We start from the raw sequence: 72,089 nt of genomic DNA on the forward strand, positions 1-72,089 counted from the left end.
CCCCAGAGCTGAGGTAAAAAGTCAAAGGGGAATCCGGGTAGCACATGACATTGGTTCCCACAAATCCTAATATATTGGAAGAATATGGACACCTGTATTATTTCATTCATTCATTCACTCAAGAAATCTATTGAGCACTTATTATTCTATGACACTATACTAAATACTTAAGATATAATGAGGAATAAGACTTGGTCCTTGACTTTGAAAGTTAATGGTCAGATGTGGCAGAAGACTTGTATGTAAACAAATAAATACAAGCTGGTGAGCTCTATTTCAGAAGGAGGAAAAACTGCTGTGGAAGCTGGAAGGATAGAACAAACAACTTGGCCTGGGAATTAGGGGAACATGTCACCTTGGTTTCGCTACTCATTTATGTCTAAGTAGCTGAGCTATTTCTACACACAACTACAAAGAAATTGCTTACATAATACATCACTTTCAATAGGTGCTCACTGAAACATTTTAAACTGGTGTTTAGAGCAAGAGTTTGTCTCCAGACAAATACGTGCCCCAAACTATCCATTTAGCTTATGGCATATAGCAAATCACATTCTCGCTCAAAAATTACAAAGATTTAGGCATGTGTGTCAAGGGATATGTATTCTTCAACTCAGGAAAATTTAAAAATGGCTTAAGGTAAATATCCTTAGATAAAAGGACTGACTTAAGGGGAAAAATAAAGGAACTGGAACAATTTACTCTCAAAATAATTCAACGTGGTAGTCAGACATAAATACTCAACATATGCTAGTTGTTATTCGTTAATAAAAATTACTGAGTCACTCAATAACCAAATGCATAGTGAGGGTCTATAGTAATCAGGAATTACTGAAATTATATATCTTTATTCTCATTAAAAGCATAAGTCAGACTCATCATTGTCTGAACAACATGCATTTTAGTCGCTGCCAACAATGTTTAGTTATGGACTTTTGGAGATGCTCTAAAATAAAAAAACTTGGCATTCTACCTGAAAGTTTAATGAAACAGAGAAATACTAGATCCTGATTTAGAAACTAGCCATGAAGGCAGTGCAAAGTACCATAAACCAGGGGCTTTTGAATTACAGGGATCTGTGGCTGTTTACTTAATCTCTCCGAGCCTCAATTTCTTCATCTGTTAGAAAGTGAAAATAATATTCTCCCCAAAAGTTATGTCATGTTTAAATAACATGATAAATGTTAAGTGCTTGGCTCAGAGTAAGTACTCACAAATGTCAGTCACTTTGCCTTTTCATCCCCTGAAAATAGTTTCTAAGAAAATTACAATGAGAGGTTACAATGTTTAATAGGACCAGCTCCATCAGTGAATGAAAATAGCACTTTCATTTAAGTGTTGAGAAAGGTTAATGTCAATACGAGTTATAAATAACGATTGCATCACTGATGACCCATACTGACATTTACATAAATGGATGAGAGTCAAAGTGTCTTTTGTACATAGAAAACTTTGAGAGTCTTTATAAAACAGCAGAAAGACCATGGGCATTGCTCTCTGTCAACTTGAATTTTAATTCCAGCATCCCTGCAAGCTAACCATGTGACCTTGTAGCTGTGATTACTTAACCTCTCTAAGTATCCATCATTCACATAAAATGGGGATAAAGTATTTCGACTCCGCAGGGCTTTGGTAAGGATTAAATAATTGCATGAAGTGTTGGGTATAGTCATGCTGTTTTAGTCAGTCAGTAAATAAGCATAGAACCTTGTGGAACCTCCAAGAGTTTCACACCTGTCCTCCACCTTTTGTTTCCCTAATTCGAGCCTAACTGCTGCAATGGTCTAGCTCCTTCCCACTCTATGTTATGAAAGTTTTGAAAATAGTTTCTCAAAAGACACCTACCTTCATTATCACCTATAAGCCCATCCACTACATTTCGTTCCAATTTATCAAACAGCACCCGATATTGTGGTTAATAATATAGAAATGGAGTTTCAGGACATAAACATTCATAGGAATGCAGATTATTAGAGCAGGAAAGGGGCCTTAGAGATATATACTCTTTTCAACTCTTTTACAGATGAGGAAATTATGCTCATAAAGTTCCTCCTTTCCTGGGACTTAGAATATCATCCAGGCCAGTCATTGACTGTAAATAAGATACAACTGACCGTAGCTGATGGTGTTTGGAAATCACCTGCAACCTACAAGGTAACATTTATTTTTTCTTTTGTTTTCAATCACTTTAATGTTATTAGTGTTTTCTGTAATTGGTGACTTCAAATATACCTGCACTTAAATCTATAAATTTAACTGTGTGACCTTGACCACATTCCTCCACTTTTTTGACCCTTGTGGCAAATTGCGGACAGTAAGGGCTATGATCAACTGGCATATAGGGTTTACTCTACACTATTAATCAACTTCATAATCTTTCTCTCCTTTATTTCTAAAAGATGATTTCTGTGATGTCACAGGCTGTGCTTATGTAGCATTGATGTCCCAGATAAATCTGTAAATGTTGATAGATTTAAACCTTATTGACAAAATTTTAGTAACTGATTGACCAATAACTCCTGAATAATAACTATCATTTGTTGAGCACTCATATCTTGCCAAGCACCGTTCTTTGCATTTCACATTTATTACCTCTTCTGCTTTTTATCTTCATTTCTGACATAGATTCTAATAATGTGACCATTTTAGAGATAAGGAAAATAAGTCACGGATGTTAACTTGTTCACAACTTGCCAAAATTCACATATACAATAAGTGAGAATGTAAGGATTTGAACTCGAGCAAACTGAGTGCTTACTGAATCGAGTGAATATTTAACCATATAAACATTTCTAGAAGATCAGGAGTAAATCTGGATGCATTTTCTTCAATGTGGTTTGTTGTTGTTGTTGTTGTTTATAATCTTTCCTCCTTCTTGGATTTCTGTTTTATATATGACATTATTGGAAACTATGGTAGTGTAAATAGATCACATCATATGACCCCGGTGTGATGTTCAAGGGAAAAGCAGGAGCTTTTCCGAACTAAGTAGATCCCATAAGATTTTATTCAAAGTCCTTCTTGCCCTTGTCAGCAGCAGAATCAGCAGCTGTAGTCAGGAGTGTCAGTAAAGAGGCTTGATTAAATATAAATATGTCTATGGAGTCACATTTAAGGCAAACATTTTAGGTCACTACAGCTGAGACTAGAAAATGATTTGGGATTTTGAGTGTGAGATTATTTTCTAAATAAATGAGGCTGAAAAATATAGTACATGGCACCTCCCTGTAACTATAAACTCTGGACATAACAACAAACAGGCATAGGAAGGTAGAAAGGTAGAAAGCAGGTGGGTTGCCTGGGGAATTGGGGACTTCAAAAATCTAGTTCCCTGTTTCCTTATTGGCTCTCATATATTCCAGACAGGGTCCTGTAGAAGCCTTCAATATCCAGAACAGCCAAGAAATCAAAGGAAGCTCTGAGAAAGTCTGTTATTCCCAGTCAAATGACTGGGGAAGGGATGGCTACCCCCTTTCCCATGGTTTCAGGGGGATTTATTGGGTTGTTTATGTTTTGCCCACCCCACTGACCCACAGAAACCGATGAGGTGGTAGGATTCCCCACCTTGTGAGAAGAGCGCCTAGCAGTACACTAATCTTTCATCCCAGCTTCATGTAAGCAGGAGGCACTTAGTTTTTCCAGCTAACCAACGTAGTATACATAGGTCTGAGCTGGGAATTGGTCTTCCATCCCCCACTCAGCAGAAGCAGGCTGTGGGTGTAGTGTCAGCAGGATCTGTTACTGAACTCAGGTTAGACTGCTCATCACTTGAAAGCAAAAGACAAGTGTTTATAGGAGAGGAAAGTTAGTTTATTTTAGAGGCCAGCAACCTGGAGAGAAGGTGGACTCATGTCCTAAAATACCACTTTCCACTGCCAATCAGGGGGCAAAAGCCTTTAAAGGGGAGTTTCAGTTGTGTATATGAAGAGGGAGGGGGCTACGTGCGGAACAATGCCAACAATCATTTTGAAATTGGTCCTGTGGTGGTCTTATCAGTGTCATCTTTATAGTTTTAAGCACAGTGAATCTTCAGTTCCAGGGTCAGTTTATTCCCACTTCCATGAGGCCAGTTCTTGGAATTGTAGCAGCTTATATCAGCTACAGTTTGATCATCATGCAGTTAATTTTTCCACCTGATAGGGATTTCAGTTATTGCAAACCAGCTCAAAGGATATGGCTCAAAATGTTATCTAAATCTCTTGAAGAAGAACTAAAGTCCTTGACTTTTTTTAATGGCTCAAGTCGTATTATTTTGTTGTGTTTTAATGCTTCCCTTTACCTTTGCATTTTCTCACTTCTGATTAAATTTATTCTTTGAGCAAAGTTTCTCTATAGATAAGAGGCAGGTGAAGGATATGGAGGCTATCTCTTTCAGGAAGCCCACATAGGATCCTTCTGGGTTACAGATCCAGTGGCTAGCTAAGTTTCTACCTCAATCTTATAGTAAGGGAAATTCAGAGGAAATTAGCACTCTGCTTTCCTCCACCCTTGGTGTCAGTGGGACCTGCTGGTGAGCCAGAACTCCACAAACCCTTCCAACCCCAATGGAAATGACTGAAGCAGTGGAAGACAGGACTGCTTACCACTCCACTTCTAGCCACACACAATTTCCCACCTCTGTGTCAGGAAGGGAGCTGAGTTTCCACCCATCTAGCCTCAATGAAACAAAGTGAGTTGGTTCCCAAGAGGGCTAGTTGAAACTCTTGATATTTTTCTATTAACTAGATACCCTCTATCCTGAATTTTCTTGCATTTTCTAATTTCCTACTCCTCTACAGATGTTTCCTTCAGCTCCCAGGTAAGATGCCTGCTTAAAGCCTTGCCTCGGGGTTGCCTTCAAGAAAAGATATCATTCAATGAATATTTACTTGCACATTTTTTTATGTTCAGAATATTGTTATAAGGGTTACTTCATTTCTGAAAAAAGAGTAAAAGTGAATTGTCTCTATTGTCATGGCATCAACATTTTGGAGGAGGAGATGGAGATTCATCATGTTAAAAGTAAAATTATTTAACTTCTATTAGGAGAAATGAGATAGCATAGGGACAATCTAATGCTAATGAAATATATCAAGCCCTTGGATCCATCATTATCCCATATAATCCAGGTTTGAGTACAGTCTTATCCATAGCCCTTCATCACTCTAACTCTCTCTAGAAGGCTTGTAAATACTATGTCAAAGCAACACACATTTATTTATTCATTCATATGCCAAATAAAACTTTATTAAGTATCCAATATGGGTCAGGCACTGTATGACACAGTTGACATTATACTGGTACCATGAAGTGTTGACTTAAATAGAATACAACAACCAGCAGAAAAATGAAATGTTGACTTAGAAAGAACAACAGGTGGGAGAAAACTTCTTCATAGCTAGGAGGTTTCAGCATTGAGGTAGTTATAGCCCCTCTTCCTGCCCAAAATAAGAAGGAAAATATCAGAATGCAAAGAAAGGCTATTCTTCTCTCAATTTCAATGGAAAAACTGAAAGGTTCATAGAATAAAAAAGAATGAAAGCTATAAAAATATACTCAGTAAGTACATTTCAATTTATTTCGGTTCATTATTCTTTAGCTATCTCATCTAAATAGTCCCTTTCCGTTAACAGGAGAGCATTGTGAAGTATTCAGTGGGTACCACAGTAGCAGGAATTGTACCTTGTTCGATGATGAAATCAATCCTTTATCCCTATGTTGCCTTTGCATATGCTCTGTTCTAACCTTCCCACCTCAGCCTCCTTATATTTCTGCTGTGATGAGCAAATGCCAAATCAATTTAAGAACCATTGCACTGAACATCGAGGAGTTAAATCATCCCTTGGAAACTGAGTTAGAATAGAGTCTGATGCTGGTGTTATTGAATCACTTAATTCTATTTAAACAGAGAGAGGAGCCTAATATAAGAAGTGTCTGAAAGACAGTAGTACCATATTCTACACAGGCCTCCCCTTCTTGGGTTTGTCATCTAGGAAAGGTGATCTCCTAGGTTACATCAGCATCAAATAAAGTCCGTTTTTAATCACTTTTATCTAATATTCTGGTTTTTTTTTTCATGGAAATCATCACAGTGCTGAGTAAGATACATACCAGAGCCGTAATTGATTTCTCCATATATTTTCAAATACCTCAGAATTTTCCTGTGTCTATTTTTAACAGATTGACCACAACTCTGCTGAAATCATTAATTGAAAAAAAAAAGTTTAATATTTTCCTTCACTGCCAAACTCTGTTCAGTTTTGTAAGTTTTATTCTGTCTTGCTTCTCACTGAATGTCTTGTTTTCAGAAAAGTGTCTAGTACAAAGTAAATACTTGTTGAATGAAGTGTGGAGTGCTGAGAAAACTGTCTTCCTACCAATGTATTTCAAACTTTAGAATACTTAAAAATTCTTATCTCTCTCCCCTCCCCTCCCCTCCCCAGACATTTTGATTCACCAAATTGGGGCAGAGTTCAGACTTTTCATGTTTAATAAGCCAAGAAGGGATGGCCAAGCTGCTGGTTTGGGTACCACACTTTAGACAGCAGTTGTCCACATGACTATGCTAAGCTGAAGAAACCAATGATACGATTCTAGATCTGCTCTTTTGAGATACTGGACTTAGTGATCAGGGATTCTGATTTCCCCATGGAAAGAAGGAAACTATGTAAAAGATTCACTATCCATTGTGGTTGTACTTGGACCAAGAACAGACTTAAGTAGCCCAAGGGATTATTCAATTCTTTGGATATTGTTTCTCTGGACATTGCCTGTCTACAGCATGCATCTCACTAGGTATCCCTGATGGTGGGTTTACCTTCATCATGATTTTACATTTCTTCCTTTTGTACTGATTTTAGTCACACTATTGACCAGCATTGTCTTCCTCTTAGGACTTCCAAGCCACTGGTTAGTTTCTGAGTTTTGGAGGATAGTTACAAAGAATTTGAAGTTCATATTTATCTACCTGTTTCTCACCATTCACAGACTGATTGTCAAACACCATATATCAATTCAAATCTGAGTATGCACAATGCTGTAGCTCTTACTGACACCACAGCTGGCTCATTTGCCTACCCACACCTCTCTTGTTACAGTTCTCTACTCATAACGTTAAGGTTCAGAGAAATTTAAATTCAATTCATTGATTTACTGAAATAGTTATGCAGTGATTGGCATCTTAGTAACTGTTTAGAACTGAATGAATTGCAGGTAATCTCTCCCACTACTGTTTTAAGGAGAAATGATTGTCTCAAGTTCTGAGGGAGACAAAAACAGTCCAGAAAGTTGGAAAAAAAAAAAGAGTAATAATGCATATACAGAGAACACTTGCAATTGCTATGGATCCTGTTCCCATCCTTAGAAGGCAAAGATGGGCTGCAATTTTTTCATTTTGATTATTAGAGAATCTCTTCTGTAGCCTTACCAAAAGTTTCCTTTTCTGGAACTGTACTGTAAATTGGTATTGTTCCATAAATCAAGGAAGGCAATGGAATGACCATCTACTCTGACACTAATCTTCAGCTCTTTGACTTCAAACTAATTTGGAACTCTGTAATCTATCACTTCTGCACATGGGAACTGGGTCCTTATGATCATTGCCATTCTTCCAAGTCATTAGCTGATTTTTTACACAGTAGAATATGCCTACACAGAGCATATGTTCTTCAAAACATCACCGAATTTCTAACTTTTCTTTAAAATGAAAGAAGGGGAGGGGAACATACTCTTTAGCCAGCATCATATTTGGTAAATAGACAAATATGTGGAAGTAGATTTGGATTGTTCCCTCCAAGGTTCTAGATATCTAGTTGTTATTACACCTTGCTCTTAGAAATTACAAATTTCTTAGCCCTCACCAGTCTCCAGGTATCAAAGACTATTGTGAATCACAAATCTACCTCACTGAGAATTTACCATCACTCACATTTATACACTCCGAGGGTATCCCCTCTCTCTCATTTACATGTTACACTGGAAGTGATTGTCTCTTCATGTTATTCCTTCTAGCTCATTTTGTTCCAAATTTTCAGACTTGCGTCTATCAGCAAACCATGTTGCCTCTTTCTACAGGCTTCAATAAATGGGATTTTCTTATATCAATCTTTCTTCACCTCCTACATTAATCTTCTCCTCTCTTATTTGGACATGAATGTGTTGTTGTATCTCATTTCCTTAGTTCCTTTAAAAGGACAACTCCATCTTCTCCAGATAAAGAAGGTCAGGATATCACCAGCTCCAACTCACAAAACTTGAAGCAGGTGACCCTGACTTCTTGGCAGCTGAGTTTAAATAAACACATTAGATTTCTGTTTCTCCACATAATTCACTGTCTCTGAGAAAGGTTGTAGAAAGCAGGTATAAGGAGAGCAGTAACGACCACACTTGGTAGCTGTAAAGAGTCCTTGCTAACCGGCGTCATTACCAATGTAAAGCTTTTGAATGTACTTTTCAGCAAATATTTCTTAGCGGAGGCATGTAAGTGTTCCCACTTAGCAAAAGACAGCCTGTGATGCAGAAGAATAAAAGGCTTTGGTTGAAAAAGCACTAGAATAGAGAATGTTACATCTCTGAAAAAATATTCATTGAATCAGATAACACAGCAAGTAAGTTAGAAAAGTATATGAAGATCCAGCTCAGTGTTTCTAAAAGTTCCTACTTGTCTATGCATGTAGCACAGAGTACACAGAGAGTGGGGGGATGAGCTGTCTTTATTTCTTCACCCTCACTTTGTATACACAAGGACACTTGTCCTCTTTTGTCTAATACAGCTTGTATGATATCTTGGGGAATAACACAAGCAAGTGTGTTCCTTTAAGCAGGGGATGTGTTATATTGAACTCTATGGGCACAGTGCCTAGAAATATGCCTGGACAGTAGTAGGTGTGAGGAATGCTGGCTGGATGAGAGGTTTACTGGAGGGAAAATAAAAATGCAAAGCCATGAAAGAACTATTCAAATCACACCCTTGCCATTCAAATATTCATGAACTGATGAGGCGAAGAAATTGTTCTGCTCCGTTACAATATCTGTCCCCATTCCCTCTTCCACACATGTAAGCAGCAAGCACTTACTGTCAGATTGTGACCCTGGGGAAGTCATTCATTTCCACTTGAACCAGCTGTTTCAAATAACTTGTGCATGTTGCGTTTACCAAAGGAAAATTATACCTTTTCTTCCTTTGATTCGCTGAGGGATTTTTATTTGGAAAACATTTACTTGTATCTTTCAGCTGCTATGATGGATTTCACAGCAAGCTTCTCACTATGAAAGAAAAACCCCTGCAAACTCCTAACCTTCTTCAAGGTCTCTTGTGGTGCCAGGTGAAGGGGAGCAGGAAGAGAGGTGGTGGAAGGCAAGCAACATGTTCTCTTGGACTCAGAACTCATGTGGGGCCACTTCTGAGCATGTCTATTGAAAAGCCCCCTGTGGGAGGGAATTATATTGAGGCAGTCTGGTTCGAGGGTTCAAATCTTAGATTCAGAATTTTAAATTATTAAGCCTTTCCATCTCACCTCCATAAGACTAAATTAGAATAAGATATGCCTCCATAGAGTGCATTAATATAATGTTTCTAATATATGAGGCGCTCAAAAATCATAACTACTATTTTAGCCATTTAGAAAAAAAAAAACTTGCCCTTTTAAATAAGGAAGCAATACAATTTACACATCACTAGGGACATCATTACGGAGAACTTCAGATTGTTTTTCCAATAGAGGTGAAGGAATTACGCTGAGATAGCAGTGCACACTCCACTTTCTTTTGCTAGATCCAACCAGTAACAAATAGTTTACATTTCTAGGGGACAAGTGCTCAGCCTCTGGTACCTAGAAATAGTTCTAGCATATGGGAGATATCTGAAAAGCGTGTGTTTAATAATGAAATACATAGATTAGGAGCACAAACTGTGATGATGATAAGCACTAGTGCAATATTCATTTAGTAAAAACTGGCTGACTGCAGAGCTTTATGTGCCATATTAAACATATGAACATGAATGAGAGAAACTGCCTTTGCCCTCCAGTGTATTTGGTAGTCAAATCATACAGGGTATGTCCCAGGAAGAGAGAGTCATCTTGTGACTAGAGCATCTTATTGGGGGAGATTTGAAGTTTAATGTTAAATGTATTTGGAAATGTGGACTGATATGCTAATAAATGAGTCTGAATTCTCGGAAACCATCTAAAATGTTGGATCCAAAGTAATGCCTGACCAGATGGGAGCAGTTAGGAGGATATTAAAATAGTCTGGTTTGCTAGTTTTCCAACTATAACCTATTGGACACCAAGAAATGAGTGACAGCACTCAGAGATCCATATCCTTACTTTGACTACAGTCAGTCTACTTGAAAATGGGTTATGCATTGAAAAATAAGTAGTCTTGGAAGGGAGGGAGAAGATAACAAGCCTCTGACCTACCGTATCAGGAGGAAAATCAGGTCAAATTTGGCGGTTGTTAAAATAATTTACAGTTCAGAATTAGGTGATTAATTTCAGTGTTGAAAAAGAAGGAAAATTAAAAGATATTTGTTAAATGTCTGCTGGAATAAAGAGGAAATTAACCTAGGAAAATGTAAGAGGAAGAATAAGCTTTGGTGAAAAAGTGAATAATTCTAGATATGGGATAAAGTGAAATTAATGAGTCTGAAAAGAGGAGGACAAGTGACTTGGTAAGCAAAATACTCCACCTCAAGGATGCTCCAAAAGTCGTCCAAGGTGAATAGATCAGAATCATCTTGGGCGCTTAAAAAATTAGAGATTATTGGGTCTTGCTTTTTGAGATTCTAGTTCAGTAGATTTGGGGTAGGGCAGGAAAGTCATATTTTTTTCTAAAGGTGCTGATGTTTTCTGATGCAGAGCCATTGAACAGAGTCACCAGTCGAGCCCAATGTCTTAGGGTGTTCACCTGGAGTTAGGTCTAACTGGGGCCTGGGAATGAATAGTGAACAAATGACCAACACGAGAAAGAATAAAAATGACATCAGTTTTTTTCCATTAAAGCTTTTTTTTTTTTTTTTTCATTTTTACCCAATGATAAAAATGAGTGAGAGTCCAGCCCTGAAGAGCTGAAGTTTTGTTCTGGCTCATCTGGTCCTTTCAGGGAGTGAAGAGATACCCCATTTCCTTCATGAAAACCTTCCCCTCCTTGATGCTGAAGCCTGTTGAAGCCAAAGGGTTAAATTTCTTATAAGAAAATGTAAATGTAAAAATTGATTATAATCACAACATTTTAGCATTTCAGGCAATTTTAAATATCACATGGTCCAAATATCTCATTTAAACAAGTGAAAGTGTCAAAGGAATTTTGTATTTCGCCTCTACGTTAAAAGCTGTTTATAGTCTAGGAAGATTTCTTGTTTACTTTTTTATACCCATTCAGAGTAAATGTATGTCAGTTTTATGTGCTGTATTGAATTACCCAAGGTGTTTGTTTCCTCTCTCTCACTCTCTCTCTCTCTCTCTCTCTCACACACACACACACACACACACACGTGCACATGTACATTATGCATACGCTTATGTGGATTATGGTCTTATATAGATTATGGTCTATGGTTTATATATAGTCAGTGTAATGTCAAGATGCAGTATCTGCCAAAACATGGCTTAGCTGGGGAGAGCAATCATCTATTTTTTGAACTCACTACTTTAAAAAAGTTGCAACATAGTGAGAAATTCTTCACTAATTTTTCCATTTTCAGAGAATATTTTCATGTTTGCAGGTCTTTCTCAATATAGGATGAATGAAAATTCCAAGGATATAGAATTTCACATAAGGTTGTCTATGAAGTTTTGCTAATGGCTATGTTGAAATTAAAACTTCCATAGTACCAACACAATAGTTGAGCAATTTCATACTCCAAGTGAAAATAAAAGGGGGAAAGAGTCTAAGGGTTTTTTTAAAAAGAGTGGGACATATTTCAAACTTTCCTTCAGACTTTGAAAATATTTGGAGAGTTTGACTGGATAACAATGAACAATATAATAATTGTGCTTCCAAAAGAGATTTCCAATTTGCAGAGCACTCTCACAAACATTATCTCATTTAATTCTGACAACAATATGATGTGATGATATCAACAGATACTGGTTTCTCCCATTTGTAGACAAGAAAAAAATTGAGGCACCAAAGATTAATCAGAAGCATTTTGGCTGTTACTTTTCCTGCACTTAAGAAGCCTTACCATTCTTTTATATGGCCAAGAAAGACCATCTTCGAGATGAGACCATGTGATGGTGTTATAAGCAACACACTGAGCCATTGAAAAGGAGTCTGGATGGGCTAATAGCCAACTTCAAGCCACTCCATTTTCCTTTTGAACTACAACTTTATTTTGGCAAAGACAAAAAACAGCATTTTCATTCTGCTTTGGCAGTTCTCAGATCCATTATAGCCTCATTCAATTAAAGGTCTTTTAATTTTCACCACACCATTACACTAGGTTGCTGATAAAAGTAAGTTGAGCAAGAAAAAGCCTATCTGAAAATGAACAGTTCTGCCTGTTTTTTGACACCATCCTTGTCTGTTGTGGATTCACTCAGTATTCATTTCCCAGAGCTTTTGGGAGTGATTGTTTGCTAAGTGAATGGAAGAAAAATTGAAAGCATCAATGTTTACCTGACCTAAGCCTTTCATGGCAAAAGCTAAGACCAAAGAGCAAATTAATGAATACCTTGGTCACAAGCCATAGAGGCAAATGTTTGGAATGTCTTAAAAATTTAATGCACATTTTATACTAGTGGGAACATTTAAAAGCTTTGACCTTAGCCTATAACAATCTGGGGGAAAAAAAGGAAGAGGGATGAAGTCTGAACTACACATCTAACAAACTGAATTTATATCCAATAATGTGAAATATTTATTTAAGCCAGCACAGCAGAATGTGATGATCCATGGACCAGAGATTGGAGACGGGAATTCTAGATATTAGCGGTAGTTATTCCTAAATCATTTAAGCTCTATGGTTTTGAGATGGAAAACCAGGATGAAAGAAAGGACTGTTCTGCAGTCAGGAAAAATGTAGGCTAGGATTTTAAAATCTATGAGGAACTCCTCACCCTGATGAATGTAGCTAAACCATGTATAACCCAAAACATGGATATTATGCCTCTGACCTAAAACTTAAACCACAAATCTTATTATTAGTCCTTTCTTCTGAGGTTTCCCAGACAAAGCCAATTCCTAATTGACAAGTAAGCTCGAACCTCATTTTTCGTAGAGATTTGGGCAAAATGTGAAACCTGGGCTATCAGGGAGGCCAGAGAAAGTGCAAATAACAGCATAGAAAATCCTTCATCCCGTCAAAGTTCTAGCCTCAGTACATTCTCTTGTTCTTAATCTTAACCCACCCTCTGAGACAAATGAAGGAGTAGGGTGAAGTAAGTAGTAAGGATTTTTGAAACTTTACAAAAAAATCTGACAAAGTGCCAGGCATATAAAAAACATTGAATAAACTTTAGTTATTTTTATTATCGTCATCACCGTTATCACTATCAGTGCTAGCATCCCCACCAAAATCACCTTAAAGGTAGTCTTATCCAATAGTGCCTGAATTGGCAGCTTTGATTTCAGTCTCTATTCTAAAATGACCCGGTATGAACTTTGAATCTGTAATGACATAAATTATAGGCACTATGTCTCTAGCTGGCTATTCTAGTGCAAATAATCCCTTCACCCAAGATGTGTACCTCCTTGGTGCAAAATATCTACCAAAACATCCAAGTATCTGCCCACCCCCATTCTTGTAATTGACACCCAGTCTTTATATGGAACACAGATGAGAAGAATCTGACTGGCGAGTGCTTCAGGGACAAATTTTGATGGGATGGCCCCTCTTATCAAGATATACAAGAGAAACATACAGGTCAAATTCTACTCACTAGCCATGGTTGTTATGGAGAAGCAAATTGTCCTAGACTTCCTCCTTGCAATCCAGTTTAATGCAATCACTAAGACATCATTCTTTACCTGGATGAATGCCCTGGGCCAATGAAAAAGTCAGTAGAGACTTCTAAGGAGAAAAACCACCCAATTTTCTAAGTTAAACCCTGATCATTTTGGGATTTGTTTAACTCATTGGATCCAGGACTTTGTGGAGCATGGATACGCTCAACATTGTAGTTTGACCTCACCCTGCAACTTGGAGTCCTATTGATAGATGTCTTTATTCAATGTTCTATGAAGCAAATTGAACTGATTTATTTCTAGACTAGTTTGTCAGATCAATCAGAGTGGCTGATGAATAATCATACTCATGGGAACATTTTCTAGAAACCAAGACAATGTGGGAATGAAGGTAAATATTTTGGGGAGATAATTGTCTATGTGCCCTTCATATTTCCAAGTATCTTACAAGCAGAAACGCTTACTCCTTTTGTCCTGTGTTGTCTTTTCAAGGATGTTGGCAGGGACGACTTGGAAGACAGTGATAATGGCTCCCTCTAGAGAAAAATGCACATTTGTGTGTTGTACAATGTAATAAGTATGGCGTCTCCATCCTGGGCAAAGATCAGGTAGTCTCATTGCCAGTTGCAAAATATTAAGATTTTCTAAGCTAGATTCCTCTCCTCTAAACACACACAGTATGTGGAGATGTGACATAGACCTTTTTGTGCTATTCTATGTGATGTGGGGCTCTGAGAACCAGCACAAATCCTGATACTCCAGGCACTGCAGTGGCTGCAAGTAATAAACTTTTTCTCTCTGATCCAGGAATCTCATGTCTGCCCCCTCCCATGGAATTTTGGCAGGTCATCTTTTTAGTTCGCAAGCAAGGTAGAATCTCAAATTCTCCAAATTTCTTGACAGAGGGTGAGCAGGATCTTGATATTATGGGAACGAATGTTCTCATTTTCTTATTTTATTTGCATTTTATTGAATTTTGTGATAGTTTATTTATCTAGTGGTAATCGTTGTTCTTAAAAGATTCACTCTCTAATGTTGAGGCTGACTCACCCTGAGATCACGTTCATCATTTCTTCCTCATTTGAAAAATTGTTGTATTAACAAATTGTGACCATTTCCTACTAGTCTTAAATACATTAGGTCAAGATCATGTGCCACTTACTAGGGACAGATTCATAAGAAGACATGTAATATCTGTAAATACTCTAGTAAAATTGTTTTGTTTATAAAACGTGTATTTGTGAGGTTGGTGTAGACTTATACTGAGACAAAAAAATAATCACCCTCAGATTTTTGGTGGCATAACACATAAAGTTTATTTCATTCACACAACTTCTGCTGGCAGTGTCCCTTTATACAGTGAACTTAGCCATCCAGGTAACTGGACCTTAACTCCCCATTTCTGCCTCCACACCTGCCTCAAAGGGGAAGAGAAGTTGAACTATTACACAGGGGGCTTTCACTACCTCAATATGAAAGTGACATCTGCTAATTCCAGTCACAATTCATTGGCCATAATAAGTCATATAACCCCAGCCAAATGACAAGGAAACTAAGAAGTGTCATCTTTCACATGTTTAGGAAAGAGTGCTTTCTAATACTCTATAAAAAAATTTTAGGAAAAAAATTTCCTTTGGATCCCATTAGGAAAAAAAAAGTTATGATTGGGTCATTATTGGTTTGCAATGTCCGCACAAGGAAAATAAACAAACATGGCCAATAAAACACCTTCCCTGTGCCAAGAATGGTCACCTGGGTATCCCTGAAGTGGATGAGCTGCAAGTATTGTGTTAAACTCCACTTACATCTCTCTGTGAGATGAGTTAACAAATAATGCCAATTCTAAGCCTTGGAAATATTTGGATAAATACTTCAAAGACAGTGTTAAGTATATTTCATATATGTTATCTCATTTAATTCTCACAAAACTCAAGTAAAGTTTTATTATTATTTTTATTTTTAAAATGAGGAAGGGTAGTTAAGAAGAGGTCAAGAGACTTGCCCATGGATTCAGAGCCAGGGGGTTGGGGAACCCTAGTAGTTTGACTCTTGAGTCCAGACTCTTTACCACCTCTACTGCCTCCTCGTAAGACCCACATACTGGAGAGAAGGTATTTGACAGGTATCATCAAGTGGTTAATGCTGTAAGGTCAATCTTATTGTTAAAAATGATGCCGAAGTTGGTCTGGTTCCTAGTGAATAGACATGGAAGTTTAGTAAAACCTAGAATATGAGGGTTATTTTGAGGGTGAAGGATATTGAAGTCTTTGTGGTCAATCAGGGCTAGCTTTTTTTTTTTTTTTTTTGCTCCATTTTGCTTCATAATTTGTACTGTGAAGATGAAACAATTTAGGGTCTTGGTTATTTGACTGACTGATATTTGCCTTATTTCCAGAGTACACAGGAACCCTATGTATGTTTTAAAACCATTCTTTCAGAAGATAATTGAGTCAATCATGATTATATTTGCAGTAGTAATCAGAAACTGGTGAATTATATTGGCAACAATATTTAAATTTATTAATATCAAAAACATGTTAATATATTGGCCATATGTTAAACAATAATAGCACATAAAATATATATTCAAAGCAATTTTATGTCTATTATCTGACCTAGGATTTCAAACATCTGGTTAGTGAGGTAAAGTATATGTTATTATCACCAGCATTGAAATGGAGAAATTTTGGCAGAAGTGTCACGACTTTATTTTTAGCACAAATTAACCACGTGCCCTAGAAGCCAGGTTGGGTGACAGAGGGAATAAAGATATTTCTTAGATGTCAAAGCATGTGCCGTCTCCACAAGGTGAAATGGTGAGTCAGTGATGGAACTAAACTGAATCAAATATAATTAAGGTCCCATTAGGATAATCATTTGATACTCTGGTTCTGACCAATTAAATATGAACACAAAGAGAAGTTATAATTCAGACTGGTGTGGTTCATGGTTCAATTCATAGGTAATATTTTGAAGCAATTAAGTATATCCATGATCTTTTTTTCAGTTTTAGATGGTTTGGTTGTAAGCACGTTGATAGTTAAATTGGAGGACACTTAGGAAGGAAACAGGAGCAAAGAGTGCAGTTATTTTTTGAGAGTTTATGTGCATCCCTCTACATCACTTCATTTTTACTGACTGTGAAATATCTGTCATTGTCCCCACTTTGCAGATAAGAAAACGCAAAACATTTTGTTAGTCAAGTATCTTTCCCATAGCCACCCAATTAGAAAGAGTAGAAATTAGAATTTTTCTGATTTGTTCATACTGTTTATGTCTTTGAAGCTCTCGTGACTTTCTTGGGCAGTGTGTGCCCTCTCTGTGTGTGTTAATGAGGCCATTCTCTATGGGCAACCTTTTCTGATTACCAACTTGTTTTTCACTTAATGAAAATATTCTCTGTGCACCACTTTGTCATGTTTCATCTACCCAGATAAGACAGAGTGAAGGCTTTGTCAAAGAACTTCTTTAAAAATGTACAGTTTAGTTTACAATTTTATTAGTACACTAAACTGTTTTCTATGACAATGCTTACATCTGTACACTCTGGTAAACTCTTTCCAATCACATCTGTTTACTGTCACACAAATATGGCCCAGATATTATGGAAGATGCCTAAAGTCCCTAGGGAAAAATCAATTCAAATTCATGGAAAAGTAATTTAGAATAAGAAAGGAGGATAGAATTCATAATTCTACATCTGGTTTTGGGAGAATTACCATTTAGATTCAGTACTGACCCTGACTCAGAGATTTGTTTTGATATTAAGAAAGCTTTTTTGTATCACCCTCATCCCTTCAAGCTAGGTTGTTATTGCATCTTTCAAAAAAAAAATCGCAAACTAATAAAATCTAGAGGAATTCATCAGGTTTCTAGAGAGTTTGAATTCCACCCGTGCTAACTGTCAGCTTTAAGTAAGTCATGCAAAACTCTATTTAAATGATTCAGCCTTTCCCTGAATATGGGAAATGTTTCAGTAGTTAGAATAAAATGGTTTGAATGGCGAGGAATAGATTAAACCTGCTCACAGTCACTGAACAGAGATAATAAGAGATGATTTGAAAGTGGAAATAGTCATCTGTGATGTGTCTTGCTGTTAACACACTAGCATGTGTGAAGGCATTAGAGAGCTCGGGTGAAACCAGTGAGCATCCCTCTATCTCTGTAAATCAAGCATTCACTAAAGGATTCTTACCTGCTAGAATTTTTCATACCTGGCCTAAATTCCATTCCACAACCAACCCACAAGCGGCATGGAATGGAAAGTATAGAAATACATCAGTGAATGCAAATCAGGAAACGTACTGGAAAAGGTCCCCTGAAGAGATCTTAGCAGGTGGTTCCTAACTGACAACCAAGATTCATGCAAGAGAATGCTAAGGGCACATGATTTTGAATATGTGTGGCTGAGACGTTCCGTGTGCAGCTTGGGATTTATACAGAGCTGGGTTCCAACTCTGCCTCTGTCCCTTTCGGTCCTTTGTGTTAGCCTGATTGCACAAGTTATTTAATTTCTTTGAGTCTCAGTTTCCTCAGTTGTAAATGAGTGATAATAAGGATAGTATTTATTAAACATGGATTGAATTAGGCCATGCATGCAAATGCATAGCATATTGCCCAGTCCATAATGAGCACTCGATGAATGTTATTTAAAATTTAAGACCAAAAAAGAAATCTATCAAATTTAAATACTTTTCGGACTGTTTGACTACAGAAGCAGAATGTTTCCAAGCATTCTAAATTGTTTGTTAGCCAATATTGTTCAATTCCTACTGTTAATCTAGTTCTGTCCTGTAACTGAAGCCCTAGCGTCCCCAGACACTGAAGATAAGATATATTTCCCTAGAAAGCATCTAATTCTCCCCATTCCATAAAACCCATCAGGTTTTCACACCTTAAGGCTTTTTATATTTTACCACTTGCAAAATGTGGGGCTTTTCTGTCAACTTTCTATGCCACAAGCCTCCTGCTCTCTTCTACTCTGGGGGAAAAGTCATGTTGCAATTGCCTTTTTCTAGTTCTCCTCACCTCTTTTGGACTACCTTTTAGTGTAAAATGTTTCCTGTGACTGCTAAATATCTTTGGCTCTATGCACTGGTTAATTACTTTGCAAAGCATCTGTTGCTTGTCAGGCAAACATGTTCCACATGTTTGTGAAAATGACTTCTCTTTGTAGAAAATTCAGTGACAACATTCTGTTATTACAGGGAATCAGAAAATGAAGTCCCTTGTGTTTGTCAGGAACCCGTTATCTGTTAGGCACCCTCTCTGATAATTCCCCCTATCCTTTTAGTAACCCTATGAAATAGGCAATATGGCACCCCTTTTACACATCAGGAAAAGGAAGAATTGTAGAAATCAAATCATTTGCTATATAAATAGAACTTGAATACAAGTATTTCTATTACTCTGAAGTTCTAAAGTCCTTTTTTAAAACAGCAATAATAGCCATGAGCATATTTACCATCACAACCACCACCTAAAATTCATAGTCATTTTAGATTACAGAGCATCACTCTCAGGGAAACTGTTCTGTTTCTTTTGTTTTGGGGGTTTTTTTGGTTGCTTCTGTGGCACATGGAAGGGATCAAATCCATGCCACAGCAGTGACCCAAGCCACAGTGGCACAGTGCCAGGCCCTTGACCCACTGAGCCACCAGGGAACTCCAAGGAAAATGTTCGGTATGTGGTAGGCAACCTTTGAGAGCAAAATAAGTGTGGCAGAGAAACAAAGAAACAAACAAAAACAAAAAAAATGTGGCACGCAAACTTCATTGCTCACCAAAATTCCTTCCCACTCCCCTTTAATGTGGGTGAGACTTGCGAATAGAATGAGTCATGACACCTGTGGTAATGTTACATTATACATTACAAGGGATATTTCAGATGTAACTGAGGTCCTTAATCATTTGACCTTCAGTTATTAAAAAGGAAGGTTGTCTTTTGTGGGACTGACCTAATCAGACTGGTCCTCAAAATAAATCAGATACATTCAAAGTGACAGAGGTTGCTCCTCTTTACATCAAAGATGAAAACAACCATGTTGTGAACTGAACATGGAGAGAGCCTCATGGCAGGTACACAAGGTCAGCCTCTAGGTGCTGAGGGCATACCCTGGCCACTCAGTAGCCAACAAGAAAATTGGGATTTTATTCCAATAATTGCAAGGAACTCAATTCTGCCAATAGCTACTCATCTTGGAGAAGGACCTTGAGCCTTAGGTGAGATCATAGCCTTGACTGACACCCTGATTTCAGCCTGGTGTGACCCTGAGCAGATCATGCCTGTGGATTATATATGTATATAATACACAAGATATGTATACATCTATATGCACATATATAAACACATATATGTATATAACACATACTATATATAATAAAATATACATATAACATACATGTTTATGTATATATGATATATAAATATATATAATAAAACATATATGTGTAATATACTCATGATAAAAATAGATGGAGAAGAAACAGTGAAAGGAGTAGAAGAAATACTCAAAAACAATGAATTTGAGACTTTCTCCAAATTAATGTCACAGATATAGGAGGCTTAGATAATATGTAAAACAAACACCAAAAAACTATACCTTGAAAGACAATATGGCAAAACTTACACAAAAAGTAGACCATCTGAGAGACAATGTCAAGAGAATGAGAAGATAAGCCACAGAGTGAGAGAAATTTTGCGAAAAGATTATCTTATTAAAGACTGTTATCCAAATATACAAAGAATTCTTAACACTTAACAATTAGGGAAAAAGCCAACTGAAGCCAATTAAAAAATGGTCCAAAGACCTTAACAATACATTACCAAAGAAGATTTACAGATAGCAAATAAGCACATGAAAAGATGTTCCAAATCATATGCCACCAGAGAAATGCTTACACTTCCTAACTACACACCTACTAGAATGGCCAAAATTTAGGACACTTAATAACACCAACTGCTGGTGACGTTGTGGACCAACAGAAACTCTCATTCACTGCTGGTAGAAATGCAAAATGGTACAGCTGCTTTAGAAGACTGTTATTTACCCAAAAGTGTTGAAAACTTATGTCCACACAAACATCTGAACATGGATGTTTATAGTAATTTTATTCATAATCACCAAAACTTAGAAGCAACCAAGATTTTCTTCAGTTGGTGAATGAATAAATAAACTTTTGCATGTCCAGACAATAGAATATTATTCACCACTAAAAAGAAATGAGCTATCACTCTATGACAAGACATGGAGAAAACTAAATGAAATATGCCAATCTACAAAAAGTATGTACTGTATTACTCTGACTACATGGCATTCTGGAAAGGAGAGTTATGAAGACAATAAAAAAATCCACTGCTCACCAGGAGTTAGGGAGGAGGGAGGGCTGGATAGGCTGAGTACAGAGAATTTTTAATGAGTGAAACTACTCTGTCTGATACCATGATGGAAGATATTCATCATTATAAATTTATCCAGACCTATAGAATATGTAGGGGCAGGATGTATATGGAAAATCTCTGCACCTTCCTCTTAATTATTTTATGAATCTGAAACTATAAAAATAAAGTCTATTAAAAAAAGAAAAACAGAAGGGGAACATGATAATATACTGGAAATTTGTAAAAGGATTCAAGCTGGGTGATGTACCAGCAATATCTATTACAATTATGTGCCTTTGAAAAGATTACAATTAACAGCTTAATAACCCCAGAGTACTGCTTCTAAAAATTAAAAAACAGTAAATTGATTAAGAAAATGTGCCTTTTAATACTACTATAACTACCACTCATTAAAGGAGTATTATGTCCCAGATAGCATTTCATTTAATAATTAGCACAACCTTATGGCATTAGCTCTACTATAATCCTCATTTTACACATGAAGAAATTTTGGTTACAAGAAATAATTTGGCCAAGTGGATGAGCCTTGTTAGGTGGGTGAGCTGAGATTTGAATTATCTAAGTCAAATCATGTGTCCATGCCACTCAATTAAGCCACTATCATTTTCAGTAGGTTTAAGGTAAGATGTTGGCAAACTATCTCAAATAATAACCATAAAAAGTGTTTATTATGTGCCCGTGGATGCTCTAAGTATTTTATGTAGATTAACTCACTTAGCTCTTCAGAAGAGTACATGCCTTTATCATCTCTTTGACTCAAGTGTCATTTGCTATGGTTGGCCAATACACAACAATGATAGATTCTTTAATATCCTGGAAACATCGTGCACGTAGGTTCTTTATCTCCTTCCCGTTTGCCTTTTCTTCCTTCCTACCTTGATTCATTCATTAATGAACTTGCGTTGGACCCCATCTTTCAGCAAAAATTGTGGTGATATGAATGAGTTACAAAGCATTTGTTAAATATGAACTGTAAGGTCCTCGAGGGCAGTCTATTACAAAAAAAAAAAAAAACAAAACAAACTAGATACATGCCTAAGTACATACAGCATAAGCTGAAAAGGGGGGCTCAGAGAGACTACTTTATAGATATTCAAAGAAGGAAGAAGCTGATTTTACGGTTGACTAATAAACAACATGGGTTTGAACTGCGCAGGTCCACTTATAAGTGGATTCCCCCCCCCGCATAAACACTGTAGTACTACATGATCCATAGGCAGTTGAATCTACCAACTCGGAACTGTGGATACAAAGGGATGACTATGGGGCTTGAGTGTCTGGGGATTTGAGTAGACAAGACAGGTTCTGGAACCAATCCCCCTGCATTACTCAAGGGTCAATTATATTTGAAAATGTAGACAATTGAAATAGACTTTGACAGATACATGGGATTTAGACTTGCAGTGCAAGAACAAACCATTATAGGTGGAAGGAAGAGTATGAACAAATGTATGAAGTCAAGAAGGAGCAGCTTTTCTGGTATCCAGGCAGGTACTTCAATTTGTCTGTAGCAAAGGTCAGGGGAGTAGTATGTAGGTCGGGGCCAGATTGTCTGCTGTAAATGATAAATTAAGAAGTTTAGGCTTTAATTTTCACTCAAAGTTCAAAGTTCCAATTTCTAAGTCCCACTTGGATGAGAAAACTATCAGGTTTTGGACAATGCTTAAATGTGTATTTTTACTCAAGAAAATTGTCCATCTCTTGATCTAAAAACAAAAGGATGTTTTAAGAGTTTATTTTGATGTTTCATCAGATACCAGAGAACAGGATAATGTGAGTTAAAGTTCTTCACAATATTTTCTTATGACCAGCGAACACCTACCATGAGATTGTGTTTCTTTTTGATGTCTTTTTAATCAGCTTACCAATTTGCAGTTAGAAAACAAAGCAACTAAAGCCGCATTAAGTCTGGAAGCACAATAATCCTCACCTCTCTCTCAGATCAGCTTTGCTTCTATTGAGCGTGCTTATTTGTTTTTGTCTCTATTCAAGAAGGGGGATAGAAACCTTATTTTTGAAACTTTCATTAGTGATCCGAAATACCACTACAGAGACAATGGGTTTTTCCTGAGTTTATTTAGATTATCAATTATTCAATTACAATGTGGATATGAGGAATTGAGCACAGAAAATAATGGACAAGTACTTATTAACAATTTCATTGTAAGCCAATAGATATAAAACCTCAAACTGCATCTTATCATATAAGACTACACAGCAAAGGAAACCCTAAACAACACAAAAAGACAACCCACAGAATGGGAGAAAATCTTTGCAAGTGAATCGACTGACAAGGGATTAATCTCCAAAATTTATAAACAACTTCTGCAGCTCCATACCAAAAAAACAAACAACCCCATCCAAAAATGGGCAGAAGATATAAACAGACAATTCTCCAAAGAAGACATACAGATGGCCGAGAAACACATGAAAAGATGTTCAGCGTCACTCATTATTAGAGAAATGCAAATCAAAACCACTCTGAGGTACCACCTTACACCAGCCAGAATGGCCATCATCCAAAAGTCTACAAACAATAAGTGCTGGAGAGGGTGTGCGGAAAAAGGAACCCTAGTACACTGTTGGTGGGATTGTAAATTGGTGTAACCATTGTGGAAAGCAGTATGGAGATTCCTCAGAAAACTAAACATAGAACTACCATTTGATCCAGCAGTCCCACTCTTGGGCACATATCCAGAGAAAACCATGACTTGAAAAGACACATGTACTCCAATGTTCATTGAAGCACTATTTACAATAGCCAAGACATGGAAACAGCCTAAATGTCCATCGACAGAGGAGTGGATCCAAAAGATGTGGTACAGGCACACAATGGAATATTACTCAGCCATCAAAAAGAACGAAATACCAGCATTTTTAGCAACATGGATGAACCTAGAAACTATCATGCTAAGTGAAGTCAGCCATACAATGAGACACCAACATCAAATGCTTTCACTGACATGTGGAATCTGAAAAAAAGGACAGAGTGAACTTCTTTGCAGAACAGATGCTGACTCACAGACAATGAAAAACTTATGGTCTCTGGAGGAGACAGTTTGGGGGGTGGGGGGATGTGCTTGGGCTATGTGATGGAAATCCTGTGAAATCAGATTGTTATGATCATTATACAACTACAAATGTGATAAATTCATTTGAGTAATAAAAAAAAAGAAAAAAAAAAGACTACAAAGTACCCAAAAAGGATGGATTTTTTTGACTGCCTTCAGGACTTCAATTAAATAACTGAAGTAATCTTCCTTCGTTGAGAAGTTCTAACACTAGAGACTGTTACCCACTCTGCCTGAGTGCTTATATGAACATTTAATTTATTATCCAAAGAAGGATGGTTTGGGTGTCCCTGTCGTGGCTCAGTGGTTAATGAACACAACTAGCATCCATGAGGATGCGGGTTCGATACCTGGCCTCACTCAATGGGTTAAGGATCTGGCCTTGCCTTGAGCTGTTGTGTAGGCTCAGACGTGGCTCAGATCTGGTGTTGCTGTGGCTTTGGAGTAGGCCGGAGGCTACAACTCCGATTGGACTCCTAGCCTGGGAACCTCCATATACCATGGATGCAGCCCTAAAAAAGACAAAAAAAAAAAGGGATGATTTGGAGAGGAAATAAAGGAGACAATAATTGTAGCAGGATAGGAATTCCCTTGTGGCTCAGCTGGACCTAGTGTTGTCACTGCTGTGACTTTGGTTACAGCTGTGGCATGGGTTCAATCCCTGGCCCAAGAACTTCTGCATGCCATGGGTGTGGCCAAAAAAAGAAAAAAATATAGCAGGACAAGCAGTATCCATGTGACTGTTCCAGGCAAATTGGGACACAAGATTTACATAAAATTTCAAAAAAGCTAGGGGATCCACTGCCAACTTTAGCAGTGGGTGCTGCTTTTAATTTCTACCATTTTCCTAGACTCCGAAAAAAGATGCTAGGTAGGACTTGTTGATGAAAGTGAGGTTTGTGAGCTCCCCAAATTCTTATTCTGGCCATCACTCACACTGGCCTTTGGAGATGTTTGAATTTCATGGATAGATAACTTTTCCTTGTAACTCAAACTCAAGGATCATGTAATATTATTGTCTCAGATAATGAGACTGTAAGGGGAAAAAAAAGGAATTTTATAAATCACCTATCTTGAACTCTTCGTTGAAGAAATATGTTGATTTTGATTCCAAATATACAATTGACTCAACTCCTTTTTCATGGTAGCTGCATGATTTATGAGAAGCATGTCTTTAATAATGCAGAGGAAAGATACTTTCCAGGACATGGGTCAGTGTTGCTATCTTTCTCTCTTTTAGCACTTAGAATCTCAGGAAAGGAGTATAGAACAATGGAAGAATCCTTGTGGGTAAGCAAATTATTGTTTCAATTCTAGCTCAGCACTTACCAGCTAAGTGATTCTGGATTAGATACTTAACCTCACTGGACCTTAATTTCTTCATCACCTCTTAATATTCACTATGAATCAAGCATTCCAGTGAGAATTTTACATCAATCATTTCATCCTGTCACAGTAATACTTTGAGAAAGGTATTTTTAATAACCCATTTTCAGATGATAAAACTGTGTACTCTCCAACCTCTACCCATGCATTATTTTTGGTTTATAGCATTTTCATTCGTATATTTATATTTCCAACTAGTGTATACTTTCCAAGGGACAGAAATTGTGCCATTTTTGATTGCTGCAGAAGCAAAATTGATGCTTAATAAATATATGTAAAGGAAAAAAGAAAGAGAGGAAGGAAGAGAAAGAAAGAAGGAAGAGAGGAAGGAAAGAAAGAAGGAAGCAGAGAAGGAAGGAAGGGAGGAAGGAAGGTGGGAAGAAGGAAAAGAAAAAGAAATAAAGAAAGAAAAAGTTGCTAAAAGTGGTACATCTATTCAGGATTTGAATTAGGAATTGAACCCAAGTAATCTGAACCCACAGTCTTATACTTCAGTGCTGCTTTATTATTGTCTCCCTAGCTCCTTGTGTCATTGTAAAAATTGAATGAGAAACTTCCTAAAATATGAACTCAATGGCTATGTATTCACTACCCTTTCTTCCTCCCAGATCTGTGGCTCCTGGATATCTGGGGAATCATGTGCTAGAAAATAAAGTAGTATTGCCTTGCCCAACTCTCAAGGGACTCATTCATACCAGAGAGCTCATTTAATGATTTACAATGGATGAATATCTCTTTCCTTGGCAGGAAATCTATTTGAAGAAAGCAAATTAAGATCAGTTACTTGATGCATTTATGGGACCCGATCCAGGAAAATCCATAAAGAAATTACTTTGTCAGATTCAGTCTTTTTCAACAATCTAAGCTATTTTTTCATTGTTTCTGATTAGAGTAGACTTTGGATGTATGTTAATATCATTATTATTGTTATTATTATCAATGAAAATAACATTAGCACCTTCAAAGATGCACAAATGAGTAACAATGTGTAAGTTATAACATTTCCAAAGTGTGAATTTGAATCTTGCATGACAGGAGACTGGTATTCATGGTAAGATTTGTAGCTATCAAAAAGGGAGCACCATGAGGATATGTCAAAACTGGAAACTTTGTACATTGTTGCTAGGAATATAAAATGAGGAAGCTGCTGTGGGCATAGTAAGCTAAATACAAAATTACCATATGACCCAACAATTCCACTCCTAGGTACATAACCGAAACAATAGAAAACGGAGACTCAACCAGAAATTATATGCCAGTGTTCACTGAAGTGTTATTTATACCAGCCAAAAGCTGGAAATAACCCAAGTAGCTATCAGCAGATGAAGGGATGTACTAAATGTATATACATACAATGGAATGTTAATTTATCCATAAAGAAGAATGAAGTTCTGACACATGCTATAACAGGGATGAACCTTGAAAAATTATGCTAGGAGATCCCATTATGGCACAGTGGAAACGAATCTGACTAGGAACCATGAGGTTTCGGGTTCAATCCCTGGCCTCGCTTAGTGGGTTATGGATCGGCATTACCGTGAGCTGTGCTGTAGGTTGAAGACACGGCTTGGACCTGGCATCGCTGTGTCTCTGGCGTAGGCCAGCAGCAACAGCTCCGATTAGACCCCCAGCCTAGGAACCTCCATATGCCGTGGCTGTGACCCTAAAAAGACAAAAGACAAAAAAAATTATGCTTAAATGAAATAAACTGGGCACAAAAGAATAAATATTATATAATTTCACTTATATGAAATATAAAGAATTAGCAGGAATCAGGGAGACAAAGTTGATCAGAGTTTACTAGTGGCTGGGGAAAGGGGGAATGGGGAGTTTTTGGTTGATGGTTACTGAGTTTCTGTTTGGGCTAATAAAAAGATTTTGAGAATAGAAGACATTGCGCAATAATGTGAATGTAGTTAATGTCACTGAATTTTCCTTTTAGAATGGCGATTTTTATTACATAAACATGTTTTTACTACAATTTTAAAAAGAAAAAAGTGTAATAATGTGCATTCTCATGCCAAAGGTAGTGCTTTCATAACATACTGTAAAGTATTTTTTGTAAGAAAAGAAAAGGATATGTTCTGAAAAATGGAGCTCTGGATGAACTTGAAAAAGTGTTGGCCTGTAGCAAAGAAAATATATGACTACCTACAGGAGTATAATAAAAGAGAAAGCTTGGTGAGAAATGTCTTAGAACCAAATTTAAAGATTTGCAGACTTCTCCGGAGATATTTCTGGTGAATGTTTTGGGTCCACTGTACCACAAAATTTCTCAGAGTTGCACTAATATCTCCATAATGGTATTTTCCAGCATGAGAAAAATCAATGATTTAGGTAATTTGGAGTTAGATTATATAGACATCTTTATTGCAGTACTACTAACGTTATTTAATATGTTAATGCACATAGCAAATTACCAAGAAAAAAAATTGTCTTCTGCAGTTTCCAAACTCTATTTCCCATAGAATTTATTTACACACATCCTCATTAAGACAAATATTTATTCCAAACTGCAGTCTTGTTGAAGCTGACACACATAGTATCTGCTCTTTCACCAAATGGGAGGCCAGGGGTGATAAAATTATATTTTTGATAAAAAATGTCCATATTCCTCCCTGCAGAAGGATTTCTCGTCCCCATTCTGTTGACATCAGGCTTGTTCATGGGACTTTGACCCATGAAATGTAAATGGGATTTCCTGAGAGCCAGTATGTGGTACTCTTCCCTTTTCCATGCAAAGGGAAATGCTCCTTGTAGAAGTGGTTCTCTCAGCCAAATCAGTGATAGATGTGTTCTGAACAAGGGAGAGGAAGAAGTCTGAATATTTGCGATCAAGTAAGTCAACTGTGCTAGACTGTATTATTGCCTAAAAGCATCTCCTACTTTTCCCTAACAGAAGGATAACACTTTTCTGTTCCATTATCAGGCTTGGCCACAGGGCTTATTGGGCCAGTGACATGTGAGCAGAAGTAATGTATATCCTGTCTAGTGAGCCAAAGTATGGTGTTCCCATAGAGATAGGCTGTTCAGTTGGTTTGGGCCCTGGATTAAAGATGACAAAGAGTAATGCTGCAGTTCATCTAATGATTGACGATTGTATGAAGGAGAAATAGATGATCATGATTTTAAGCCACTGAGATACAGTGAATGATTCAGGAAGGGCTCATAGGTCAAACCAGGCTAATTAACATTCTCTCCCAAATTCTAATTTGAAGATTTGGTTTCAATGCATTAAGTATTTAATCCCATTTTAGTAATGGAAGAACTTTGTCCTACAGTTGCCAGGAATGTGATCATTGGCTACTGTGAGAACCAGTCACTGGGTTATAGCTTTTAAAACTATTGATGCTGCAGCTTTGTATTCGAACAGAATTTTCAGTGCTTTCAAACTATTTCCTTGAATTTTAAGAAACAAATCTTAGCAGTTTTATGGTGAAGTCGCTTAGTTGTCTCCTGTCATTAAATTGTAACAGTGAGTTAATGACAGGAGATAAAATTAAATTGTAACAGTGAGTTGATGCAACACACGTTGTGGATTAGAGAATGTTAATTACGTTCCTTTGGTACAGGTCTTGTCAGAATATTTTTATATGCTAATATGCTCTGTGTTTCTTTGGAGGGGGCTGTATCACACATAGTGATTCCCTGACTTAGTTTCGTTATAGAAGCCATCTCCAGAGGTTAATGATTTGTAGAATTTATCTTGGAAAGATCTGCTCTATAAGTAGCTTGTGGCTTCTGAATGTCTTCCATCATGGAGGGTGGAAGTCCAGCTCCCTAGAACCCAAGTAAATGTGTTAATAATTCAAAAACCACACAGAGATGTGTTTTCTGACCACTATAAGTGAGTTCATGAGGACATAATTTACCTCACTGGGCCATGCTATTCATTATCATTAATTTCAGGAGAAATTGTGGAAGATAATTTAATTGGCGCATAAGTGACCCAAAGGCTGAGGGTATAGTTCTCTGAAGCTCTGGAAGAGTACCTCACCTACCTTGCACTTACATCTACATGAATGTTCTTGAAACATTCCTGGTGTTTTCAAGAATGTGTGCATTCTAATTGTACAACTTTATTACTAATTTATCAGATATCTTTTAGAATGAGTCTATAATCCACCCACCAATCTCTGAGATCTTTGGAGCAGTTTCTGTTTCTTTGGAAATTGTGATTGGAATTAAGAAGCTGCTTCTGAATGTACTAGAAATGTAATATACATACTTAGGATACAGGCACAAGCATTTTTGACTGTATGAATGAAAAAACGAGAAAAGTAAAATCTGCAGAAACAGATGAGATGGGAACAGATGTTCCAGAAGAGCTGTTTCAGATGGCCTTACACTTTCAGGTTCTATAAAGAAGTGCTGAGATTAGTACCTATATCACAAATTTATACTGAGGATTAAATGAATTGATACATACAAAGTACTGAAATAAATATCAGGCATTAATACACATGTTCAGTATGTGTATTATTTACATATTTTATGCAGCTATAGAAAGCTCTGGTCTAACTTCTGGAAACTACTACAATTTTATCTTTATCAATGCTTTTAGGCAATCTTATTATGGCTTGCTGTTTGTGTGTGTGTGTATGTGTGTGTGTGTTCGCATGCACACGCATATGAGTGCATACTTAGGGATTATCTGTTTTAGAGCTTATTGAGATTTTTCATTCCATGAGTTTGAAATTTTCACCAAATTGGGGACATTTTTGGCTGTTATACTTCAAATATACTACTCACTGCTAAACTATGTGATATTTTTACAGAGATACTGAAGTTATTTTTATATTTTTCAATCCTTTTTTTTTTCTCTTTAGGTTTAGTTTCTACAGTTTCTATTTCTGTATTTTCAGGTTCGTTAGTAAATTTTCTTCTTCAGTCTCTAATTTGAGGTTAATCTCATTCAATAAATTTTTTATTGCAGATATTGTATTTTTCTTTCTAGAATTTCCTTTGATTCTTTCACCTTTATATTTATGGTGTCCTATAAGTTATTGAACATATTGTAATTATCTTTATATGCTAGGTTGCCAATTTCATCATTTTCTAAATATGTTTTTATTGACTAATTTTTCTTCTGGTTTGGGTCACATTTTCCTGCTTCTTGGAATGTTTAGTTAATTTTTTATTAAATGCTGGAATCATCATATAGTGTATTGTTAGGTGTCCGATTTCCTTGTATTGCTGTAGAGAATGTTGAGTGGTGTTCTATCAGGTAGTTAAGTCACGTGCTATTGAATCAGTCCTTTTCAGACTTGTTTTTAAAGTAACTTTAGTGAAGTCATTACTTTAGAGATAGTTCAGCCATAGCCCTAAGGCATGACACTTCTGGGCTCTCCCCTGAAGGCTCCTGGTATTCAACAAGGACTGGTAATTTTGACAGGTTGTGAGTCAAATATTTTCAAGCTCTGTGTGAGCTCTCAGGATTGTTTGTTTCCTATTCTTTGTTCTTTGCCCAGCCTCATGGAGCTTTATAGTCAAAGCTCAAAGGTTGTTTTCTGTGTAACTCCTCCTTTTTCAGAAATCCTTTTTATAAATTCCAGCTACCTCATTTTCTCTGAACTCTTATCTCTGTCTCCTCAACTCAGTGGGATGGCCATTTCCTACTTAGGGCCTCTCTCGCTATATCTCTTCAGAAATTGCTTCCAGCCAAAAATACGTGGCAAAGTTAAGGATCATCTTATTCGCCTTCCTACTTTCAGGTATCACATTCCTGTGCTGTCATCCACTGCCTAAAAATAGCTTTTAAAATTTATATAGTATTTTTTGTTTTTAAAATTTCTTTACAGAAAAAGGGTAAGTCAATCTGTTCTTAGGTGGCTCTGGGGTGAGACTGCTGAACCCTAACTACTAGACCTCAAGGGCCAGCAGGTTTGATGTAGGTCCCCAGTCCTTGTTCGTACAGAGAAAAAATTCACCAAAGAGACTGAGAGTATTGTTTATTAAGAGAAGATTCATGTGGAGAAAGTATGGGCAGGCTTTCAGTGGGGTCAGTGGAGACAGAGAGACAGACAGACAGACAGAGAAAGAGAAAGAGAGCATTGCATGCTTTGGGATGGTTCAAATCACTTGTGTGGGGCAGTCCTTCCAGGTTTCCTCTGGCCAATTATCTGGGTTCCTCTGGCCTTGAGTCTATATTTGGCCTGACTCATGGCTATGCCCTGTGTGTGCACATCATTTAGCCAAGATGGGTCCTGGTACAAGGATTTCTAGGGAGTTGATAGGATGTACTGTGGTCTGATGCCCTCTCCCTTTTCTGATCCCTGTAGAACCCTTTTGCACATATGTAGTTTGGGAGGTCATTTTGACCTCAAGAATGAGAAATATGTGGTCTCTTTATCTTTTTTCCAAGCAAGACATAGTTCCTGTTTGCTCCTGCTGTAATCTTTATCGTTAAGTGTCTGCCCACAGGGGCCAGATTCCAGCTGTTTGGTGTGGGACACATCTATCTACTGTCTCAGAACCAAACTATTCATCACTGCTGGGAATGAAAGTTCCATCATTATTTATGAATGCTTTTAGAAATTACAGGAATGGGAATGCATTTTGTTCCCATAACTTTAATAGTTAACCCCGCCAATATTATTTCCAATACTCTCCTGCTTCTACTACTACTCTTAGAAGACTAAGTATTTCAGCAATGTTATTTTCTTTTCTGGACAAAAATTATGTCCATATTTATGTCTATATTTGTCTAAATTAAATCATAGATATTTGTGCTCAAAATCAACTTTCCTCTGTAGGTTTTACATATTAATTTTAGTTACTTTGAGTGCCTGCTGTGTATCATATTTTATATAAGATCTCTGGTTTACCTGATAGACTGTATATAAACTAAATGTTATTTTTCACTGTAGAGATGGAAAATTTTTATTTTAAAAATTTAAGTAATTTATATAGCTTACCTAGCTAATAAGGTAAAGGGCTATATTTTGGGCTCAAGCCTTTCTGCCTTTTTCTCAAGTGCAGAAAAAAGAAGAGACACAAAGTTAAAAACAAAAGCTTATAGACATGTGTCTTCCAGGGACATTAGAAGTGTGAAGCACTGCAAGATGCTTCATGTTTGAGAATAATTCTCCACAAGGAGATAGAATCTTTTTTCAAATGTAAATGAATTGAACCGCTAAGTGGAGTGTTAAAGTTCTACTGATGAGTTTCATAGCAAAACCTTCTCGATGAAGGAAGCAGTGAATTATGTTTTCTTTAACATTCTGTTTCAAGCTTCTTATATCATCATAAATTAGTTACGAAGATTTTGACACTGTCTTACACCCTCTGGCTTCATAGCACTGAATGACTTGTGTAACTTTTTTGGTTTGGGGGTTTGTTGTTGTTGTTGTTTAGTGATGTTTTTAGACCTCAGGTTCCTCATCTAAAAATAAAGAGATTGGAACAAAAATAATTTGAACATCCTTTTCTGCTCTTGTTATCATTTAATGATGATAAGTTATTTAGGGGTAAACATGCATAACAGTGATAGGATGAAGTGAGCATATTAATGAATGGCTTTCATTATCCACATTTAGGCACTGAGAAGTATCTGAAAAAATATTAAATTTTTCTTATGGGTCTATGGAACATTGGATGGCTAAATCTTTAGATAGTGTGATATTTAAACATATAGAATGTGTTGGCAGATTAACCTGAATTCACATTCTCTTTGCCATTTAGTATCTGTGTGGTCTAAAGCAATTTCTTTAAACTCTGAATTTCAGTTTCAGTTATTTAAGAAATGGAGGTATTAATGCCAAGCTCACAGAACTTTTGTGACTATTAAATTTAGTCCATGAATTTTTATTAGCTCAATCCCTGTTACAGTATAATTGATTAACAAATGATATTGATTGTTAAATAAATTATCTGCATGTATATTCTTCTGAAATCATATAGCCTTTTCACTTTACTTATTCAGACATCCTCCATATCTTACTTATTTGGTTAGTTTACCTCCATAATTAACGCTATAAACACCTTCAGAAAAAATAGCATGGCTTAGAAAAAAATATGCAAACAATTCATGTACAATCATTATGACTGAATAAACAGATAAATTAATTAACACCTTAAATTTATACCAAATACTAAGATTTTTCTGAGCTGCACAATAATGTCACTTTCTTCTTTTTTTTTATTACTTGATGAATTTTATTACATTTATAGTTGTACAAAGATCACCACAACCCAATTTGATAGCATTTCCATCCCAAACCCCCAGCACACCCCCTTACCCCCTAACCTGTCTCATTTGGAAACCATAAGTTTTTCAAAGTCTCTGAGTCAGTATCTGTTCTGCAAAGAAGTTTATTGTGTCCTTTTTGTAGATTCCACATGTAAGTGATCTCACTGTCTGACTGTACTTAGCATGATAATTTCTAGATCTATCCATGTTGCTGCCGATGCCATTATTTCTTTCCTTTTAATGGCTGAGTAATATTCCATTGTGTATATGTCCCACATCTTCTTTATCCACTCATCTGTCGATGGACGTTCAGATTGCTTTCATGTTTTGGCTACCGTATGTAGTGCTGCGGTGAACATTGGAGTACCTGTATGTTTTCTCTGGATAGATGCCCAGGAGTGGGATTGCTGGATCAAACGGTAATTCTATTTTTAGTTTTCTGAGGAATCTCCATACTGTTTTCCCTAGTGGATGCACCAATTTACATTCCCACCATGTAAGCAAAGGTACTCACTTATCACTTAGGCACAGCACAGTGCCTTAGAGAATAATTTGTTAGATACAAAAAACTCAGGTTTTTTCTTTAACTTTTTTTCTGTATATATTAATTTTCTAGGGCTGCCATAATTAAATATCATAGACTAGGTGGCTTAAACAACAGAAAGGTATTTTCTCAGCATTCTTGAGATTAGACTTCTAAGATCAAAATGATGGCAAATTTGGTTTCTTCCGAAGCATCTCTCTTAGGTTTGCAAATGGCTGCCTTCTCCCCATATCCTCAGATCATCTCCCCTCTATGCCTGAGTCCTTGGTGTCTCTCTCTGATGTTCAAATGTCCTCAAATTAGAATAGGGCCACTTTAAGAACCTCATTTTAACTTAACCACTTCTTTAAAGACTTTATCTACAAATACAGTTGCAGTGTAAAGTATGTATGTATGTAAAGTATGTAAAGTATGAATGGGGAGGAGCACATATCAACCCAGAACACTGCCTTTTCTCCCCTTCTTTGTCCTGAATAAACTTGTTAGTTAATTGTAGACACCTGAAAGAGTAATTTGCTGACCACCTCTCTTTGTGTGTACTTGTGTGTGTGTGTCTATGTCTGTGTGGATGAACATGTTTAAAACAGACACCCAGGCACCTAAGGACATGTGACATTCCAAATGGAAAAGCTAGGAAAATATACAAGACTATTGTGCTTGCATCATCATTTGTGTATTCCTTCAGACTTGAGATTTCTATGCATATGATAAGGAAGTGGGATTTGCACTGAAGTTACTATAAAAACGGTATTCTATGGGGGATATTTAAAAACCTCAGGATGTTACACATTTGATACTTGAGAATTTATGTCAAATTTTCCTTCTCTCCAAGGAAAAAATCTCAAGTGATAGTTGAAGTTTGGTACCTTTAATTCTCTTTTTTTTTTTTTTTGCCTTGAGGGTGAACTCTGTTTCCAGCTGACAGACCTTTATGTCTCTTCTTTGGAATTGCATTTTGCGCAACCCCTTGAATCACCAAAGAATATTACTATGATTAATCAGTGAAGACCAGAGAAATGAAAGAATAACCACTTATTGGTGATCAGTTTCCTTTGATGCTATATGCATATATACATATATGTATATATATGCTAGAGATTTATGGGTTTGAAAGCTAGATTTGATTAGAAGCTGAACTTTTTTATATAAGGAGTTGCTTTATGTTCAGAGTTCTTTGCTCACAGACATTTGTTAAAAGTATATAGCAAAGAACTAATTAGAGTTAATAATGACACTATAAAAATTTATTTTTATTTTATTTTATTATTTATTTATTTACTTATTTATTTATTGTCTTTTTGCCTTTTCTAGGGCTGCTTCCCGCAGCATATGGAGGTTCCCAGATTAGGGGTCAAATCGGAACTGTAGCTGCCGGCTTACACCAGAGCCACAGCAGTGTGGGATCTGAGCCACATCTGCAACCTATGCCGCAGCTCATGGCAACGCCAGATCCTTAACCCACTGAGCAAGGCCAGGGATTGAACCCACAACCTCATGGTTCCTAGTCAGATTTGTTAACCACTGAGCCACGATGGGAACTCCCTAAAAAATTATTTTTAGAGAGATATACAATATTAAATTGACACATTGTTTTATGGGGTTTTTAATGAGTGTGTTAGTGAACCAAACTTGGATCCACTGACCCTTATGCAGTAAAGCCAATCTCCTGATACTGAGGCAGTTAAAGGGAAGCTCAGTATTTATTGTAAAGTTCCAGACAAGGAGTCTGGGGCAGCTAATTCTCAAAAAACCCTTGATGGGTTTCAGGGAAGCATTTTTTAAAGGCAAAGTGAGGGAAGGGAGCGTCAGGGTGTGTGATCAGCTCAGGCCCAATCCTCCTTTAGTTGATGGTGAGGTAACAGGGTCATATCACAAAGGTTAAGGTTATTGATCCTTAGGCTCTAGTAGATCTGGGGGCTAGTGCTCATGATTGTCAAGTAGTTAACTTCTTCCATTTGGTGAGAGTTTAGCATCTGTGAAACAACTCAGGAAATGTGCATCAAATACAGTTATCTAGGTACTTCAGAGAAAACTAAAGATTCAGTGAATGCCATATGGCTGACTTGCTGTTCACGTTGTTACTAGTTCTCCTGGCCCACCTGGTCCTTTTGTCCCTCATGTTCACATCTTTTCCATCATTAATTCTTGACCCAAGCTTTTGAGACTCAGGAGAGGCCTGGGAAACTACAGCTTTTCTATGAAGAAGAGACAGGCAGAGGACATGGTGGCAGGTCTCTCCAGGGAAGATGCCATCTCAATATCTGCCTCTTGGGCATATAGATTATTTTGAGCTAAAGGCCACTGGGAACCAGCAGATGCAGGAAAAGCTCTAAAAACGGGGCACATGTCTGTTTTTCTTTTGTAAAGAACATTTACATTTTAAAAGGAAATTTACATTTGTAAAGATGTCTCCTCTCCTATCCGGAAGAAAAAGGCTTTTAATAACTCTTATCAATGGAGAAGGCACCAGCTTAAATCTGCATAACAAATCTCACTAAACAATCTTTGTTTACCATACTTTTCTTGGTTACCTTCCACTGTTCGTCTCCCCTTCCCAAAGGCTGAAAGCTTCTTTTCTTTGTTTAACCTAAGGCAATAGATATAAAACCCAAATTCAAACCACCATTTTGGGTTACTCATTTCTGAGTATACATACTCAAATACATATGTTAATAAACTTATTTTAGTTTTTCTCTTCCTAATCTGTCTTTTGCCAGTCTAATTCACAGCCTCCCCGACACTCCCCCCCCTCCAATCTTGAGAACCTAAAATGAGTAGAGGAAAATTACATTTTTTTTCCTCCTTTACAATGTTATAACCATCTCTGTGACAGAAGTTCAACCACTGGTAATTTGAGATTTTAGCAATTGAATATAAAAGACATGTTCACTTTTGAAATGTTCAAAGATATTTTTCATCCCAGGAAATAAGATTTTTGTGACACCACTGTCCTTAAAATTTCCCTTCTAAATTTTTCAGAATAACTTGGAGAACTATCAGCAATCATAGTGTTGCAGGAAAGGGAAACCCTTCCAGGCCCTGAGAGCAGGCTTTGACTTGAGAGTGGGCTCTTGTCTAACACTCAGAAATGAATTGTCTAAGGAGACATGCCTGCTGATATAGCACAAGACTATTGAGAAGGGATGCCTGGGCAGAGAGCTGTCAGGTAGGGGAACCCAGGAGAAGTGCTCTGCCACGTGGCTCACAGACTCAGATTTTATGGGAATGGGGTTAGTTTCTGGTTTGTCTCTGGCCAGTCATTTTGCTCGGCCCTTACATTTTCTGGCTCAGGATCCTTTTCAGTGACAGGTGCATCTATCAGCCAAGATGGATTCCAGAGCAAAAGTTTCTGGGAGGTTGGTGGGTGTCTCCTCCATACATTTGGCCCCTCCTGAATTTCTCCAGCTTGTTAGCTCAGTGTTCCTTGTCAGGACCTCCTGTTGGGAGAAGCTCATTCAAAGGAGGTTATTACCATCCCTGGTCAGGGTGGTCCTTTTCAGTCAATGGTTCCCTAAAGAAGAGAGAAAGAGAGAGAGAGAAAGAGAGATCATTGCACACAGGTTTCCTCTTTAGTTACACTGAAAGGTGTTTCCTTGCTTACCTATTTAGATAGCCTTTTGTGAGAGATGTTGATCATCTTTAAATGCCATCTGGATACCTCTAGGTATGTAATAGTAGTAGCTTTATAGAGCACTTGTTGAAGTTTTATTAATAGATTTTTCTGAAATCCGAGGAAGATTTTTTTTTTAATCTTTTTACTTCATCAGAAGTGTTCTAACATTACCAACTTTGCATTCAACTTGAACTAAAAACTATTTGGCCCCTCATTTGCATTCAGTATTCTTCTTTCAAAACTGTGTCCTCCATTAACTTCTTAAATTGTGATACAGTATAATTCTGTAAAAAACACTGAAATAGGAATTCCTCACTTTTAATTGAGTAAGAAACCATTCAGTGAATCCTTAAAAGCTATGAAACTCCTCTCTAGGAAAATACAAATGGGAACCTACATGTATACTTTTGCATACAAGTTCAGGGTTATGATTGTTCGATGATCTTTTGCTATTCTCAAGTTGGTTTTTTTTTTTTTTAATTGCATCATAATAAATGAATCTGGACTTAAAAGTTTTCTGGAGTGACTTTTTTTTGTTTGTTTGTTTTTTTTTTGGTTTTTAGAGCTGCACCTGTGGCATATGGACATTCCCAGGCTAGGGGTCAAAATGGAGCTACAGCTACCAGCCTACACCACAGCCACAGCAACGCAGGATCCTAGCCTTGTCTGCACCACAGCTCACACCACACCAGAGCTACACCACAGTTCACGGCAACACTGGATTCCCAACACACTGAGCAAGGCCAGGGATCAAACCTGCATCCTCACGGATACTAGTTGGATTCATTTCCACTGTGCCACAATGGGAACTCCTGAATGATTTCTAAGGCTTAGTTTGTTTAACTCCAAGAGAACATTTCTTCTTAGTTTTTGTTAAAAAGTAATTACACTTACTCATAAGAATAGACAAACTAATCTGTGTTTTAAGTCTAGAACAAAGTATTTTACTTGAAATCATTGATATAAAAGTCCTAGATGCAGATCACCATGTCTAGTGTAATCAAGGATATTTATTTTAAAAATAATTATGTGAAAAACTGAATATGCTCCTCTGAATGGAAGTATATAACTTCCCACTTGGATTTTTATATTCTGGTGAATTGTGATCCGTAGATTGATATGCCTTATGGCATGGCATTATTGGTAACTAGATGATTTTATATTGCCATATAGCAAATGCTATTTTATAGCAAAGACTGATTCAGTAACTTGGAAAAGTAAATACATATTTGACCTGATGGAAGGATTTATAAGTGTTGACTTAAAGGAAAAACTCGCATGAGAGCTGTGAGTGTGCATTTTATTCATGGTCTTACTGAGGACTATAGTCTAGGAGACAGCCTCCCAGTAGCTCTGAGGAAACTGCTCCAGAGACATAGGGGAGGAAACTATTTTATATTTGATTTGTGACTATGGAATCCATGCAGTCAAGCATACGTCTCTTTTTTTTTGGTCTTTTTTGTCCTTTTTAGGGCTGCACCTGTGGCGTATAGAGATTCCCAGGCTAAGGGTCCAACCAGAGCTGTAGCCGCTGGCCTACGCCACAGCCATAGCAAGCGGGATCCAAGCCATGTCTGCAGCTTAATGCCACAGCTCACAGCAACACCGGATCCTTAACCCACTGAGAGAGGCCAGGGATCGAACCTGCAACCTCTTGGTTCCTAGTCGGATTTGCTAACCACTGAGCCACAACAGGAACTCCAAGCATACGTCTTTATAAAAGATTACTGCTAGTCACAAAGAACAGATATCTCAAGTTAATGATTTTAATGCTTTTCTAAGTATGAAAAGATACAAGAATCTGGGTTCATTAGAATTCTTCCTGAGATATACATCTAACTATCTATGGGCCCTGTTTTTCCAAAATGCATTGTGTGCCCTCCTATTTTTCATCCTGAATTCTTCTCAGGGTGCATTGTAGGTCAGCAACTACAGTGAGTTATGACTTAGATCTTATAGAAATGAATGGTGATCTACATTCTGTTCTTTGTTTACATGGGTATTACAATCAAGACAAATTAACACACAAACCAATTAGGGAACAATTATGTATATCATGTTGTGTAGTAGTTGGAAAAATCTTTTTCAAAAGGAAAGTCATAGATAGAGTCTTTGTGCATAGATTACACTCGGATGGCAGAGAGAAGGAGGAAACATTTTCTAGTCTGGGTTGTAGCACTACCTCACTGAAACAAATAAAGGTACTAATTAAATGTGTTAATCCTTCAAAATTACATGTCTCCAACCTTGTCTCCTGCTGCCACATTTGCACCCTATCGAATATGCCTTAAATTATAAGGTAGTCTTTTTGCTAACATATAATTTGCTCACCTAAATATTTTCAGTCATAAGAAAATCTTGATTAAAAGCAATCATCTACTTGTGTTAGTCTGCTAGCACTGCCATAATAAAGTACCACATACTGGATGGCTTAAAGAAGAGAAATGTATTTTTTCACAGATAAGGAGTACCAGCAGGGTTGGTTTGGGTGTAGACCTTCTACTTGGGTTGTAGACTGCTGCCATCTTGCTGTGTGCTTACTTCTTCTTTGTGCACAGCTGGAGAGAGAGAGAGCTTTGGTGTCTCTTCTTATAAGGACACTAATCTAGCAGATCAGGTCTCCACCCTTATGACTTCATTAAACCTTAATTACTTAGCAGTTCCAAATATAGCCATCCTGTGTGAATTAGGACTTAAAGGTACAAATTTTGTTGGGGGGGCGGGGCAAACGTTCAGTCCATAACACTAATTTTAAGCAAATAAAACCAAAAGAACTAAGAGAATGACAAAGACATAGAAAACGTACAGGAATTCTCTTGTGGTGCAGTGGGTTAAGGATCCTGCATTGTTGCTGCAGCAGCCCTGGTCACAGGTTTGACCCCTGGCCTGGGAGTGTTCACATACCACAGGTGCAGCCAAAAAAAAAAAGAAAGAAAAAGAAAGAAAATGTATAAAAACTTTGAAAGATGTTGGGAATAGTAAGTATTAAATTTTCTTTCTCTAAATATAGAAAAACAAAACATAAATTGGAAGGAGGTACTTTTTGAATGTCTGAGAATATCCCTGAATTTTTTTAAAAAAGTAAAACCTAGAATTTGAATACTCTCAAAGAATGCCTTTCAGAATAAGTTAAAAACACACCAACAAATAAGAACACAGATAGATAAAATGAAAATCAAAAACATCAAAAATAAGTGAAGATTTGGAAAAAAACTTAAAAAAGAAGCAGGAGTTCCCATCATGGTGCAGCAGAAATGAATCCAATTAAGAACCATGAGGTTGCAGGTTCCATCCCTGGCCTCTTTCAGTGGGTCAAGGATCCTTCATTGCTGGGAGCTATGGTATAGGTCGCAGACAAGGTTTGGATCTGGCATTGCTGTGGCTCTGGCGTAGGCCGGCAGCTACAGCTCTGAGTAGACCCCTAGCCTGGGAACCTCTATATGCCGTGGGTGCGGCCCTGAAAAGACAAAAAAAAAAAAAAAAAAGAAAGAAAGAAAGAAAGAAAGAAAAGAAAAAGAAAGAAGAAACAGATTATACTCCCAGAAATAACCATCAGGTTAACATTAGCATTTATCATCAACTATGCAGTTGCAAGAAGACAAGTAAAAACCAAACTGTTAAAGAACTAATATATTTGAACATAGAATTATGTATCAACCTAAATTATCATTTGAATGTGAAATTAAAATATATTGTTTGAAATATAAGGCCTTCCAAAAATTTTATCACACAGAAATATTCTTTAAAATTATTCTCAGATGAAGTAATCGAGGCACCTGAAAATGTTTTCGTAAATTCCAATATGTCTAATATTTTAGGCTTTGCAGGTCACATAAAACTTCTGTTGCATACTCTCCATTGTTTTTTACGACACTGTAAAAACATTAAAAACAAATATTCTCACCTTGAATGTATACCAAAACAGGCTGCAAATGACTTTGGGATTTTGGCCCTTTGAATAGATGGTATAATATGAAGATCCTTGAAGATATTGAATTAAAAAAAAACTAGGAAATATGAAAAGGAAAGAAGATCAAATAACATGAAAAATTTGCCTGAAAAATATAGAACCAGCATTGACGTTCAAACTTTTTCACATTATGGCACATGTTAAAAATTATAATAATGAAATGACACACAAATGGGTAAGTCTTAATGGGCTACTCCAAATCACCAGAATAAAACAAATGAATATATAACTTTTGAATCATTAAGTTATAAAATAAATTTTTATAAAGAAAAATAGGAAAAGATAAAAAGGAAATGTGTGGAGTTCCCGCCCTGGCGCAGTGGTTAACAAATCCGTCTAGGAACCATGAGGTTGCGGGTTCGATCCCTGCCCTTGCTCAGTGGGTTAAGGATCCGGCATTGCTGTGAGCTGTGGTATAGGTCGCAGATGTGGCTTGGATCCCGTGTTGCTGTGGCTCTGGCGTAGGCCGGCAGCTGCAGCTCCAATTAGACCCCTAGCCTGGGAACTTCCATATTCCATAGGTGTGGCCCTAAAAAGCAAAAATAAATAAATAAATAAAAATAAATAAAAACAATATTCAAGTTAATTAGTAAATAGAGAAATATAAAATCACAATCATAACTTTTTGCTTATACAACAGGTCAGACTTTGTATATTAGCAAGAACATATGTAAATGAAAGTATAAATTGGTACAAAAATTCTGTAGATCAACTGGGTGGATCTCAATATACCCAGTGACATAGAAATTGCCTCCTATGAATATATAGCCACTCCTGTTGTATAGATTTCAAGTAAAATGTGGAAACTATTGCATCTTGGTGTGCTATGTTATCTTTTGTTGTAATGGTAGGATGTTGTAGGAACATTGTAGATCCTTCATAAAAGGAAGAAATAATTAAAATAGATGGATACGTGACATAAGGGCCTATATCATGGTCACCAGCAACAAATTAGATATGAACTAACCAAAATGGATATATCTTTAAAACAGAAGATATGTAACATAATATACTTTTATAGAAATCGAAAACATGTACATAAATGAAATAATAACCTATATTTTAAAGACATTTTAAGATATTACAATAAATGCTTCTGGGTAGAAGAAGGAATGACATATAAAAGAAAAAAAAATAGAACAGAACAAAACAAAGAAGGGAACTTTACAAGGAGCACTGATGATTGTTTGTCATAAATTGATCTTTATAATTAATTTAGCTCCCTAAGTCTTAGGTCTAAGAATTACAAAAAATATATATATATAGCCTAAAAATTAATTTTAGAAGAGTTAAATTTGCTTTCTGAGACCGATGAAAAATTTGAAGATTAGCTAAAGGACTAAGGGACTGAATTATGGAGGTGAAGAGCCAGATATCAGAGAAAGTGCTAATTATTTTAAGTTGAAGTTTGCCTTACATTTGCTTCTGAGAGTAAAATTTGGTAAGCAGGGAAGAACTGGGGATTTTAGACTAGAAAGATGCTAAGCGAATATGAAATGCATCAGCCCTATAGTTTACTTGAACACAAAGAGTGTGTAGTTATGTGGACATATATGATTTTGTGCCTTTCTCCAGTACAACTCTATAGTCCTAAAACAGGAACAGAAAAAGCAGGTAGATAAGGTAATTCAGAGACATAGATAAAATTTATAAAATACTCCGAGGGCAAAATTTTTTTGGTTCTAGAGATATAAGTCATGGGTAAGAAAGAATGCTAGTTTTGCAAAAAGTAGATTAAAAGTTATAGAGTTATAGGAGGGCAAGAAATGATATAAGGATTTGGTAATACTTTCAATGAAATGGGTTTACAATATCTTTCAGAAAAGTTATTTCTAAAAATATTAAATATTTTAAGTGTGATTTGTGATAATATTAGGTTTTTCTAAAGTAGGCATCAGTAACAATTTTAAAATCTCATTGATTTACAGAAACAACAGTCTGTTTCTCATTCTTGTTACATGCTGGGGACTCCAGGTCAGCTGTTGCTCTTCTCAGTTTCATGCATTGTCTTTATTCCAACATCCAGGCCGAAAAAGCAGATCCTATTTGAGACACAAATTTTTGTGGCAGAGGGAAAGAGCAATATGGCGGCCCTTTAAATCTTCAGTGCTCTTAAAGGTTGTGCTCAGTCATGCCGGGTTACATCCAATCCCATTCTATTGCAGAAGTGAGTCACATAGATCAAGGCCAACGTCAGTAGGGTGGGGGAATGTATATTCCTCCCAGTGGAGATCCAATAAATCTCATGGCAACGGGAAAATTCTTCAAGTCCAGAGTTATCTCTTACAAAGAAGGGGTGGGAACAAAAAGTCAGACTCTTGATTCAACTTTTATTAAAAAGTAGGCTCTCTCCTCAGTGTTTGTAATGATGTCCACCTGACCATATGAACCCTTGCTCCTATATTCTCCAGGAAACTATTAGAGGCTAAGAATGACAGCAGACCAAGTAGCAGTATATTGGTACATTCATAAATTATTTATGAGGGAATAAAGCCAAACAGAGGAAACAGAAAGAAGGGAAGTAAGGGGGATGAATGCTTATTGCAAAGGTAATAAAAGGAGTCTGGCACACTCTTTCCTGGTGGCTGTATCGGCCTTGCCAAGCAGGACAGCAACCTCACTGAATCATGACGGACTTTTCACTCAACTCTGGCAGTTGATGACCTGACAGTTTTTTATTTACAATTGGCATATATGGGTTACTAAGACTTTTCATTTTGTCTTAATGCTATGATGATAATACAACTATTAACAACAGTAAAGTAACTACTAACACTAGTGTGGCATCTTACTATTTATGAACACTCTGCTGCACTCCAGTTTCATTCTCAAGCCAAATCCCAGATGATAGGGTTGCTGGTTATTCTCTTTGTGCTCTCCTACGCCACCCTTTCCTCCCCTTTCTATGTCCTGTTTTGTGTCCTGGAAAGGGTGAAGGAGGCTGATCCATGAAGACTGTACCTGGACTTCATGTCTCTTATTTACAGTTGGATTTGGCTAAGGAGAGACAGTGGCTGGAAGGGCAGAAAGGGAAGGAGGCCATATGATCATGGAAAGACTTTTGATCTTTATCAAAGGAGTTTTTTTTTTTTTTTTTTAATTCTATGGGCATCAAAGCAAGTGGGAACAGTACTTTTCTGTACATCAAAAGGACTGCCTCTAAAAGAGGAGTTATAATCCCAACTCCTCCTTCAGCCAAATAGGGAAATAATTATTGGAAGAAATAGAAAAGAAGGATTCTTCTCCCTCTGCTTTTCAGGGATACATTCTCAACTGGGAATGAAAAATATCTAAGCAAGTATTTTATGAGGGCTCAAATAATAAAATCTCTATTCTCAGTTGCTTTGGGTAAGATTTCCCCTACATCCTTGCTGTGCTATCACCATCACTATCATCATCAGTGCCACTGATAACCGTGCTGTAAAGGGAAGTTGTGAATTGTTTGAGTTTATCTCAACATGAAAATTTATAAAACCACAACACAGAGGTGAAATTCACAGTGATCATCCTTGACTCTTTGGTTATATAAAATATTGGCATGGCAACTCAAACCTCAAACCAGGCTGCCATCTTTTCATCTTAGATGCCTGTGTCACAGTCAAAAGGGTGGACCTGTTCAGGTCAGCCAAGGTCTACCCAGATTATTGCTTGACTATCTTAAGTTAATATCCTAATGGAACCCTTGCTGTGGAATTTGCAACAACCCATTGGAGAAGTAAGGGAGGAGGGTTACTTATAATAGTCTTCTTCTCTTTTGTGCCAGGCAAAGCATTGCAGTATAAATTAGTTCCTCCGAATGCTTACTCTCCATAATTAATTCTGCTCTAGGAATAGCTGTTTTATAACTGTTGCAAATCAAAGTACTATGCCACTAAAGTATTCACTTGCCAGGGGACCATGGCATCTCATCCGTTAAAGGAATGATGTTTAAAAACAGCCTCTTCTCCTTTTCTTTTTGAAAAATTGTTTCACTGAATGGACACTGCCTTGAGATGTATTGAGGGAAATGGGAGTTGAATCAGCAGCACTAGTATGATGCATAATTCCTATTACTCTGCTCCCAGGAGCATTGGAGTTTGAATGGCTTAGCAAACCGGGGGCTCTAATGATAGAACTCTGAGTGGGTAGACAGCACTGGAATGTCTAAGGATGTACTGTGCTCATAGTTTCCATTTTTCAGAATTCACCTCTTAAGAGGCAGATAGTGCTTTTGAGGATGAGGCTAATAGTCCCTAATTCCTTAGGTGTTCATTGTGAAATGCTATTACCCATGGTAAGGTAATTTGCTATTAATATGGATATAACACACAATGCTATCAAAATTTCCACTATAATGCAACCTTCGTAAATGTCTATTACCTTTTCAACAGCTCCTATTCCCTAGTTTGAATTAACCTTTTTGAAGATGAGTGAACATTATTCTGTACAACGTAGCAGTGTATAGCTGCACATGGATTGGGGCTGAGGGCACATTAGTTACTCACATAGACCATTCCTTTATCACATGGGCATATGGTACCTGTCCAGACAGTATGAGTCACACAAAGTATGTTTCTTATTTATCAGAAATGCAATGGCAGAGTAAAATGTATGCCCCTAAAAACTTGCTCATTATTTACTTCAATTTACTGCTATCATTAATATGTTGAGTATATCTGGATAGCTAGCTCTTCCTGGTTTTTAAGCCTCTGATGAAAGCTGAATCATTTTGCACCTTCAATTATAATCAGGAGTTATAATCAGGATTTAAGAAATTTTCTGTGCTTGAGACACAAGCTCATGTTAATGACAAATTAATGTTGACAGATTTGAAGGATTTAATGTGGGGGTTTAGAAGAGATTGAATCTTGTGGAATAACAATTTCAAAATACAGATAATTAAAATTTTATCTTTGATTTTGCAAATAGATGTGAAAAAACTGAGACGCATCATAAAAACGATATATCTGGGCAAATGGCTTTTTTCCATTTTTTACTTGTTTGAATCACATTCTTCATGTTCACTTGCACAGTTAATATTTGTTCTCCTTGTGTAGAAGTTCACATGTCATCTTTGTTATTGGACTATGAATTTGAGGCAAGGAAGAAGTTAGTGTCATTCACCTCATTACCCACTCCAGTACCTAACATGGTATTTTGCACAGAGTAAGTGTTTAAGAGTAACTGATTTCAGTAGTGGTGCTTTGTATTGGTTTAATACAATCCAATATAATCCAAGTGAACATACGCTGCATTTCTTAAACAGACCCCTTACTCTGTTTATATTAGGCCTCTTATAATTTCCTTAAGGTATATTTTCACCAGTGGTAGGATTATTGCCCATATTAGGTGGTTCTGGTTACTCGTGGCTTCATACTTATCATTCAAAGGATGTTGCATAAAATTTCTGTGCTAAGCCTGCAAAAGTTGATTAATAAACCAGGTGAAGCTTTGCACACATAAATTCAATATACCAGCATTATTCAATTTTAAATATGCAGAATATGTTCCTTGCATCCCATTTTCTGGAAAAAAAAATAATTCTTGGCCTAAAAAGCAATGCAAATAGATGCCCCAAATTTGCAGATATTTGCTTGGCACTAACACTAGATTTATTTAATACCATAACTTAAACATATTTTAATAGATTACCAATGTAAAAAAGAGAGTGAAAGAGTTTGGTCAACTCAAATAAAATGATAAATAAATAAATATTGCAACTAATAATAGGAAGAAATGTGACATAAATAATGCTAAGCTGGAAAATAATTATAAAAGTTTATGGCTATTGGACTGAATCTAATATGATATTAAATTTGTACTGGCATTTCAAGAGCTGTCCTAATTAATCAATTGGTAATTGCAGCTATGATTACCGGCTGTGATTATGATTAATTGCCAATTTTGATTGATCCTCCAATAATTCTGGCATGTTCTTCAACATAGAATCTCTGCTGCGTTAAGTAGAACTTGGTAGGCAGAGTTATTAAAAGCAAATAATCAAACCCTTCACTTTCATTATGTATCTGTCCTCAGGGGACAAGATTTGTGATGGTGGAATCACAGATAGACTCACAGGAGGGAAAAGCCAGGAGAGGACAACAGTATGCCAGAGATTATTTTAATAAAATAGACTCATCGTCGAGATGGAGTGTACATTTTATAATGATTCATTTACTTCAGGCTTACATTCATTATACCCCCTACTAGTTGAGCTGCCTTTCATTATGACAGTGTGATCTCTTTAGCCCAGCCCAATCATTCCCTTTTTCAGTTCTATGGACAGTGAAAATAAATGTCTCTGTGCTTTGCCAACTGTCAACATAACAAAATGGGTCATTATTTAGTTCTTTAGGCAAGTACCATGAACCGAAGGTCACAAGCCAGAGGAGTATTTCCGGGACTACATCATAAATGAGAAAGTCTTGAAAGTCATTTCCTCTAATATGTCATTAGCCTGGTGCCAGGTGGAGGTGCACAACCACATTGACAGGAGGCAGGGCCACTTCTGCAGCCTAACAGGATGGCTTGTTACTGTGAGGGCTCCCCAAGCCACAAATAGAACTCCTCTTTGAAGAGCCTTATGCATTAGGCTAATGCAGTGATTTCAGGAAGGCAAGCATATTAGAAAACACTGAAAACCAGACTTATTTTCAGTGAATAAGGAAGGAATCAGCACATATGTACTGCAAGGGCAGAGTATGTCTTTCAGGCTCTGCTGCAGCCTGAGTGCTTTTAAAATACCTACACCAGGGTGGAGATCAAATAAATAACAAATGAATGAAAGAATGAATGAGCGAACACTTGTACGCATTCTCAGGGGTTGAGGCTTGGCGTGTATTGAAAATTGACTCGATATACACAATTATATCTTATACTGCTCACATTATATTGCATTACATGCAGTTAATCATTCTAACAGCCCTATAAGGGAAGGACTATTACTAACCCTTATTTAGAAATGTGGAAATTTCACATTAGAAATGTAAATTAAATAGTTAAATCCACATAATTAATAATTGACAGTTGAGCAAAGGCTTATAAACTAAGCTCACTATAGCTCAAAGCTCATGCTGTAACTATTATAATATTGTGCTTAATTTTCAGGAAAACTCCAGAAGGCTAATATTTTACAAAAGAATAGATGAGTTATCAGAGTTTACAGCAGAATTTGAACTTGAACCCACCGGCCTGCTGCCAAAGCCCTTTCCTCCACCCACATTTACCTTCTGTGTATTCACTTCCCCAAAGTGGAACACTGTGCTCACAGGGGCTGATTTCCCAGTTCTGCATGAAGCCACCCTCGTTCTGAACTCCATGGCCAGTATGTGGGCTGGTATTAGTTTCCTATCCCTACTGTTGACAAAATACCACAAACTAAGTGACTTGAAATAACCCACCTTTATTATCCTATAGTTGTAGAGGTCTTAGGTTCAAGACAGTCTCATGGGGCTAAAGCAAAGATGTCAGCTGGGCTGTTTCCCTCTAAGGCTGCCAGGGAGACTTTATTTCATTGACTTGGCCAGCTTCAGAGGTCATGTGCATTCCTTGGCTGTGGCCCTTCACTCCATCTTCAAAGCTAGCAGCATAGTTGTCCCATCTTCTTCACTGACTGCTTCTGTCTTTACATCTCCTCCTCTGACTCCGACTCTCCTGCCTCTCTATCATAAGGAGGCTTGTGATTACCTTGAGCTCACCCAGGTAATCCAGGGTCATCTTACCTCCCCAAGACCCTTTATTTAACCACATCTGCAAAGTTTCTTTTGCCATGTAGGATAACATTATAGGATCTGGGGGATTTGAGCACAGACATTTTGGAGCCATTATCTGTATGGTCTCATCCAGAATATCTTTGCTTTTCCCTGGTTCTTCCCCTTCAATCCACCAAAAGTATATTCATCTACCCACTCCAGGGTTTAGAACCACAGTTCAGATTTTTTCATGACAGTATTGTTAATGTTTGAAAAATTTTAGAGCTACATCAATATCATTTTAATTAGTGACTATGGAGTTCTTGAAATAATACGAGAGTAATGATGGAAGATCAAAACTTGCTTATATTTGAAGTGAAAGAGGCAGAACATATAATAGGAGCAGCCTTGTAATATTTATGCATTTGAAAGTCTCAAAGGAAATATAGGAATGTGAATTTAATTTACAAGAAATGATGAGCATCTTTATTTAACTTTCTGCATTATTCTTATCTTATTTTCAGGTTCCCATATCCTCTATGTGACTCCCACTAAAAATCAGCTTCCGCTGATATTCTGTCTTCTCTAAATTATGCTTTGTAAAGTATTTCTGAAAATTTAGCTCACTTACAGTGTTGCATGCCGGAGTCATCTCTCCCCAGCTCAATTGTATATTTAAGATCCCAAACCACTTAACATATAGCTGCACATTCAATTAAAAAGCCTATACATTATATCAAATTCAACAAATTTTGTGGAATGTGTACTATGCAGCGTCACGGATGTCATTCTTCTTAGACTGGAACAATTTATGCCTGCCTTTCTCACTTACAAACATATCCTGATTTGAATGATAAATTATGTAGTCCCCCTAAATATGCAGCCCGTGTCAAGAGTTATTCTTGGTGATAACAGTAAGTGTGGTTCCTGATCTCAATGAAAGAGCACTAGAAAGTCTGAGACAGTGTGGCAGGCAGAACAATGGGTCCCCTACCCCCAAATGCCCACATCTTAATCCTGGGACCCTGTGAATAGGTTGCACTATATGGCATAGAGGAAGGTCACAAATGGGCTTAGATTGCAAATCAGTTGACTTGAAAATAAGGGGATTATCCTGGATGATCTGGGTGTGCCCAGTGTGATCACAAGGGTTCTAAAATGGCAAAAAGTAGAAAAGAGTAAGAAGGAGATATGACTATGGAAGAAAGACAGTGAGAGATGTAGTAACATCACTGGTTTTGAAGATGACGGAAGGGCACCGAGAGCCAAGGGGGCAGGTGGACCCTGGAAGCAGAGAGGACAAAGGGATAGATTCTCCCCCAGAGCCTCTGGAAGAAATGCAGCTCTGCCAACATTCTGCTTTCAGCCCAAGTTACCTAAGATAGACTTCTGAGCTCTAGAACTGCAAGATAACACATTTATGCTGTTTTAAGCCACAAAATTTGTCATTATTTCTTACAACATCAATAGAAAATTGGTACAAGCTTACAATTCTTCCTGTACTGGAGTATAGGTCGCTCAAACTAATTAATGGCAACAGAAATCCTGGAATTCCAAGGGAATTCCATTATATCACACTCCTTCCTTTTGGTGTCAGTTGCTGTTTTTGTTCTTGTATGATTATTCAAGTCTAGCCTTTTCCTTGGACAATAACTGTATTAAATATTGACATGATACCATATTCAAGTAGTAAAGCTTTAATAGCTGAATAATTAAGCACCAATAAAAGGAAAGTAAGGACTGAATTTAATTTCCAAGTCAAGTCAACCTGCAGGATTCCTCAAAGATATACGATGGTTTCAGAAAGAACAGGTCTACTCCAAAAGGATGTTTGGACTGTATACAGCCATTTCTCGGGATAGAAACAACACCAAATTTAGTTCACTTTCTGGGAAGGTAAGAGCTGTACTATTCAGGATTCTAGGAGAGAGATCTCATTTGCGTTGTGTGTCTGATCAAAGCACTTACTTGGGTATGACTGCGGCTGTTCTGCTGTTTCTTGAGGTAAAAGGAGCTGCCTGGAGAGAGCAACTTTCACTTGCTGAGTAGGCTTTTCATCTTGAACCTTTCCCAGGTATGCCAGCATCTTCTCCTTGAGTGAGGGGATCTGGGTTCTTTCATCTCCCACCTGCAAGATAGGTCACCTGCTCTCTCAGTGAACTTGATCAGCAGTCAAAAGAAATGAGCACTTCAAATAAGAAAAAGAAAGGGACTGAAATTCAGAAGGTATTGGGCTGGATACTTATACTGTATCTCAGTCAACACACATAACACCCTAAGGCATAGATTTTTGTATTAGGACTCTTTTTGTTGCAAGTGAAAGAGTCATAACACAAACCATGCTAAGCATGTATGGGAATTGAGGGTCTCAAGTAGCTGAGAATTCTAGGAGTCTTAGTTGGGCCTTAAGAAATGTGAAGCTTAAGTGTTTTCCTTTCTGCCTCCCTTTCTCTCTCCCCTCTCTTTCTCATGGTTGCATTATTCCATGCACTGTGTTACGGAATCAACATCTTGGTTCTCTGGGCTTAAATCAGTTGAGACGCTCAGAGGATGCTTGGATCATATGAGCATCCTCGAATCAATCTTTGTGGTGAAGGAGTTAGATACTAACATGGAGCAAACCTATATCACATGAGCAGTCCTCTCATGAAGGGCTAGAAGACTGGGATGGAGAGGCCCGTGGAGAGCACGTTAAGTGAAGGAGGAGCAATTTCCCATAGAAAAAGGAGCTCTGCCTAACAGAAGAGAGAGGAGGACTACTGATAGAGCCAATGTGAAGAAATGTTTATTACAGCAATTTTCCCTATGTAGACAAAAGTAAATGAAGTATCCAAGAGGATACTTTAATTGTGCTTTTAAAGTTTGCACAACTAATAATGACAAGTGAGAATCAGAGCCCAGTTTTTTCTGATTCTGAAGCCTGTACTCTTTCTGCGATAGGCCTGGGGCCACTGCAATATCCATCGACTCTTGAAAAGGATAGCTTTTCTTACACATTAGAATTAATATACTTCATTTCATAAGGCAACTGAAAGTTATACTATCAAGTTGTAGAAGTGATTATTTGGGGAATATAAAATGTCTGTTTCATCTGGAAATTATTTAGCAAGGAGGATGCTTTCACTTTATTTTAAAATATTTCAAAAGGTACATTATAATCTTTTAAGGCCATTAGAGGAGTCTTTAGTGGCTTAAAATGGTTTTTCACATGGTTTGAAGATTTTTTTTTTTTGTCTTTTAGCCTTATCTAGGGCCGCTCTTGCGGCACATGGAGGTTCCCAGGCTAGGGGTCTAATCAGAGCTGTAGCCACCAGCCTACACCAGAGCCACAGCAACGCGGGATCCCAGCCGCGTCTGCAACCTACACCACAGGTCATGGCAACGCCGGATCGTTAACCCACTGAGCGAGACCAGGGATCGAACCTTCAACTTCATGGTTCCTAGTCGGATTTGTTAACCACTGCGCCACAACAGGAACTCCAAGATTTTTCTCACCTACATAGCTTGTCATCAAAAAACAAGGACCTAATGTATAGCACAGGATACCTGCTCAATATATATCTGATTCACTTTGCTATATACCTGAAACTAATAACTATACTCCAATAAAATTCTTTTAAAAATTACTATCTTAACTGCTCAAATGGGTTAAGACAAATCTTTCCTTCCTATGCAATGTTAATAGTATTTCAAATTGGTCCACCATTTTGGCATGGGGGATATTGGCCAGAGGAATCAAAATTAAAAAAAAAAAATCAGACAGGTACATAAATTGGATTTCACAAAGCTTCTTCAAAATATTAAAAATAATAGAGGGCATAGGAAACATTCCAAACATTAAGTTTTAGAAGATTGGCTAAATTAGTTATGACAATGATGATACCTAACATTTGTTGAACCCAAGCAATGTATTAAATATTGTGCATACTATTCAAGGCACCTTTATGAAAATTATTAGGTTAAAAATGCAAGTACTAACTGAGAATGCATGTTGGAACCTTCACTTTCTTTTTAAATTAATATTTACTTGTATGAATTTATATACACTAACTTGTTAAGCATTACTATCTTTATGCAATGAATATAGGCCATTTTCACTTTCCTGATTTTATTTTTCTGTAATGAACAAATTATTTACCATAAGCATGAAATACTTTTTTAATTATAGGAGTGAATCAATTATTTTCATTTTGAAAAAGAAAAAAAAAATAGTATTTTGTCCATTATTTCTCAACTCACTCTATCTACCTTGATAATTCATCTCATCAGATTCTCTAGCCATTGGGATTTAGAGCATTTGCTGTTTGTACCCAAAACTACCCAATAAGGAAGATTTGATATGTAGAATCCTAGGTACCTAGTTAACAGGATAACAAAATGGAATTCCTAAAGTGGAAGATTCTAGCTTATAACTGAATCTTAATGTTTCTACTTGGAAAACATCAGAAGAACTAAAAATAATTTTTCAAAAATGAGTTAATCAAATATTTTTCAACCTCCAGAAAGATTCAGGATTCATTCGAGTCTTGCAAATTATTAGCCTTTCGGCTTAATCCCCTGCTGAATTCATATCTTGCTAATCCTGTGCTGTTCCGTGAATGATTACAAAGCCCTGACTCACTAATGCTTCAATATAAAAAATAATAATTATTATTCCTTTGAGGAAGAACACTTAGGAAAAATTGCAAAATAGTCTTCTGCATTTTAAAAAAATGTAGGAAAAAACTACAAAACAAATTATTTAAAAATTTTTAAATGGCTTTAATTGGATTGTTTACTAAATTATGTGATGGTGTTGGAGAATTTTCTGTCTTTTCTGTTTCCAACATTATAAAGAGAAGTTCTGAGTTGTTTCTGGCCTCCTTCGTCTAACTATGGTAGTAGGAAGAAGACCAAACAAGGGTCAGAATCACAAACTCATCACTTTCCATTGACAGAGAACTAATGGATAGGAAACATGTTTTTTTCATGATATGAGAAAGCTTTCAAACAAAATGTCTAAATGAGGCAGAGGTCTTGGATTTTACAGTGACATCTCACAACACCCATCCTCTAAGACTTCAGTCCACTTTTCTCCTTCCTGATACTGCAAGTCCACAGGGATTCTTGCCCCAAATCCTTGAATAACAAAGTAGCTTTTAAAATGCTCTTGAAGTTTTTGGCCTAGTTGTTAAATCTGCTGCCATCACTTGGTGACAAGTGAAGATGAGAACGAGGGCATTTGTAGCTCTTAAAGCTCAAATCCTAATTATGTTTATACAGGGACTGAAAATTCCCCTCCGCTTTTCTTTGCCACTGGTGCAATTCCCTAATACCAGTGTACCTAAGATATATCTTCTCTTTTACAGAAATATAAGTGCTTTATCAGAAAACCAACAAAATGAATCATATTTTACTTTAAGAGTCATGGTCAAATTTCAGATATATTGATGCAGGAAGAGGAAAGTACAACAGACTGAGTTGACAACTTGTGATAAGATGGAAGTAAGAGTCGAGGTTAAGGTCAAGAGATTACTCTCTCCATTTTGCGATTTCCTGTCCACCAAGTTCCTCTCAACCTTGGAATTTCCTACCACAGACATTTCTTCACAATCTAGAAATTTCCTGACCTCACATATGCAACACTGGGAAAATAGTTCCATTGCATCAAGATATTTGCAATAGATCTAGAGCATAATGAGATCCCTCAATATCAAATCTGAAAGAAACCTTGTGGGCTATATGATTTTTAGAGATGTCCAAACCTGTAAATACAACTGTTTCTCCCCATCTTTGATAAATTCAGAACTAAAACTGACATCTCCTGATCTTCAGCCCCACCACCCTTTCTTCATCTCCTCCTTGTCCAGCTGATAAATAATGCACTAATAGTCAGTGTAATGATACATGTTATATATCAGCTTCTCAGTTTGGAAATCCTAACTGAAAACAACGGGGACCTAATAACGTCCAGTCTTTGTGTAGAGTCGATTTGAAGGAAGAACAGTAGAATCGGGTAGATAAAGCATAGCTGAAACCATTTTAATGTTTACCTGGTCTTTGGAGAAAGTAACAAAAGGTGGAGGATGGCTGGGGGGATGTGGGTTGGTGGTGGTACTGGGCGGAGAAAAGGGGAGAAGACATTTTTAAGCAGTAGTTCCCAACCAGGGAAGTGTGGCCCCTCAGAGAATATTTGGCAATGACAGTAGACACGTTTGTTACTAGGACTGGCGGGCTGCTGCTGGCATCCAGGAGGAAGAGGCTTCTGAGCATACTTAAAATGCACGTGACAGTCCCCCTCAGCAAAGAATGATCTAGTCCAAAATGTTAATAATGCCAAATTTGGGAAATCCTGTTCCTAAGTATATTTTTTAAAATCCTCTCTCCCCATTTCTCTCCATATCCACCAATGGCCTTCCACACCTTTTCTTCCCTTCACTTTCAGGTCCTGTCACGGATTCACTTAATGTTAAAAGGGACTCATACCTCTTGCCTTCTACTTCCTCTGTATTTTTATTTGAATCCTTATTTTCATGTTCCAATTCTCTTATTTCCACCTTTCACATTATAAAATCCCCTAAACTATGGTGCATAAAAAAAAAAAAAAATCCAGAAAGACAAAGATATGATTATCTTCAGTAGGCAAAAGAGAGAGGAGATAAAGCTGTAGACACGTATACATCCATCACGCTTATCACTTTATTATATCTGCTAGATTACACAGAGCATACATGTCTTAAATGACCAGAGCAAAGTGAGAAATCACCATGTTTTCATATCTTGACTCCCGAACATGGCACAGAAATTGCATACTTATTCCAGAGTCTCCCAGCAGACAGAAGAAAGGAGTTCTCCTGGTGTATGTGGCCAAAACCAGAAAAGAAAGCAAGTGAGGTGAGGCAGGGGTATACATGGGCATTTAGACTAGATGAAAGGAGGAGTTGGCCAAGGCTGGACCGTGGGGACATGTCCTTTTTTGTCATGTAACCCCTCATTGAACTAGCACCACCCAGTCCCACATGGTTTAGGATCAAAAGTTATCATTATTAGGACTGATAAACTCCTTGATCCTATATTATCTTAAAGCATGAAGAAAGATAAAGGAGATTTTATAAATTCATACAAATGAATAATTGAAGAGAGACATAAAACTTTATTGCTAAAAGATTGGTATCTGTTCTTTGCTATTATCGGTTGCAATACAAAAACCTATGAAACAGAGATCTTAAAATGTTTATAAATCTTATGAGCCTAAGCATTTCATCAGGTCGTTTTAGTATTATATGGAAAATGTACTGCAGAAAGTTTGGTTTGTCTAGCAAAATTATAGTCCAGGGAGAAATATGTGAATGAGTTTACTGTCTTTAACCTGCTAATCTTTTGATATAAAAGATTCTGAAGTACACATTTATATCATTCTGATATAATTCTAGATGTCAGGGCTTCTCTTTTTCTCTCTTATTCTTAATAAAAATTTTAAAATAAAAAATTCTAGAATAAATTATGGATTACTGAAATGTGATGTATAAGGACAGAAATCTATTTTTGAAAAGTCCTTCATAAACAAATTAAATATTAGTTAGATTATAAGGGAATGTTTAATAAGTCATTAAACATTTAACTGATTATTTTGTAGATCCTAACAAATTATTTTTTGAAGTATTTTCAAGAACATGGGAAAAAGCAGCATACAAAAATTACCTGATTAAAATTTTATTAAAAATAAACAAATAGTTGTATTTTAGAAAAAGAACTTTTAGGAAAAAACCTCCAAATAGTAATTTTATGGTTATTTGTATGATTATGAATAATTTTCACTTTTTCTTTATTTCTATATTTCCAAAGATTTCCTGCAGTGAAATGACTTTTGTGTTAAATAAGGGTTAAAAAAAATGAATGTTATTTTTAAAAGAATCCTATAGAGAAAATTTTCTTTGTTTTTATCTAATGCGTTGCTGAAAACATTTCCATATCAATTCCATCCACTCTATCTCGGAAAACATGGAGGAAAATGCATCTGTAATAAATGAAAGCAGCAAACAAGGAAAGGTGGCCAAATCCATAAATCTGTTTGCTTAGCAAAGCAGTTTTTTTGCGGCTGCAACAGTTGGAATCAATTACTGTAGACTTTCATATTGTGATGTCACCAGACTATCAGCTTCAGGAATTGGAGTTTGGAAAGAAGTCACTTGCAATGGGCAGAGGGGCTCAGAGAAAAAGGGCAATTTGATCAGAAATGACTTCATTTCATGAATCATTATGCTGGTACCCTGTGCTTGAAGATAAGCAGTTTAGGTGGGGTCATGATTTAGCAGTCTCCTGAAACCCTACTGTCTGATTAGCATGACTCTCAAAAAACTCAGTTCAGCTCATTCCTCATTGGGCCCACAGGAGAGAAAAGAAGGTGTGCTTTTCTCTGCTATCAGCATTATGTGCGCTCCTCTTGTCCTGGGCTGTGTACTCTGTCATAGATGGGAATTTATTTTTGGCTCAGAAAACTCAATTGGTAGGAATTTGTCCAAGGTAGTGATATCTCCAAAAAAGTCAAGATTAGCACAACTTTGCAATGCTCAGGAAGCACAGATAGACCGTCTTTGGTGTTTGACGTTTGCAAAACTTTATTTGCGTTGCTTTTGCAAAGCAGTGTATACAGCTTGTCATTGAAGTCTTATCTGCGGGAGTGATCTGGTTACTTGAACTTTGAGGGATGTTGCTTCTACTAGTAACTGTTTTTCTTTGTGTTAGGGTTATGTTTCCTCGGTTCCTGCAGCAAGGAATTGAAACTGTGGGCACTTAACAGCAAAAGTTCATTAAAGTGAGAGTACACTCTCAGAGAGAGTGGGCCGCCCTGTGAGTAGGGACTGGCCCCACTTTACGATTGGGTTTTCCTTATATCCCCATGATGCGGACCTGAGTGGGAACCTGATTTTTCCCGCCCGGTGCACTGATTCTTCACCCTAGCCCACTACACATGCATAAGGGCTGAGTATTGATTGGTCTCTGTATGGGGCATATTTGATCTTCTGATTGGTTTCCAGCAGGATATCTCATTTGCATGAGGGTCAGGTTATAGGAAAGTTTCCCAGAGAGTCCGCTGATGTTGAGCCTGAGTGTATTCTTATTGCCCCTATGGGGGGCTGGGGGCGGTGAGGAGTGGGCCACATACCTTTCCTAGTAGGGAGTATGAAGGAGTAGGCCTGGGTTGTTCAAGGTGGGGAAGGGGCATTACAGTGAGATCGGTGGGGGTGATGCTAAGGTTCTGGTAATTCTTGTCTTGGCCACAGGCTTTAATCTCCTCAAAGTTGACTTGAAGCCTAACATTTGGACCCAAGGAAACAATAAAGCCTACAAAGAGCTGCTTATAATGAACCACCCCACCCAGGTGACTAAAACAGCAGTGTAGAGGCCTCTTCTAAAACCTATAAGCTCTTGTACCTTACGGCCTCCTAGAAATCTCCACTAGATTGCCTCATACACAGGTCAAATTTACATACTAAACATTGAACTCTTTTTTCCTTTTTCCTCTTTTTGTTTTTCATTTTATTGTGCTAAGAATGCTTAACATGAGATCTACCCTCATAAAATTTGAAGTGCAAAATACAGTCTGTTAACTATAGACACAAGGTTGTACAGCAGATCTCTAGAACTTAGTTATCTGGCGTAACTGAAATTTTATGCTCATTGATGAGACCCTCCCCACTGAATTCTTGATCTCCCAGTCTGGTATTTGACACATCCCATTGAAAGTTCTTTATTGGCAATCAAGCAAGAGACTGAAATTCTTGACAGCTTCCCTTTTTTAAGCACCTGCATCTCATTTATCAGCAAGACTCTCAATTCTACCTCCAAAACAGATCTAGTGACTGTACACTTTTCTCCATCTCCACTTTCATCCTCTCGGTTCATGCCGCTGGCATAGCCTCTTTAGCTATCTTGCTGGACATGCATCCATTGTCCGTTCTGATCATTCCTCATACAGCAAAGTCCTTCTTATAAATCACCATACAGATTCAACCATTCCCTTGGCCACAATCTATCAACATCTCCTTATTGCATATTGTAAGTAAAAAAAACCCAGATTCTTTACTGTATGGCTCATCATGTCTTGATCTTTACCTCCTTTTAAAATTTTTCTTTGTTACTTTCCCCTCCACATGCCACACTCCAGTTACCTTCAAACATAGCAGTGTTTTTCCAGCATTAAGGCTCTTTTCCATATATGTCTGTGTCACTAAGTTCTTCCTGGCTAAACATTTTCCTGTTCTTGAAATCACAGCCAAAATGTTACATTCTAGACACAGCCTCCATTGAGTAAGTGAATCCTCCAGATTGCAGATAAGAGGACAAACCTGACCTGGAGCTGTGGAGGAGGGTCCTTACAAATTTGCATGAGCAAAATCACGAGCTGAAACACAGACATGCAGCCTCTCTCAAGTTCCTGCATAAGCTAACCCAGTTTCTGAGACTCTAGCACCACAGGTTTGGCTTTGATAAGTTCTTGGACTCATTACTCTGCTAGGATAGTTCAAATGTGACTCCTCTTGGCGTTAGTAATAATTTATGACTCTTATTATGCCATGAATCAAGTTCAGTGGCTCAAGAAATGCATAAACTTTGGATACAAAGCATGGGTTATTTTTTATAGAGTCTTTATTTTTTCAAAAGTGGGGCAGAGTGTTGTTTTAATGGCTCAGCTACTACATTTAAGTCTAGAAATAAATATAAATTGTGCTTTAGCACCTGCTGGAATTCAGGCCTTGATGTTATCTAATATTTGATTCACTGTCATAAGTCAGCCTCATCGAGGAAGTTCCTTTGAGTTATGCAACCTGCAGAGACTCAGGCAGGCAGTGCCTATGGACACAAACATATTTTTATAGTGTGTTTCTCTTCTGTATTATTTCAACTCCTACACTACTTATATATTTATAGAAGCCTCTGGTGATTCTTAATGATGTTGTTCAGTTTAGTTTCTTAATAATTTCCTTGGTTTTATGCTAACATTCCTGCTGTTGATTGTTCTCTTATTTTAATTATGCCTCATTCTAAGCGGTACTTCTGGGAGTGAGCTGAAGTTTTCACTGCAATGTATTATAGGTAAAAATATTTTTTTTAAATACCAGTCATGTAAAATTCCTACCATGTGCACTTTGGCAGGGATAAGTGGGTGGGACCTTATGGATACTAGAAAAGATACATTTCTTTGGCAGTAGGGGTTGATGGCAACTGTAGGAGATTAGCAAATAAAAATGATGGTAGCTAATGCATATTAGACACATTTTACATGCAGAGACTTGGTTAGGTGCTTTATGTTCCTACTTTCATTTAATTTTCACCACAACTCTCTGAAGTATGTGTTATTAATGTGTTCATTGGACATATTCAGAAACAGAAGCCTCAATAATCTTAGTATAGTGTCCAGAAACAAAGCAATGATAAGAAAGGAGGCCTCTTCTGACTCCATGGCCCATGCATTTAACCGCATGCTATGTTTTCTGTCAAGTTAAAGGAAATCTTAATCCATCACAAAGGTAGGAAGAGAAAAACACACCTATTACTCCATTTTTTTCCTTGCTTATAAGCACCAGTGATTTTTTTTAAAGAAATTATTTTGTTGTTTAGACATTAAACATTAAAGAAGAGATAGTTACAATGTTCAAGCCTAAAGAGAAATTAAATCATTCTTACTTGAACTTGGATGAAATATTATGTTCAAAATGACGTAACTTTTTTTTTTCGTCTTCTGTCTTTTTAAGGCTGCACCCATGGCACATGGAGGGTCCAGACTAGGGATTGAATCTGAGCTGAGGCTGCTGGCCTACACCACAGCCACAGCCACAGCAACACGGGACCTGAGCCGCATTTGTGACCTCTACACTTAGCTCTTGGCAACGCTGGATTTTTAACCCGTTGAGCAACCTGCATCCTCATGGATGCTAGTCAGATTCATTTCCACTAGCCACGACGGGAACTCCAAAACCACATAACTTTGTAATCAGAGTACTGATTTTTGAATGTTGTATTCCTGTATACTTTTGATGACACTGGGCATCTATTAAACTCTCTGAATTTCAATTCCTACCTCTGTAGGTAGAAATTATAACAATAATTAGATAGATAAATATATGATAGATAGATATAGATGGATTGTACACACCAAATGCAGTAATACATAAACAATGCCTCATACAGTGTCTGTCATATATTTGTCTAATCAATATTATTTTCCTCTATTCTTTTTTTTTTGTCTTTTTGCCTTTTCTAGGGCCGCTCCTGCGGCATATGGAGGTTTCCAGGCTAGGGGTCTAATCAGAGTGTAGCTGCCGGCCTACGCCAGAGCCACAGCAACACGGGATACGAGCCGCGTCTGCGACCTACACTACAGCTCACGGCAACGCCAGATCCTTAACCCACTGAGCAAGGCCAGGGATGGAATCTGCAACCTCATGGTTCCTAGTCGGATTCGTTAACCACTGAGCCATGACAGGAACTCCCTATTTTCCTGTATTCTTTATTTTTGTTTGTATCCATTGAGCAATAGATAAATAATTCCATAGTTTTCTCTTTTAGACATCACCTAGGACTGATATATGTTCTTAAAACAGACTGCCGATAACATCATTGACCCAGCAATTGACTTCAGATCTGCTGGTCCCCTTACTACTCCTTTATCATATCAGGCACACTTTGCATTGGCTGTTCCCTCTTCCTGGGGTAGTCTTTCCTTGACATCCATTTAACTTGTTCCCTTATCTTCAGGTCTTTTCTCAAACATTACCTTCTCAGCACAGTCTTACCTGGTCATCCTATTTAAAATTGCACATACATACACCTCACTTTACCTGAATGCTATGTGGACTTCATTCTCCTTAGTATCTTTATGTGTAATTTTTGTCTTTCTTTTATTATATGTCTTCCCCACTGGAACAAAGAAGGGATGAAGACAGGGATGTTTGTTTTGTTCATTGATTCATTCCCAGTATTTAGGAGAGTATTGGGTACTGTTATAATAAACGCTCAATAAACATTTGTTGAATGAATGAATGATTCCAAAATGAATACTTTCAATAGAAAAATAAAAGAAAGCAAAAGATCACTATAGAATGTGTTGAACTGAACACTTCAAGGGATTGGATGGAAAGCCGGAATATTACCGTGAGCAGACATATTCTATTAGGACAGTTTAGTTTTTCTGGATGGTAGAAGGAAGGCAAAGGAGCAGGATGATTTCTTTTTTAATTTTTGTACCATGATAGATATATGAAAATTAATTTCAAAGGAAGAGGAATTGTATATCTAGTGATGTATCTACTCTTTGAAATCCTATAGCATTTTCTGTGAATACAGTTAAAAAATATACTGTAATGACTTATGGACATTTTGTTTCCCTTTCTGTTTGTATCATATACAAGTGAGTAATGTGGATTTTAGGACTTGAGCTCAGAACTCAAATGAAGTTAATCACACTGAATCCAAATCTTGGCACCTCCACTTTCTTCACTGTAAATTTGGACAAGTTAGCAAACTCTATAGGTTCCCCTTCTGTAGGGATAATAGCAATACCTACTCATGGAGTCATTTTGAGGGATTAAAGGAGCTAACATATGTAAAGTGTTTAGAGCAAGCATCCACCTTACAATATGTGCTCAACAGGTTAGCTATTACAAATTTTATCATTTTTTTCTTCCAGTAGATTGTAAATTCCAGGAAAACAAAGACTAACTATTTTTTGCTCCTTATTGTATCCCTAGATCATATATATATATATATATATATACAAAAAAAATATGTAATGAGTGAATGAATATGTGGTAAGTGTGTGAGATACTGAGATGCTATGATAAGATGTAAGCAGAGATACAAAAAGACCAGGAAATGGCATCAGTACTCAAGGAATTTAAAATACATGTTAAAATAGAGAAGACATGTGTGAGGAGGTAGGGCAAATTTTAGTTTTTAAGGGTCATTAAAAGTGATGTCTGTTTCTGTTTTGTAAATTATTTTGTATCATTTTTGTTAAATTCCATATGTTAGTGATCTCATATTTGTCCTTCTCTGTCTTACTTCACTTAATATAATTTATAGGTCCATCCATGTGCTGCAAATGGCATTATTTCATTCTTTTTAACAGTTGAGTAATATCCTATTGTAAATGTGTACCACATTTTGAAACCAAACTTATGGTTACCAAAGGGGAAACATGGGAGGGGGAGGGATAAATTAGGGGCTTGGGATTGACATATACACACTGCTATGTATAAAATCAATAGTTAAGGGATAGCACAGGGCAATCTACTCAATACTGTGTAAGAACCTATATGGGAAAAGAGTCTGAAAAGGAATGGATTTATGTATATGTATGACTGATTTACTTTGCTGTCCCCTTGAAACCAACACAACTTTATAAGTCAGCTATAAGCCAATAGCATTTATTTTTTAAAAAGTGATATCAGGGAGTTCCCGTTGTGGCTCAGCAGGTTATAAACCTGACTAGTATCCAGGAAGATGTGGGTTCAATCCCTGGCCTTGCTCAGTGGGTTAAGGATACAGTGTTGCCTTGAGCTGTGGTGTAGGTCGCAGACATGGCTCAGATCCCACATTGCTGTGGCTGTGGCATAAGTCAGCAATTGCAACTCTGATTCACCTTTATCCTGGGAACTTCCATATGCTGCAGGCATGACCCTAAAAAAGCTAAAATAAAACCGAATTTTAAAAAAGTAATATCGTAACAAACCATGATAAGATAGACATAGATCTTAAAAATCATCTGACAATAACCTCTCAAATCTACTTACCTATAATTTAGTTTATATAGATGTGGTACCATGGTTTTAAATATGTACAAACATTCTTTGGTAGTTCCCACTTCAAGAAATGGAGACTAATTTCCCTCTCCTGGATCTGGTGACTTACTCTTGATGTATAGAATACAGCGGAAGTGGCAGTACACATTGATTGAGACTAGGTCATAAAACAATTGGGGAAAAAATTATTGTTCTACCTGAATCTTTAAAAAAATTACACTACTTTTCATGGATGTATGCTTTGTTTCTCCTCCTAAGCTATAAAATTCCTGGGAGGTATAAGCCTTGCCCAGTTCTTTTGTGTATGCCCTAGCATCTAGCACATGACCTGACAAATAATGGGCACTCAGTTATAGTATATTTGATTGGTCATCAACTCCATGTTTTATGAAGTTCCTCTTGATTAGGAAAATAACTTCATAAATTGAGATGATGATTTTTTGTTATTGTGCAGAATTTTACTGAGTTAAAAATACGGACTTGGAAAAGAATGCCAAAGAGCTCAGAAGTAGGATTTAGAAGGGTCTATCTCTAGACCGGACCATGTTGTGTGATCACTTTGACACTGAAGAAACCACCAAGCCAATCTGCAGGGCACAGTGGTCTAGAGCATAAGATCTAAATATCAGTTTCTTCTCTTGTTATGTATGGATGATGAAATAGTGTTATCTTGAGGAAACAGTAAGATCATCTCTATAGAGTATTTGATAGATGTCAAATGCTATGGTTTTTTGTGTGTGTTTATCTTTCTCTTTCATCATCTGGTTCTTCCGTTAAAGGGCCCATATTGACTTAACTGTTTCTTTAGACATCTTTTGATGTAGTATTTTCTAACCACTGAAGATCCCTTTAGCGTTCAGAGAGGGCATTAAATGTATGCTATGTAAGGAAGTCAAGAATAGAAATTGGCATATTCATATCAACCTAACATGAGTCTCTGAAACTGAGAAGATGACACTTAATATGCTTCCAAAGCTATAGCCAGTGTCTGGAACATGCCAAGATGAGAAAAAGAGAAAAGAGTTGGCTAGATGTGGAGAGAAATTTGAGGGAAAAAAAATTATTGCCCAGAGGTTTGTATTCATGCAAAATTTTAATCATCTTGTCTCAATATCACAGAGGGATCCAAGTAAACATGCAGTATACTATAGGGGTATTTGCATTTTTACATGAACAATTTTTTAATGATGTCATAGAGAAATGTTAACTAATTTCATTTTTAATTAGTTTCAGGGTGTAGAAGAATTAAAAGTGATTATATTTAGAAGTTATTTAATTAAAATGGATAAACTATATTTCAAGTGCATAATATAGATAATCTCACTAAGTTCTATTCCTAGCTATACTACTGATTTAATTAATAGGAAGGGTTGCAGCATATTAATGAGAAGAAAATAGAAACCATTGCCTCTCTATTATAATTGCAAGCCATTCTAGGTTCTGGATAAGTGGATAGTTGATATTGAAGGCAGGAAATGTTTATTATTCAATGCAGTATGCTGCAGTGACATTTCTTATCATTTCAGCATAACTGTGCCAGAGGGTCTGTAAATAGTATTTGCCAAAGGCAATTTCACACATTCGTAATATTCTTTGATGTCTGGACTGGACCCAACTGACAGAGCCCTGAGGCTATCTTTCTGCCTCACCTGCAGGCTGATAAACCAGTGTGGGAGTTTACAGAGAAACAAAACAAACTCAAGGAATTTCATTTAGTAATTTCTGAATTAAATTCACCTTAAGAAAACCAATGCCTAGCAGATAGTGTTCATTTAATAAGTAGTTACTGAGTGAGGAGGAGGGCAACTCATATCAAGGTTATGGAGAATAATATCAAGAGGGAAAATTTACCATTAGGGACCGTTCTAGGCAGATGCGACTTTATGCTATCTTAGGAGAGAGGAGATGGGAAAATGAACCCTCATTCTCAGGAATGTGAATAAGGAAAATGAATTAGTATTTCTTGAGCTCTTACTGTGTTCACTAGTTAAAGGAAATTTTTTGCATTAATTCATCCAGTTATGACAACCATCTATAATGTAACTGAGAAAACGGAGTTACAGATTAACCAAGAGCACACAGCTAGTAAGTGTACTCTTACTAGGCATTAAAAACATAAAAGACCGCAAATATGTCTTATCTTTTACCAAGATACTCTGTTTTCTGGCCCCAAATTACCCTGTCTTACCTCTCTGATCCTAAATCTATCCATAAAATTACCCTGTACATTTTCTTCCTAAAATACACAGTTTTTGAAGTTGTATTTTCATATTCATGATTTTTTTGTTTTATATTTATGTTTTTTATTTGTCTCTCTTCAGTAGAATATGTTTCAAGATAATACAGATTTACCTTATTTTCTGTTTTCTCAAAAACACCACAAATACATCCTGAAGATTAGGCAATCAGTAAGTTTTTATGAAATCTGTTAATTAATTACGTAAAAGTTTCAGAAAATATTCTTTGAGGAAAGATGCATGGTCTACGTTTTCCAAAAGATAAAAGAGTAACACAGACCCAAAATGTAATTCCTCAAATAGTGTCAAAATCTGAAAACTACATTGTATTCTAAATCAGTGCTAACATCTTAGTTTTCTTATTTTCTGAGCACTCTTGGGGGAAAAGGATGCAGATGGATTTTCTAACACCCTGACAACATGGCCTGGTGGTAAAAAAGACACTGTGGAAGCGGATGCAAGTTTGATTTACAACTCCATTACTTCTTTGTTCTGTAACTTTGGAAAAGTTATACTGCGTTACTTTCTTGAGTCCTAATTTCTTTTCATGTGGTATGAAATTTCAGAAATTCCACGTTTCATGTCTTGCCACCCTATCCAAGAAAACTGTTATTTACACTCTCATCTTCTACAATTTATTGTCTATCTTTCCCCCAGGTTAATTTTTGAAAAGCCCCACTTTCATTGTATGACATCCATACTGAGATACATATTTGATTTTGAATAAATTTATTTTGAATTGTGTTTTATTTGCATTTTATGTTGACTGCTATCCAGTTTCTTCAACCTTGCATTCAAGTCATTCTGTCATCTGATATTCCTTTTATCATATTCAAATTTGTCTCCCTCTACTTCAAGACAAACATTGTTACCATTTCTTTTACAGATGATTGTCTACTTGCCTTGCCATATGGGGTGCACAACTGTCTCTTTTCTACACAAAGTCCTATTCCCACCTGTCTGTTTTATGCTAACTTTTTTTTTTTTCGAAGATGTAATGCATATCCTGGCCCTCATTCTTGCTGATTTCTCTAATACTTGTCACCGTCTTCTCCAAGTTTCTTTCCCTCATCTCTAACTTTGTAGCGTCCTGCCCTGTACTTCGGTATTGCCACATAAGTAAATTTGTGTTCCAAACAAAACGTCCTGTACTGGTTGGATTTTTTTCCACTATATTTCTTGCAGTGCCGGACAAAGAGTATGTTATGAGTAAATAACAGACTGATAGCTACCTATATAGCTTTGTGTAATTCATTGCTTTTTAATCAAAAGTGTTTATTTCCTATTATATGAAGGATGCTGTGCTGTGCTGTGCTGTGCTGTGTTGTGCTGCTTAGACCTTCCTTCAGGAATGATAAACTTATTCTTCTAGCTGCCGGAAGTGCAGGGGCAGAGAGCTGTGACTATTGGCCCATTTCAGAGATTGCCTCTACTGAAAAGAGCCACTTTAGCCAAGGCAACATGTCCCTTCCTGGGCTACCAGCATCCATGACTCGTTTACATGCACATTTAAAACTCAATACCATTGATCCATTCAGAACAGTTCTGAAGTGTCATCCATGCTTCAGAGCTCTTATGAATGAAAAATGTTACCTTCCGTTTCAGTAAACAAAGGATCTTGTAGCCATCAAGCCATCACATTATAGCCACCCCACTGGTAAGCCAGAAGGAACTCAGGATAGAAACAGCAGGCCTATCATCAAGCCCTCAGCCACTGCAGCCACCCCCAGTTGTGCACTCTGAGGACACTCAGGATGGAAAAACACAGAATACTGGCCCCAGATAGATGAGGTGCATATCAAAGGAATGACTTCAATAAGACCTAACTTTTGCATCTTTCCATATAGAATAATGCTAAATTCATTAACTTGAGATGTCTGCTTTTCTTTAATTAGCAGTAATCTTTTGATGCCCCAACTACCTGGTCTTTATTACAAAACTCCTATTATCTTGGCTCCCTCCTTACCTTTTCAGAGCAGTCCTTTAGAGTGATCTCCTGGCTTGAAATCCTCAGAAAGTCTGCCAAATGAAATATAACTCTCAACTTTTATGTTGTGCAGGTGTTGTGTGTTTTTGTTTTTTTTTTTCAGTCGACACTTCCCACAGTGTTACCTGCAGCCTCCACTGAGACTGTGTGGCAGCCCTAGTTATCCCTTTGTCCAGTCCTGCTTCCTTCCCTCCTTCTCTGCATATAATTCCAAGCCTTCTCTCTAAAGAACTTCTTTAAAGACTCTAAACTCCTGGGGATCTGCTTCCCATAGAATCCACTTGGTGACACTTACTAATCATACATTTCCTAGTCACATACTTTTTTTCCCTAATGATGAGGGATATGGGGCACAGATGGCATGTGGTAAGAAGAGGGACAGTCAAAAGTGGCAATCAGGGAAAATCAGCAAACATCTCTTTGCAGATCCCGGGAAGGTTTTGTTGGTTTTGCTTATTTGTCAGATCGTCTGCAGAGACAATTTTGATCTGCTTTCTTAAAAAAAATTATTATTATCCCTATAAGTGAAGATGGTGTTCATCATTGTCTTTAAAAATGATAGTTAGTGATATGTGTGAGGAAGAAAATTAAAATGCGAACTGTGGAAGAATTGCATAGTTGCCATGAATGAAGTAGAAGTGTTGCTGGAATTCGGCCTCTGTCTGCTGCTGCTGAATTGAAATGCAGAGACAGAGTTTTGAGTAAAGGAGAAAAAAATAGCTTTCTTGTTTCGCCAGGCAAAGAAGGATCACAGCAGGCTAATGCCTTAAAGACTGTGTCCCCCTTTGGGGAGGATTGAAAGAAGTTCATAATTAAAAGGATATAAACAGATTTCTGGATAAAAATCAGGCTTGGAGGTAAATACACATTCTTTCTTTGGGGGGTGGAATCTTTAGTCATTGAGGCTGATATCCTGAGATCTCAGCATGACCCTGGTGATCTTCTGGGTTATCGTGTCTGGATCTTCCCTAGACAAAAATACTTGTGAGAAGGGCGATTTAGGAAGGTCCTCAAAAGAAACATCATTTGCTTATTACAATTTGCGACTCACAGGCAGTTGTGCTCAGGGTGCCTAATCTGTAGCTTACGGGTGATTGTGTTTGGGATGCAATTAAGACTCTAGGCTGTTCAGTTGTGAAGTATACATTTCAAAAAGAAGCATAAGGAATATAACTTTTCTTTCAGGGGTATGAGGCATCTGCATCAGAAGCATATCATGGAGCCTTTTGTTAATACAAAAACCCATCTCCAGCCTCTAGGAGAGAAGATCCTGTTATTTATTTTATCCAGGATAAAGTAGGGAACATATCAGAATCAGTCACCTAAAGATGCTCTCTTATGTGGTTTTGTTTGTTTGTTTGTTTGTTTGTGGTTTTTGGGGGTTTTTTTTGTCTTTTATTTTTTTAGGGCCGCACTCGCAGCATATGGAGGTTCCCAGGCAGGGGTCTAATTGGAGCTGTAGCTGCTGGCCTGCACCAGAGCCACAGCAATGCCAGATTTGAGCTGCATCTGCGACCTACACCACAGCAACACTGGATGGATCCTTAACCCACTGAGCGAGACCAGGGATCGAACCTGCAACCTCATGGTTCCTAGTTGGATTTGTTTCCGCTGCACCATGACAGGAACTCCTCTTATGTGTTTTTATAACCACAAAACTTGAACTTTCAAAATGTCCTGAAATAGAAGAGTATGTCGTCATGTTTACCTGAGACCTATATATCTGGAGTTTAAAAAACTCCATTCACAAACATCATTGCATATTTGCCCCCTCAGTGAAATCAACTGTACACAGTCACTTTACTAGCACCAACTAATTGGCTTAGTTCTGCCAATAAGTGCATTTGCCACTGATGCCACTCTTTAGTTTAATAAACATTCAAAAATATTCACTCAGGAGTTCCCGTCGTGGCGCAGTGGTTAACGAATCCGACTAGGAACCATGAGGTTGCGGGTTCGGTCCCTGCCCTTGCTCAGTGGGTTAACGATCCGGCGTTGCCGTGAGCTGTGGTGTAGGTTGCAGACGCGGCTCGGATCCCGCATTGCTGTGGCTCTGGCGTAGGCCGGGGGCTACAGCTCCGATTCAACCCCTAGCCTGGGAACCTCCATATGCCGCGGGAGCGGCCCAAGAAATAGCAACAACAACAACAACAGACAAAAGACAAAATAAATAAATAAATAAATAAATAAAATTACAAATTACACTATTAAAAAAAAATATTCACTCAAATTGACTAGCTCCCTAGCAACCATCTTTGTAAAAGTGAACACCTTAGGTGGTGAGAATAAGCATTTCGACCCCTTGAAAATAACAGCAGAGGTGTTTTTCTTCTACTCTCCCTCCCCAAAGAATATTAAGCCTCTTTTTCTTGAAAAGAAGGAACAAATCAAGCACAGAATTTTCATTTCTCAACTTCATGTTAGTGGCAGTGACAAGTTGGAAAGTGTCTTTGGGGGCAGCCTTGATGCTTTTTTTCTTTCTGAGAAAAACTGCATTAGACCCCCCCCCCAAAAAAAATCCCCTGAGATTTAATTATCTTTCTATATTATTTTTCCCTACAAAGAGACTTACTCTTTTATAGCATTGCTTTGTTGAAAAAAAAATCTTTAGTGGATGTATTTTTTTTCTAATGGTAAATGCAGTATAACTTCAAAGATGGAAAGCTCGGCCTTTCTTGTCTTTGACAAAAGGGGCTGAGTGCTTCGAATAATTTCAAGGTGACATAAATGTTTGTGGTCAAGCTGGGTATAGAAAGGGCTGGAATATGGAAATTGGGTTATGGCCCCTTCAGATGTCTCATACTTTTTGCCTCTATCTTTAGATCCGCTTTGATTTCTTGTAACACAAACTGTATGCATTTAGTTTATTTAAAAAAGAGCTCTTTTTTATAGAAGTTGTTTTCACAGACCTAGAGAGTAGAGATGAAAATGGACATCAGTAAAAGACTGATGGTCAGGTCTGTAAAAGGATAGGGAACCAAGGAGATTCTCTTTTTGATCTTTCATTCCAGCTTCACTTTGCACACCTGTTGTTATTGTTTTCATTTTTCCCTCTCCTTCCTGGTTTCCCAGTGCACCTAGTGGGGTGACCACTATCAAACTTGGCTCTGTTTATGACTTCACCGCTCAGCCAGATTGAGACTCTCATAGTCTCTCAATTTTAAATTTCCAGGAAAGACTTTTGATTAATCCAGTCTGGAATGTCTATTGTGGGTCTGTGGTCTATAAATTGTATCCAGGAGTCAAAGTCCAACCAGAAAAATCATAGCTGTTCTCTTTTTAATCATGTGGTAAGGAGAAGGGGAAATGTGAAGAAAACTAGAGGGTGGGAAAGAAGGGAGGCAGAGAC

This window comes from Phacochoerus africanus, chromosome 4 (genome assembly GCF_016906955.1).
Source record: "Phacochoerus africanus isolate WHEZ1 chromosome 4, ROS_Pafr_v1, whole genome shotgun sequence".
Taxonomy (NCBI): domain Eukaryota; kingdom Metazoa; phylum Chordata; class Mammalia; order Artiodactyla; family Suidae; genus Phacochoerus; species Phacochoerus africanus.